The sequence below is a fragment of the Rattus norvegicus genome, chromosome 4 (assembly GCF_021556685.1).
Source record: "Rattus norvegicus strain SHRSP/BbbUtx chromosome 4, alternate assembly SHRSP_T2T, whole genome shotgun sequence".
Taxonomy (NCBI): domain Eukaryota; kingdom Metazoa; phylum Chordata; class Mammalia; order Rodentia; family Muridae; genus Rattus; species Rattus norvegicus.
Window position 1 is genome coordinate 118,275,294 of NC_141537.1, and position 70,987 is coordinate 118,346,280.

Genomic DNA, 70,987 nt, shown 5'->3' on the forward strand with positions numbered 1-70,987 from the left:
ATATTTCAGTTGCCACCTAGTGGTCTGCCGAGGACACAATATTGTCTTCCCAGCACCCATTTCTCCCTCACCCACTGTGAACCAGCCAGGCAATCCAAATGACCCCAACCCAAACCCCATCTTAGCTCTAAGGTGGGTCCCCATTGCAATAAACCGTTCTCAATATCAGTGCTGTTGGTTTAGTGGCTACTTGGGGGAGGTATGCGGTTGTCCTGTGTACTATGAGATGTTTAGCAGAATTGCTGGCCCTTAGCAACTAGATGCTCATCACATGCATGCCTATATTATGACAGAATGTTTCAGACGTTGCTAAATGTCCCCTGGGTGCGGAATTACCCCTAGTATAGTGGAGCAGGGCCAGCTAATGTTGTAAATGCCATTCTCTTCCACAAATATTAGCCAGGCTTAGATATGTGGTCTAGACTGGTCTAATTAAATGAAGTCAAACCTAGAACCTGGAAGTAGCCATCTTGCAAACCCAATTTTTGCCCTCCTTAGGAAGAGGCAGTTACCATGGAAACTAAATAAAGAGGTGGGGGAAGTCCAGACCTAAGCAATGTTGGGGACTTATAGGTGGAGGTGTCTTCAGCTTGTCTTGCAGCCAGACTTCCCATTCCCGGTCTCCCTGCTACTGATGGTATTGATTTCTAAAGCCTTCACTGCCTCATCCTGAGATGGGTGTACCATAGGTAAAACTAGAACTTTATGGTGATACCTGTGTGGGACATTTCCCAGTGAGCATAGCCACTGGCATTCAAGATTGTTCAAGACAACAAATCCAATGGGAAGTCCAGGGCCAAGCGGCAAAGAGACCCACCCCCCTCTAGATTTCGTTACTCTCTAGGGCAGGGTATCGCGACCAGTGTTCAGAGTTTTGGGCTGAGGGCATGGCTCAGTGGATAAAGTGTTGACACATAAGAATGAGGACTTTAGTTTGGATCCCTAGCACCCCAGTAAACAATCTCATGCATGTGTGCATACCTCTGTCACTCTAGCACAGAGGATGGTGTGAGTAGAGACATGTAGAACTCCAGAGTTTGCTTTGTCACTAACCTAGCCAATTGATGAGCTCTGGGTCCAACTAGAGACCCTGTCTCAAGAATTAAGGTAGGAGGAGATAGTTGAAGTCTCCCAGTGTGCACTTCTGGTTCCACGTGCACACATGCATACACATGCACTGCACTATATTACACATGTGTGTATGTGTGCGCGCGCACGCGCACACACACACACACACACACACACACACTAGAATTTTAGTAAAACAATTTTGAGTTTGCCTACAAATAGCACTTTCTTCCCCTAAAGAAACAAGTTCAAGGATATGAGATCTTGGAACATGACCAAGGCTGTGTTTAAGTTAAATACATACATACATACATACATACATACATACATACATACATACATACATACATAATACCATCCTATGTTAGATTCCTTTAACCTCTTTAGCAGCCAAACCAAACATTGGAGAGATCACACTCTTCAATCTTACAGCGTCTTTTCCAGAAGGTTCCTCAACTCATCACCCAGACCCTGGTTCACCAGAGTATCAGCAAAAGATACTGGTATCATATAGAGCAAACCTCTTTACTGTGTAAAGAGTCAGTGTACATCATTAAGAAAATGTAACCAGTCTAGCACAGCAGCAAGCTTGTAGTGGTGTGGGCTGTGGTAATGAGCGATATTTTCCCACTGTGGACATTATACCAACAAGGTAATGTTCCGTGTGTAAATTTAGACACAATCATCACTAACCTTTGAGTGTGCCGGTATCTCCATTCCAGAGTTCTTTATTTAGCAACGTTTCTCGATGAACTGGATTCCATCACCAGGTAGGTTTTTCCAGAAGGATTTATAGTGCAATAGTCCTGGCATATTTCCGTGTTTGTGAGTGACGACTGCCTTCACACTTGAGGGACAGCCTGGCTGAGGGAAAACTTGTTGGGTGACATGTCTCTCAGCGCTCTGCAGACAGCACCTCACCCCTTGCAGCTGAGCGTTGCTGGGGACCTGCCTGAGCTGGCTGACACTGCTTTCTTTATTGCCTTGTTCTTTTTTGTTTTCTTTACTTTGAACAAAAATGCAATTACAGAGTTTTCCTTCCCTTGCCTCTCTTCACCCCCTCTCACATCTTACCCCTAGGAAATCTCAACTTCATGACCTCTTTTTCTTTAGTTGTTATTGCTTCTTATAGAGACATAAAATGGGTAGACGCAACCTACCACGTCTGTTTAGTAGAGCTTGTTTGTATGTGGGTTCAGAGCTGACCACTTGGTTTTGGATAACCAGTTGAGGGGTCATCCCTAGGGAAAACTAATTCTCCTGCTCTGAGCACTCCTTAGTTGCCTGTAGTTGTTTGTCTAAGGGTGGGGTCCCTGAGCTTTCCCCCACAACTCCATGTTAGCATGGATATTGGGGTCTTGTTTAGACAGCCCTGTGGTTGGGGCATCATGGGAAAAAACTACACTTCCCTGTGGGTGTCCGTACTTAGAAGGCAGTTGGAAGTTGTTCCGGCCTATAAAGTGGTGGCAATAGATTCTCCTTTCAGACCCATGATGTCACTAGTCTCAGGTAGTTGGCTAGGTTTCCAGTAGCAGAATTCCCTCCTTTTGAGTGGCTCTTAAGTCCAATTCTATAGCTGTTGGTTACTGTCAAGACATGTGAGTCGCTATTGCACCTTAGGGATATTTTCCTGGCTCAGTTGTGGTTCCTAGCATCCTAGATAGGCAAAACTATGGGCTGCTTCCTTCCCCCAGCACCTCTGGATACTATGAAAGCAACCTTAGGGAGGATGCTTTCAGGTTTGATCCAGCTCAGATCCTCCGAGCTCTGTGTCTGAGGGATCTCAACCTCTAGGAGACCGATAACTGTGACTTGTGACTGACTTGATTCTGGCTAGCTGGCCCCATGAGCCTTTCTATTCAATGACCTCCCAGCTCCATCAGCAATAGATCTATATCCTTTCAAGCTCCCCTCATCGGACAGCTTTACCTTAATCTTTTCTATTCCTTTATTCTATGCAAACCGTTAGGTTTATGCTGGACTTTGTGTGTGTGCGCACCCACAGGTGGTGTGTGTATATATGGGGGGGGGGAGGTGCATGCATGTATGTGTCTGCATCTGAGGAACCTAAATGTTAACCTTAGGTGTTGTTCCTCGGGCACTGTTCATCTTACATTTTTGAGACAGGGCCTCCCATTTGCCTGACCAAGAAGAATAGGTTGTTGGTCAGTGAGTCCCAGGGATCTACCTGTCCCTGCCTCCCAGGACTGAGATTATAGGCTGTGCTCCCACACCTGGCTTTTCCACATGGGCCCTGAGGATTGAACTCCAGTTCTTGTGCTTGCAAGCACTTTACTGTCCAAGCCATTTCCCCAGCACTATGCTGGCTCCCTCTATCTCTTTTGGGCATCAGCTTACATTTTGCCTGTTTTCTTCTCCATTTCATTTCATTTTATCAGATTTCCCCTGGCAGCTGCCATGCATCTTGCTCTACTTGCAAAAGTCTACGCCACTCTTGAGATTGTCAACAAAGCTTGTGTCTTCCCAATGCACTCACATGTCACGGTTCTCTACTAGTCAATTTTCTTCCCCTTCTTTCTGGGCTCTCCTTCCTCTCTTTCCCTTCCTCCTTTCCCCTCCCTATCTTCTTCCCTCCATTCCTTCTTTCCTTTTCTAAGATAAAGTCTCATATATTCCAACCTCCAACTTGCTTTCTATCTGAGGCTGGCCTTGAACTTCTGATCCTCCTGCTTCCGTGTGCTGGGATTACAGACATGCAGCCCCACCCTGGCTTTCTAGTCTTTTCTGTTGCCAAGTGAATCTCTCCCATCCGTTCTCCGGGTTCTTCCTCTTCACGCTTAGGAGTTCATGTTCTCATGCATTCCTTTGAGATGATGGACGGATAGTTTCTAAATGTCTATCTCCTTAAACGTTTCTTTCTCTGACACCACTTGTCATCCATTTGCTCACAAGGCATCATCTCCTTCCTCTGTTGAAATAGTTTTCATGGTGTCTCCTCTATGTTTCTCACTCATCTTTCAGTAGAGAAAGTTCTGCCTAGAGGCAGAACCTCTCCTAAGATCCCGGAGGCCAGCAAGGTGGAGATGGAGGTAAAGGCACTCGCCACCAAATCTGACGGCCTGAATTCCATCCGCAGAACCCACACACTGAAAGCAAAGAGCAAGCTCCTTCAAGTTGTCCTCTGACCACACGCATACACATACACACAAGTACACACAACAGGCACAAACGAATAGGACTCATGGTGACCGTGGGAAAGTGGGGTAGGGCTGATGACATCATCAACTGAGCCATTCCTCTAGAACTTCCTTCTCACCAAAAGCCCCACGACCCTGGTCAGGAGTGCAGGCCCACTCAGGTGCTAAGACTCCCTCACATTGCCAGCTCTGAGGACCAGCAAGATTCCCGACGTCTTCTTGAATGGCAAGTATCTTCCTCTTTTCTTACATTTCCCCCCTTTATTTGAGAAATAGGCTTTATTCGGGGATATAATTTAGACATATTAAAAGTCATCTATTCTAAATGTAGCTTGAAAAATTATGTAACTACACAACCATTAACCCACGACATTTCCATGTTCCTAAAACATCTCCCTGTGGTTTTCTGCACCAGCCTATTCTGGTGTCCCGCTGCCAAGACAACCACCTACACTTTCTGCCACTGTAAAGGGACACAAAGGGACTGAGAGGGGACTGCTCTGTCCTGAGGCTCGTTCACTCTTTGCTGTAGCTTCACAGCACGGGGTGCTCCTAGCTTTCTTGATGCACTCATTACTTGCTGGGCATCTGAGTTCTTCCTAGTTTGAGCACTGGGAAGGGCCTTGCTGGGCTCTAGGTTAGAAGTGAGCCACACTGCTATGCACAGTAGATGTCTTGTTTTAAGTCCCCAAGCAATCAATATGTTACCTTTGTCCTCAGCAATGCATGGACCATTCTCAGCCTTTTAAATCGGAATCTGGCAAGTGTGGTTCAATTTCCACTTCCCTGACAGGCAACTACAAAAGCATCAGCCCTTTGATCCAGCGGTGATAGTCATTTGGGGAGAATTATCCCTTCAGATACATTGCCCGTGTTTCGTTATTTTTATTTATTTGTATGTGTACGCAGATGTACCCGTGGTGCCCAGAGAGCCCCTGCAGCTTGAGTTACAGTGGTTGTGAGCTGTCTGGTGTGGGTGATGGGCACCGGAACCAAATTCATTTCTTCCTTTGCAGTCGCAGTGTGTGCTGGGCTGTCCCTGCAGCCCCTATGCTGCTCCTTATAAATTGTTGCTCCTTATAAATGCTGGAATACTTAGCTTATTACTAGGTTATATAAGAGAGATCTTTGATTATTCTAGATACAAATCTTTGGTGCTCCCTGGCCAGTCAGCCTAGTCTACTTGGCAAGTTTCAGGCCAGGGAGAAAAACCTTTTAAAAAGAAATCTAGTATTTGAGGAAAGACAATCTGGCTTACACACACACACACACACACACACACACACACACACACACACACACACCAGAGACTTATGTGTGCACCTAAACTCATACTTACACTCACATACAAAAAGAAAAGACTGTAAATTTGGCAGAATTAGCTGGGCATTACAGGACATGCCTTCAGTTCCAGCACGGCAGAGGCAGATCCAGGGAATCCATTGCAGGGAGACCTTTGTGAGTTCCAGGCCAGCATGGTCTTACTATAGCAAGTTCCAGGCCAGCCAAGGCTACAGAATGGGGAGAGAGAGAGCGAGCTGGGAATCATTGGGTAGAAAAGTTTACCAAGTATTAGCACTTCATAAACTGGATGTGATGGCTCACGTCTGTAATCCTAGCGCTGTGGAGACAGACACAAGAGAATTAGAACTTCAAGGCTATCCTCAGGGCTATGTATTACATTCAAGTCCATCCTGGGCTACACAGTGAAGAGACACAAACAAAGGCCATCCTGAGAGATGAGACCTCTGCAGCAGGCTCCTGAAGACGCACAATCAGGAAGGCATGACCCCATACCGCTGCCTAAAATGAAGCACTTGGGCAGGGAGAAGACATGGTGACCACTCACTGACAGATGTCCTGCTTTCTGTGCCTACTGCTACGATTAAACAGTCTGCAAAAGCCACTTAGCAGAAAGCTGGCCTGTTCCGGCTCCCAGTTCCAGGTCACTGTCCATCAGCCTTAATGGGAAATGTGCTGCAGCCACGGTCCAGCACGGAGCAGCAGTGCTCCCAGATCACTGTTTTTCTTTCTCCCCTCACAGGCATGCTCACACGTCAATCTGTTCTGGACAACCTCTCCCGGAAGATTCCAGATCCACCCAGTAACCAGCTGACATCTATTTTACACTTCATTGTTATTTACGTGTTGGAGGTGCATGCCAGTGAGAGGAGACCTGGCTGGAATCAGTTCTCGCTCCACCTTCTGGGTCCTGAGGGTCAAGCTTGGGCTCTCAGGCTTGGTGCCTTTACCTGCTGAGCCATGTCGCCAATCCCTAGACCTTATATATTGATTAGTCATGTTCCCAAGCACCTGCAATACCTCTGAAATCAATAATCAATAATCAGCCTCGTTCACGTTTGGATCTGGCTCTGCCTTCTGAAACTTTCTTCTCTGTAAGTTCGTGTCTGATGTGTGTGTGAGGGGCCTTTCATTATGTTTCCCATCTGCAGAACGAGGCTTCGTTTTGCTCTTATTCAAAACTGTCCTCTCTTGCGCAACTGCTCTTCCAGGGAAACACACAGTAATTTTGTCAGATGTCCTTAACGCAAATCTCACTCAGACAGTCGTCTGCCCCTCTTCCCTTTGTCTGTCTCTTTCTACCTCCCCCCCCCCCCCCGCCATAGGGCTGTGTGTGACGGGGAGGAGGTGGAGGTCGGGGAAAGCCAGGGTCAATCTTGGGTGTCTTCCTCTGTTTTTTTTATACAGGGTCTGTCACTGAGTCTGGAGCTTGCCAGTTTGGATGCAGTGGCCACCCAGGCAGCCTTCACCTCGCTCACTCTGTCCCACCCCCATGGCAATGGCAGGACTGCACATAGGCTCACCCTCTCCTGACTTTTCCGTGGATGCAGAAATCAGAACTCGCGCTCGTGTAACAAGCCCTATCCCCCAGAGCCATCTCGCCAGCCCCGTAACTTGTTTGCTTTTTTTTTCTGTAAGCTTTGTTTGGAGTTCTGCAAAGTTCTTTCCTTTTCTTCACATAAATCACGTATATTTCTTGTTAAGTTTAGCCCCATAAATTCTGTTGTTGTTGTGATGGCAATATATCTCTGTGGTGCAGCCTAACAGTTGCTCATCGTCAAAGGAAAGGTGCTGGAGTTTATGGCTGTACCTCAGCTTCTCATTTGTCAGCGCGGTGACATTTTCAGTGGATTTTCTCTTTCAGATGCACAAATTAAAAAACCATATTCTCCGAAAATGATGGCAATAATATTTTCCCTTTGGGAATATTTATGTCCTCACTTTATCTTCTTCTTTAATTGCTTTGTTAAGCTTGCAGCACTGGTGGGGGCAAGCGGAGCGGGGGCACCTTTGTCTGGGCGGAGGCTGTCGTTTCTGACTGGAGAGAGTAGCTCGAATCCACGGTATGAAAGGAGCGTTCCTCACGGCCGCTGTTTACAGAAACATCATCAGGCATGAGTGGCCTTGCCACAGAACTTTCTAAAATGCTAACCTACCAAGCCTGGTTCTGTGCCTGAGCTCAGTGTGAAGAAGTGTTTGTTACTATTGTTGCTGTTGGATTTAGTCTTCCTAAGCCCCTAACCTTGGGACACTTTCCAAGTGTGTGTGTGTGTGTGTGTGTGTGTACACGCATGCATGTTAGGTAGTGGTGTTGTTTGTGTGTGTGTCTGCACAAGCCTATGGAGGCCAGGGGTCGGCAGTGGGTATCTTCCTCCTTACTTCCCACCTTGTGTTTTGACACAGTGTCTCTCACTGAACCCAGAGCTCATTGATTCGGCTAGGCTGGCTGGCCAGTCAGCGAGCCTCAGGGAACCTCCTGCCTCTGCCTCTCCAGTGTTAGGGTCACAAGCACACTTTACCCACTGCACTATCTCCTCAGCCTCCCTTTCCAAGTTTTAAAATAGAAACAGTGATCGGTGACCCACAGTAGGGGAGTGAAAATGAGCAGGATTTAGTCGCAGACTCAGGGGAGATGGCTCAGCACTAAGGTGGGTGGAGACAGGAGGGTTAGAGGGCCTCACTGGCTGCTGGCCTAGACAGAAACTATCTCCAGATTCATGAAGAGACCCTGTCTTAACAGCAGGAAGCTGGACCATGATCAAGGAGGACACTGGATGGCCTCCTCTAGCCTCTGCACACCATAGAAGCATACACCTAGCATGCACATACACTACACTACACACACACACACACACACACACACACACACACACACACAAAGTGATAAATGCAGAATTTAAGGTCTCTCTGTGACAGAGCCAATGCTGACCCACAAACATAGTTGTTCACGGTGATGCCTGCTGAATTCAACATTTGCCCAGCGAGCGTCAGCCCCTGCTGTGTGTGAGACCTATTGGAACCCATGGCCAGAGTCAGTTTTCTGATCCTCTCAGTCTGTTTCTGTCATTGGGCTGAGTTTCTCCTGCTCATCTGGCTGGCTCTGGCACTGGATGACGCTAGCTTAGTAAAGGACTGGTCAGGGCTGCCCTCGTTATCCACGGCCTCTCTCCCTCTACACAGCACAGAGGTCCCATCTCTGCAGGCTTGAAACGCCTCTGAAACACTCTGGTTAATTTGTTTTTACCACGCCGTCAGCCTCCTCTCAGATTATTAGTCTATCCTGCCTTACGACCACTTCTGCAGTCTGAGTTAGTCATTTATATTTCCTAGAAAAAGCTCCACTTCGTTGGGATTTTCAAGTTTATTAGCAGCAAGATGGAAGCTATTTCTGTGGGGTTTTCTTTTTTATTGTTTTATTTTACTTGTCCCCCATTTCTTATTTCACATGCTCATATTTTCTCTCCCCCTTGGTCAGGTTTGTTGATGGCTCCTGAAATTCATTGGTCGTCCTAAAGAGCCAGAGCCCACTTTTATTCATCAATTCATGGTCTATTTTCTAACCCATTAGTTCTGTCATCTGCTTCTCTCATTTCCTTCGGTGGCAGTGGCTGTCTTCCCCCCACCCCACCCCCGCTGCCCCCTTCCTGAAAAAAAGTGTTTGGTTCATTTATTCCTCTTGCTGCCCTCACGATTCATCATTCTGTTCTGGACATCTGTCACGAGCCAGTGAGGTTTACAGTTCCTCTCAGACACAGAGACTTAGGGAAGGGAGCTAATGTCCCAAGTGGCTTTGCCTTTTCTATTTTCTTTAGTTCTGCTAGAGAAGGTAAGCCACTGTCCCATGAGACACCCCAGAGGTCGCTGATGACATCTCAGCAGTGGCATGGAAAGCTTGCTTTCTCAGATGGCCCCTGAGAGCACAAGTACATGAGAGAGTGATCCTATGGGCACCGGTGCATCGTGTGTGTGTGTGTGTGTGTGTGTGTGTGTGTGTGTGTGTGTGTGTACGCGCTTGTGTGTGTGATGATTTATCTTCATTGCCAGCTTGTTTTGGAATCACCTGGATGACACACCTCTGGGCATATCTGTGAGGAAGTTGATGAAGAGGTTTAAGAGATCAAGGAAGATCACCTTGAACGTGGGTGGCACTGTCCCATAGGCTGGGGTCTAGGACTGAATAAAGAGGGGAGAAAAGAGAAAGACAGCAGAGCACCCCCTTTCTCTGATCAGACAAGGTATATGAGGTCCCAGCCCTGTACTCCGGCCACTGCAAGCTGCCCTATGCCTTCCACACCGATGGACTGCAGCCTCTCACCTCATGTCAGGAGCCAAAGTCAGCCTTCTTCCCAGAGTTTCTTGCTGGGTATCTTGTCACTGTGTAAAAGGTAGATGAATGCACACTGTTGTCCGTAGAAGCAGACAGCTTGAATGAGCAGTGGGAGCCTCCATACCTCTTGCACAGTAAGTTCCAGATCTTTCTCAGGTAACTGAACCGGAAGGATTCCAGGGATTTGATACCTCAGATAAGGTGTTTTATAGATGAGGTGGACTTACTTCCCTCAGTTCAGGAGCCAGCAGATGTGTGAGGGCTCCTCACATGCTTTGACTACTCCCCATTTTTGTGGGACGGAAGGACAAAGGACTAAGAGATTCCTCAGCCCATTTTCAAAGCGCTCGCCCCGCTGGCAGGCTGACTGGTTAAGCTAGGAGAGCACCTGTTAGTGGCACTGTCCTGGGGACTGAGTGACCGGTCCTCCTGCACTCAAGTGGAGGCACTGACTCCCGGGTGTCTAAGCTTTATGTGGTAGCCAGCCTTAGGAGTCACCCTCGGCCCAAAGTTGAAATGGGCTTTTCTTCTCTCTCTCACTTTTAAGCAACAAGTCCCAAATAACAACTCCATTCAGAGATGGAGTCTCACGTTCCTGGTGATGACTAAGGCTTCAAAGGCGTGTTTTATTTTCTTCTTTATCTTTACGAGGGTTTGCACAGGGGATGCTTTACCGGAAGGTGGTGTACAGGGTAGACTGCTGGGTCAGGGATTGGCGCTCATCTTTTTCTGACTCTCATTGGTTGCCATTTATCTACCTCCTCCTGCCCAGTAACTGTGATCCTGTAACCCCTCAGCACCACCAAAGTTGGGGTCCAGTAGGTGAGAAGAGAGATTAATAGGTATCACCTGAGGTGCTGCTCACAGAGGGCTTTTGCTCTGCTGAACATAGGTGACAGACTGTTCATGGCCTGCAGAGGCCATGTGGAAAAAGCCAGGCTACACCAGGCAGCACCCGCTGGCTTTGAAGGAGGAGGTTACAGCTTCTGCACAGCTCTCTGCTCTCCTCCACTTTTACATTGTCTGGCTGTCACCCCCACCCCAGCCCTTTCCAAACATCCTCAGGGCAGTAATAGGCAGCTCCATGTTAGCTCATGGCTCTTGTTCTGTGTGGCTCTTTCAAGCATGTGAGAGGCTGGAGCCTCCACACTCTTCTCACTAGAAACTGACTCCCTCTGCTCTGCATGGGAACCCAGAGGCCACAGCCTCTGCCTGGACCTGGAGCTCAAGAGGGCTTCTCTCAGAGGAGAAATGAGTGAGAGTCTGAGAGTCACTGGCTTTCAGAAGAAAGTTCCCACTCAGCCTGTCTCCCTCCCCACGCCCTGCTTCTCACCAGAGTGAGCACCTAGTTCTTGGGTAGCAGGAGGGAGCCAGAACCCCCCTCTTTATCTTCACTCAGTTACCCAACATGTGCTGTCCTAAGCTGGACGCAACAGGAATATCCCTGGGAGCTTTATGACACCGTGATGTCCGGCTCCGCGTCCCCAGGCTCCCGTTCGCTTGGTCCACAGAGAGTTTCAAGGAATTCTTGAGAGTAAGAACTGACATCCTCACACCAAACATGGAGGTCCATCGATGCCCTCAGACTTGGTCCTGCTCCAGCAGCTCTGGGGTGAGGCAAGATCTCCACGCTGCTCCCACAAGGTGCTGACGCCGTGGATAAGAGGCCACCAAAGAGCAAAATGACTCCGTGTCTTGAGAGAATTCAGATTTTAAAAAAAAGTTTGTCTTTAAAAGATGGGTTATAGATTCTTCACAAAATTGGTCAAAGGTACGGAAAATTCCTGTGGGGCTGCTACCCCTTCCTATGAGAGCCTCTCCTCACTGGAGCACTTGCTTGTGCTGTTGAGATCCTCAGTCATCTGGAGTCCAGAGGCGGAACTCACAGAGACATTGCAGTATGCACAGGTCGGAGCCAGATGACAGGACTCAGTGCTGATCCGGGAAGAAGACATCCAGCCCTAACCCAGAAACTCTCTCCAAATGACAAGTGTTGGTAAAGGGAAAATTCGTTCTCTCCAGGGGAGTCTCACTAGGACAAGCCCATGGCCTGAAGTAGATGGCCAACAGGAGACAGACACTCCATGATACTTTGGGGAGGGTTTGGGGGTTTGTTTTGTTTTTAAACCCTACATTTCTTTTGCTCCTATATTATGGTTTGTGACTTAGTTTTTAAGGGATTTCTATGTGTGAAAATGGGTGTGTCCCATTTGATTTTACCTTATTTACTTTATTATTATTATTATTATTATTATTATTATTATTATTACTATTACTACTACTATTACTACATTTGTGTTTTTATTCTAATGAAAGAGAAAGGGTGTGGATTTGGGTGGGTAGGAAAGTGGGGGAGGACCTGAGAGGAGCTGGGGGAGGGGAATTAGCATCGGAGTATCTGCCTTCCGTGTGTTTGTTTGGCAGCCTTGATATTGAGTTAGAGGCCAGTGAGATGGCTCAGAGGTGACTTCAGCTAAGCCTGAGGATTTGAGTTCAATCCTCGGTCCCAGATTTGACCTCCACAGGAACACCATGGCACATATACACATAAACACACAGTAAATAGACATTGTTATAGGGTCTGATATCTGTGGTACAGTGTCTTGTCCCCAGGGCAGATTACATGGGGCAGAACCTCTGCCCCAAGGTCCCCTGGGACTGCTTGTTCATACAAACCCCAAATCCCCACACGCTGGTTTGGATATGCTTGTGCCAGGGAATGGCACTATTAGGAGATGTGGCCTTGTTGGAGGAAGAGTGTCACCTCCCCCAGGCACATGGGAGACAGTCATCTCCTGGTCTCCTTCAGATGAAGATGTAGAACTCTCAGCTCCTCCTGCACCATGCCTGCCTGGATGCTGCCATGCTTCCTGCCTTGATGATAACGGACTGAACCTCTGAACCTGTAAATGTTGTCCTTATGAGTGTTGCCTTGGTCATGGTGTCGCTTCAGCAGCAGAACCCAAACTACAACACCCCAACAAACACTTAAAACTTTCAGACATTTGTTTCTTACTTGCGATCTCTAAAGTCCCCAGCGTCTGCTGGGCTTTGCTCTGTTCCTGACCTGGTAGGGAAGGTGACTTTTTGCCCTGTGGCCTCCAGGTGACCAGAGATAACCCCAAGCTCCACCCATGCTGTCACAGAAACCCTAGTGTGCCCAGACATCACCAAATGTCCCCTGTGATCAGAATCAATCCCTGCTGTCAGCCGAGACCTGAGGGAGAGGCCCACAGACATTTAAATGGTTCACAAGTGAAGTGTCAGTTCATGGATCATGGGCTGAGTGACTTTCCTGCGTGAGCAATGTCTTAGCAAAGGGTGCAGCGGGTGAGAAGTGATCAGAGCGAATGCTCTCTGACTTGGCATCAAGCTGTAGCTAATGCTTGAGAAAATAAATAGGCAGCGCACGGGAAGGGAAGGAGGTGGCTTGCAGAGGCATGCGCCAGAAGGGAAAGTCCCCCCACAGGGAGGCAGGGAAGCCTCTTCGAGAAGGTGACTTTAAGCAGGAAACTTTAGGGCAGGTGAGTCAGAGAAATCTGGGGTCAGAGTGGAGGGCTGGCGGTTATAAGCTGAGAGGGAGCCAAAGCAAAGATACTGTGGTAAGAGAGTGGGCTGAAGCCAGGACCGTGAAGACGGTGAAGACATGATATAGGCTCGGGAGGCAAGTCTTCCCTGTCAGATGTGGTCTCCACACTCAGCCTTTGATGCTGCTATCACGTCGTTTCACTTCATGGCCTTTGTCTTCAGATACAGAGAGACACCTGTTTAAATCTCCAGTCAGGTGACAAACTCATGAACTGCTACTGTTTGTGACAGTTTTCACTTCCTAGGTTTCTAATGAATAGTATAGGATGGGTCCTTATTACAGATTAGTGTTTTATAAACAGCAACACTCTTCTTTCTTAATTGGCTTGTGGCTTATTTGTTTTACATTGTTACGAATGATTTGCCCTCGTGTAAGTCTATACACCGTGTGCACGCAGTATCCCAGAGAAGCCAGAAGGTGGCACTGGACCCTATGGATCTGGAGTTACAGCTGATTGGGAGCTGCCATATGGGTGCTCAGAACCAAATGTGGGTCCCCTGGAAGAGCACAAAGTCCTCTAAAGCCCCTGAGCTTCTCTCCAGATCCCACCCTCTTCTTTTCCCTTCAACTCCACCTGGTATACTACTAACATTTTATATCTGTGTTTTCTCTTCTCTTCTTTTCATTTCTTTTTTTTTTCTTTTGTTTTCGTTGTTTTGAGAAAAGGACCCACTATATAGCCTTGGCTGCCCTGAAGCTCACTCTGTAGACCAGGCTGGCCTTAAACTCACAGAGATTTACTCTGCCTCTGCCTCTGCCTCTGCCTCTGCCTCTGCCTCTGCCTCTGCCTCTGCCTCTGCCTCTGCCTCTGCCTCTGCCTCTGCCTCTGCCTCTGCCTCTGCCTCTGCCTCTGCCTCTGCCTCTGCCTCTGCCTCTGCCTCTGCCTCTGCCTCTCTGCCTCTGCCTCTGCCTCTGCCTCTGCCTCTGCCTCTGCCTCTGCCTCTCTGCCTCTGCCTCTGCCTCTGCCTCTGCCTCTGCCTCTGCCTCTGCCTCTGCCTCTGCCTCTGCCTCTGCCTCTGCCTCTGCCTCTGCCTCTGCCTCCCATGGGATTAAAGCCGCTTGCCACCACTCCTGGCTCACTTTAAAGTTTTCTGACACAGGATCTCAGGTAGCTTAGCCAGGTTGTAAACTCACTCTATAGCTTTAACTCCTGATCTTTCTGCAACCCTCCTGACTTTTGGGCATGAACTCAGAACCTTGTGAATGCTAGGTAAGCATTCTAATGACTGAGCTGTGCCCCTGCCCCGTCCTATAGTTCTTAAACTTGCATGTCATTCTGTGCTCCTGAGAGCAGGATGTATTTATGTTTGTGTTTGTTAAGGGACTGGTGTGCTTGTGCTGTCTCTGGCCCACTCTGCTTTATGTTCCCTTGCTTCCTTATCTGAGCTTTTTCGTCGACTGATTTCCCCTTGTTCCTTCTCTGTGCAGGTTTGTAGGTCCTGTAGCTGCAGAAGAAGACAGCATCCTGAAGCAACAGCATCCTACTGCGAGAGTTAAACAGGAAATCTGGAGGTGAGAAATGGCTCAGCGGTTAGGAACACTTCTGGGGCTCCTGACGCACACAGAAACATATAAACAAGATAGAATACACGTATTTAAACGCATAGGAGTCCAGGACTCGTCAATTTTTTTCCATTCATCTCCAAGTAATCACATGCCTGGAATCTTCAAAAATTCCGTTTGATGTTTGCGTTTTATTTTACAGCCAGGGCTCTGAACAATGATGTAGACATTAGCCTCTCTTGCGGCCTGGTTACTCATGCCCCTGCAGTCTGTCCCACCTCTTCCAGTCCTGGGTTCTCGGTCTGACTCACGTCTCCGCTCACCGGTGGAGCCTTGGAACCATTATTTTTCAGGAGTTTACATAAGCCTTTACATGTCCAAGAATGGCACTTTCTTGACCTATATATGAGTGATGTCACAGCTATGCACAGCATTCTTTAGAATTATGTTGGTTGTCCAAATAGGGTGATTCTTGCTTCGTGGTGAAGTTTATAATTGTGTAACGTCAAGTCCTGGAGAAGCCAGGACTCTCCGTGGGAAGTCTCTTCCTCTCGTGCTGAGATGGCTTCCTTTCATCCTTGAACACGAGATTTTGTAGGGCTAAGTGTCTACAGTCGTCTCACCTCAGTTTTGGCGCCTTGAATCCGATGGCTCTGACTTCTCTTTGCATCAGAGAAGGTGCTTTCTATGATTTATCTGTGCTTGTTTTTGTTTATGTTTGGTTTGTATTTTATTTTGTGTTTTGATTGTAGAAATAGAAAACAACAACCAGGCATGATGGTATATGCCTTTAACCCACGGCACTCAGGAGGCAGAGGCATGCAGATGTCTGAGTTTGAGGCCAGACTGGGCTGCATAGCAAGTTCCAAGCCAGCCAGGGCTACATAGAGAGACTCTGCCTCACAAATAAGAGAGAGGAGTGAGACAGAGGAAGGATGGTAGCTACTTTAAATATTTTAAACAAAATAATATACTTTAAATAAATATTTAAATATTTATTGTACTATTTTAATTCTGTGGATATGTTTGCACAGAGAGCAGAGGTGTCAGATCCCCTGGAGCTGGAGGTTGAGACCCACTGGACATCAACTTGGTCCTCTCCGAGATCAGTAAGCACTCGAAGGTGCTGAGCCATCTCTCTGGCCCCTATAAAAGTATTGAGATACAAGTTCAAGTAGAAATTAAAATGAAAAATTAAAACCTGCATTGATAGTTGGCTTATAATGAGCTCAATACAAACATGATTTGTTAGTATTTGTTAGTTGGGTCTCCTCCCTTTCCTGCTCTTCCTCCTCCTCTTCTCCAGCCTGTTCTTCCTCTTCTCTTCCTCCTGATTTTCCTTCTCTTCACCCCTTGCCATTTTCCTTCTTCCTTGCAGCACCCGGCATTGAACCCAGAGCCTCACACAGTCTCAGTGAGGGCTCTGTGCTGAGGGCTCCCCTTAGGAGGGAGAAAAGAGGCTTCCCGCTCCATCAGCTGACTCTCCGCCTTCCTCTGTCTACCCCTCTGGTGTTCAAACCTGTTTCCCAGGTTCTCTACACTTCTCACTTTTCTTGGAAAGCCTCAAGCCCACTGCCCTGCTCGTTTGGTTTCCTGGTGTGCACATCTTGCCTTTTAAACGTTTCTAGTAGTAAACTCACATTACAAACAACTTCGCTACATTAGGATATCTATCTAGTGTTTTCTTTCATTTCCTTCTCCTCCCTTGCAGTGACCCTCTTAGGCCATGGGTGTGGGTGTGGGGGTCAGGGGTGGGGGTGTCTGTATCCCTTGCATTCACCCTGTTGTGACTTCAGGGCGTCCCTCCAGGCATCCTTGCTGTGTGGCCTGGCTCTGGTGAGCCAATGATGTTCCTACAATGCAGAGTGATGACCTATGGCTTCTGAGGATAAGACCCACTCCCTAGGTTCTCACATAGAAAGTTACCTTTGAGTCCTGAGGAGGCCATAGCTGATCTCTCACCCTGGAGGAGGCCCCTCTGGAAGGAAGGAGCAAGCTGTCTCAACAGCATGAAGCCTTGTGGCTGGACCACCTTGCGGGCGGGAGGATCCTTCTGACCCCCACTGCCTTCTGGTGGTAGCCAGCCCCAGTAACTTGTTGGAAGACCTTGACCCCACATGGGCTCCCAGGCCAGAGCTACCCCACCAGCCTTCCCCAAACTCCTGACCCACTGAATTACAAAAGGTCAGCGTGTTTGCTCCCATTCAGCTCACCAAGTGAGCCCAGACACCGCCTCCTTCTAGACAAACCCGCCAATTGAGTAAATATCACCTTTCCTGTTTCCAAGCCGTTGACATTTTCACAGGGTCTGTCAGAGACAGAGCAAGCTTCAAAGTCTCTTTTCCTCGGGGAGGGAGGAGGGAAAGAAGGGGCCACCGTGGCTTCCATCGCCCACTCACAGACGTGGGTGTCCAGGTGAGCAGAGGCCCCTGTGGTTTAGGAACCCTGATTCTGAGTGCCCCGTCACAGTGCAGAGGGGCTTTCCCTAGGGAGCAGGGTATCTGAGTGACATGCAAACAGGAGTTGGTCAAAGCTGAGGCCATCATCGCCAGAGCTTGGGGTATGGAAGACACAGGGCCACACATTGCCGAGGATCCATTTCATCTGCTTCAGTCCTGCTTGGCGCCTGCACCAACCAGACAAGAGTGTGGAGATCCCTCAGCCTCTTCTCCTTCACCGAGCTCCAGCTCATCAGACCAACTGACTGCCCAGGTCTGCCCAGGCTATGGGGGGAGGCGGCACTGCTGTTAAACAGGGAGGAAAACTCGGAGAAAAAGCTTGACTTTTTTGGTTTAGCCAAATCCTCTCACACAGACTCCACCACCGACTTTCAAGGAAACTGGCTCCCTCAGGAGTCACTATCCTCCGCTAGACTCTTGCTCCATCTGCTAAGTGGACAGCGCAAACCAACCCAGGTCACACCCACTGTCTCTGGCCTTCACATTCAGCATGCGAGGATCCCAGAGGAGGGCTACAGGATGGGGGCCCCTGACAACAATGGGGGCCCCACAGCAGAAGGTGTATGTCAGCAGAGAACTCAAGGAGCCAAGGAACATGCTCAGAGACCAGGCTCCGAAGAAGGTCACCCACGGAGGCTGTACCCAGCTCACTTGAGAATTGAAGCGGGAGCGGGTGTATCCCTAGGTTCTGTGGCCTTACAGATGAATGGAGTTTGGGGACAGAGCTGAGGCCTGGCAGGACTGTAGGAGAGGGAAGGCTTCATTGTTCTGCTGTGGAAAGTCACAGCCAGATTAGGATAGCAGTACAGGGGGACTCAGGGACCTGTGGGGAGCCATGGGTGGAGGAGCCTCGAGAATGTTCTGGAAGGTGTTGTGCTCTCCCTAGGTGAGGTTCTGAAATGTTGAGTTGAGGTCACCCTCCCCAGATGCTGACTACTCAGTCTCCGTCTAGACAGAATGTAGAAATATTCTAGCCCCAAGTCCGCCGGACCCAGAAGCTGCATTGGTTTCCCCAGGCAAGGAAAGCAGTCTTCTCTGTCCCCCTGACCCCACCCAACTTCATTCTCATGGGGGAGGGGGGCACATGCTTGTGTGATGTCCGGTGCAAGGTGGGCAGTTCATGGCTGAGCTAAGAGAAAGGAATGGGAAAGGATTGGCTTTTCTAAAACCAGGCCCTACGTGGCCTCCTCCGGTGCTCACTAGTCCAGTGCCCAGGAGACCAGAGTAATGGCTCCTGGGAGAAGAAAGCAGTCTGCTGAGAGGGACAGCCACCTTCCACAGCAGGCTTTCCCGTGATCCTTGGTCTTCCTCCCACTCTGATTCCTGGTCCTTCTGTGATGCTCCGGCAGCCCCATTTCTGGAGAGTCCCTGCCATGTGGTTTGTCTGCTTCAAAGCAGGAATAAGATGCTTCCCCAGGGAGGACTCTGAAGCCTCTCCTGTGGAGACCCCCGTTCTACCGTCTCCCTCTTAAAGGGTCTTCTCACTTTAAGCCACAGCCTTTCCACGTGGCCTGCGATTCTGCCTCCCTTGGTAAGAGCTATTCCAAGTTAGATTCTGTTAGGTTGCAGAAGGGGTCTTGATTGGCTAGTGCATCCTTGTTCTCGCCCTGAGTTCCAGAGACAAGGGGATGTACTTAGAAGGGGGAGGAAGGTAGGAAGCTGCTGTGCTAAGCCTGCCCTGCTGTGCTCCTAGGGCCCCTCTGAGTTGTAGCCTGGATCTTGCTAGGTGACAGGAAAATCTTAACCTTTGGCAAGGACCTCTCACCTGGTGTGTGGAGAGGTTAGTGGAGCATGAAGGAGGAGGGAAGGACTAGGGAGGTACATTGGACTACTGGGGCACCCAGGGCGGGCCACCCTTAGTGCCACCCCTTCCCAGCACTTTCACTGTGGGCCCACTGCCTGTCAGTCAGTGGCTGAATCACAGACGCCCTGGGCTAGGGGCTGTCTGCCAGAAGCTTGACTCACTATGGATGACTGGTTTGGCTGGCCTGTGCCTTTCTTCCCCTGTCACAACATGCCAAGGGTCTGCTGGAGCTCCCTCTTGGAACACTCCTCTCTTAGAAGCATCCCTTCCTGAAGCATTCTTCTCCTGGAGCATTCCCTCTTAGAGCACCCCCCTCCTGGAGCATCCTTCCCCTGGGCTTCAGACTGTGACAACCCATTCCATGGCAAGCTTCTTCCTGTCTCTTCCAGTCTAACAGGAGCCAGTATGTACAAAGTCTGTGCAGTCATAGAGAACTCATTCCCTCACAGTTCAAGCCATGCAGCACCCCAGCCTCTTCGACACCTCAGGAAGATAGAAGCTAAACTCAGGTCTGGTAGTGATTCAAAGGGGCATTTTCCCAACACCCCACTTAGTACCATCATTGGCCCCAAGGTGGCATTTTCTATTAATCAACAGCCCCCACTTTCAGGCTAAGGAAGTAGCATGGCTGTCTGAGAGCTGGGGCCTATGAATGAGGCCTGGGTCAGAAGACTGAAAAGCAGGTGCTGAGCCTCCGTCTCCAGGGTAGGCATCACCCTGTCCCTCAGCCATGGGAGGTGAGGCCCTCAACCACGGGAGTGGCACTAAGAGCCTCGAGATCACTTCCTGACCCCAGCCTTCCCACACCCTGTTGCCATCATTTCTAAGCACTGCTCAGAGCCAGCCTAGAGTCAGTCCTGACCCCCAGGTCTTTTGTCAAACCTCCCCACCCTACATTCATGCTGCCAGCCGGCCCCTCGGGACACACCTTATGCTTAGTCCTTTGGTTGCAGCCCACACATGCCCTGACTTTTCTCTCCCCTCCCAGCCTCCCAGGCATGGCTTCTGGCTTGCCATGCCAAAGTTGTTCAAGAGGCAAGATCACCCCTAGCCCAGGGGCCACCAAAAACCCAGAGCAGGGAAAGCTGGCACTGGGCCTCTGCCCACTGTTCAGAGCCCCCTCCTTGAGGCTCTTCTCGGTTACTCATCCTTCAGGGAGATCAGGGTAAGGTCATGCCCAGGGACTTCCTCTCAAACTGGGAGACAATGCCATTCCCTAGACCCACGAGCAGCCTCTCCACTCCTGGCTCTGTGAGCCAGGAGATCCCCCACCCCTACCCTACTGCCATTTTCCCAATCCTAGACAATGAGTCTGAAATCAAGGAATCCTACCTTCCAGATGAGGGATCCTGGGCCTGTTACCTAGCACTCAGAGCCAGCTGTAGAAAGGGACCTTAGAGCAGAGGGAAATGAAGAATAAAAAATAATCCCAAAGATTTTTAGCTCCACCCACAGCATGCTAGCCATGCTGAGGACCGTGCTGAAGTTCAATCCTTAGGATCCATAGTGTAAAAGATTTAGAATCCCCAGGGCAGGGAGCCCAAGACAGGAGAACTCTGGTGCTCAAAAGCCAGTCCCCCCCATCTATCGACTGGTGGAGTTCTGGGCCAGTGAGAGACCTCATCTCAAAAACCCAGGTCCCCACTAGAGAAATGGCTCAGCCTTTAAGAGGATTTGCTGCTTTTACAGAGGACTTAAGTTTGGTTCCCAGCACCCACTGCAACAGGCTCACAATGGCATTTAACTCTAGCTTCAAGGCATATGATCTTTTCTGGCCTTCATTGGTATTTACACACAAAGGTACAAACACACACACACACACACACACACACACACACACGTAAAAAAAAAAAGTGAGTCAGGTGTGAAGGTCTTTAACATCAGCACTCTGAAGCAGAGGGAGATAGGTCTCTGAGTTCAAGGCCAGCCAGGCCCGCATAGCAACTTCCAGGTCAGCCAGGGATAGATAGTAAAACCTTGTCTTAAAAAAAAAAAAAGTAAAGGGGTTGGGGATTTAGCTCAGTGATAGAGCGCTTGCCTAGGAAGCGCAAGGCCCTGGGTTCGGTCCCCAGCTCCGCAAAAAAGAACAACAACAACAAAAAAAAGTAAGGTGGATGGTTCCTGAGGAACCACACTTTGAATCTCCTCAGAACTCCTTTGAGGGGCTGTGGAAGTCAGAAACTCATTCTTTCAGGCTGGAACATACAGAAAGCAAGGCCTTCCAGAGTCGCTCTGGAATCCAGGCTGAGACCCCATGCTCTACAAAGGCTGTCTGGGGCAGACTCAGCCCCAGGCTCTAGTCCAAGGCCAGCATTTACTATCTCTGGGCAATGTCTCTGCCCTGATACTGGCCATCCCAGGGGTACTGTTATTAGGACAGGAACTCTGTGTGGCCCTGGGCCTGATGCCAATCAGGGCTTGGAGATGGCAGAGCCGGGGATGCCTGTGGGGTAGGTCACTCTCTGAGGACTGTGAAAGTTGTCACTTCATAAAAGCTGTTTGACAACCACAGCATCTGCACAGGGCATCAGGCAGAGCAGGAATCCTCATAGAGGCACAGCTCCAGGCATGATTGCCTCTCTCTCTCTCTCTCTCTCTCTCTCTCTCTCTCTCTCTCTCTCTCTCCCCTCCCTCCCTCTCTTTTATAAGCTGTGTACGTGTGTGCATGCATGTGTGTTTGCTTGTGATGCAGCCATCCCGTGGTCACACATGCACTGGGGTATGACACTTGTTCCAGCTTCTTCAAGCTGTTGAAATTGAAAAGTAAACATAAAGGTAACAGCCACAGTGCATTGCTGGAATCCAGAAGAGGTGCTGTCACCATGGGGGCGCTCGTGTGTGAGCTGTGGCCTTGATCTTTCTGCCGCTGTACACACCCTGGGTGAATCCTTATCAGTACACTTCATCCCACATATATGGAGGTGCGGGGATGGTTCAGTGGGCAAAGAAGCTTGCCACCCACCGAGCCTCCTGACCTGAGTTCCACCTGTGGGACCCCTACGCTGGAACAAAGAAGTGACTGCAAATTGTCCTCTGACTCCCACGTGGACAGTTGAAAAATAAAAATTAAATAAATTTGGAATCACATGTATGCGTGTGTGTATTAAAGCTTCAATCCTCCAGCACCATCAAAATACCACCATATATGTATGTATAGTAATCAAGTATGTACATATATGTGTAAATGCATGTCTGTGTATGCGTGCCTCTTATTTCACATCTGCTCTCTGTGGTTCCGCCTTCTCCTTGGGCTCCCCACCCTGCTCTCTCACACCAAACACAGTTTCAAACAGAATCCTGGGAAAGCTGGGCAGAGTCCGGTCCCCCAGAGCTCGTGCCTGTGCAGCCCCTCCCCTGGGGCATGAGAAGGACAGAAGCCACTTTGATGGTGGGGATGCGTTCTCAGCAACGTAAACGGAAGAAAGGTCCCTAACCTGTTAGTTTAGGTTAAGTTCTTTTCTGGGAGAAGGAAAGAAGGGAAGGAGGAAGGGGGAGGGAAGGAGAAGAGAGGACAGGCAGCCAGGAAGGAGGCTCTTGAGTGGCCTCAGCCTAACTGGAGATCTCGAGGCCAGAGACAGAGACAGGAGAGACATCTCTGTTGCCTGAAGGAAACAATTGCCCCGGTGTTGGAGTGCTATGTGGTGAGTTAGGATGAGTTAGGAGGTGGCCTTTAGGACCAGGCCTCTGTAGTCCAGCTCTGAGAACTTGAATCGTGCCACTGACCTGAGGCTGAGGAGGAGCAAAGTCTCCTCTGCCCTCTGCTTCAGGCTGTCTGCCATGACTGCCCTACTCTGGGGGACCAATCAGAAGTCAGATGCCTGGCCAGGGGTTGGTACCTGACTCGAGGTGAGCCAACTAGGGTCCTTGAGTGAGCTGGGTAGGGAGCATCTGAGGTTATTGGCTCATAGTGAGATCTCCAGTGTACCCCAGGGCCACCAGTCACCACATGCCCCACTTACCTTATCTCACCAAGCCAGAGTCCCAGGGCAAGAAGGTTCAAGAATCAAGGGCCTAAAATACCAAGTTGGCTCAATCAAGAAGAGCTTCTTATGGGTGAGGCCAGGACTCCAGCCTTCCAAACTACCTCTATTCCCTCCCAGGTTAGCCAGCACCCTGTCCACATGGCCAGAACTAAGGAAGGGTGAGGAAGCCCAGTAGAGAGCAGAGCTAGTGCAAGGCGAATTCTGGGCCAGACCAGCCTCTTCTGGGGTGGGAGATAACTATGGGAACAAAGGCCCCAGGCTGCTCATCACTGTCCCATGATCAGAGCCTAGAGCCTCAGCCAGGAGTGAAGCCTGCTCCGCTTTTACCTCCTTCATCTCTCTCCTACCCTTTCCCCTCTCCCTCGCCCTCTCTCCCCCTCCCCCTCCTTTTACTCCCTTCCCCTGACCTGCTCCTTCCCTTTCTCTGTCTCCCTCCCTTCCAATCTTCAAGCACAGTTGGCTGCCTCTCACAGCCCTTGCTCAGCTCACCCTGCTGGTCCTGAGGTCTTGGAAAGCCAGGCCCAGCCAAGGCCCCAGGGAATTTTGGAGAAGGCTGGGAGATGGCTGAATATGTCTCCTCTAAGTTCTTGCCAAACTGGTGTCTGTATTCACCTTTCCGGCCTGTGGAACCCAGCTTACAACTAACTGAGGGAAAGGGCAGAGAGCAGGTAATGTCATTGTCCCCCCTCCCCAACACCAGCAGCCCAGCACTATTTGGAGGAAGAAGCAGGGACTGAGCTGATGAGGGGACCAGCTCCCCAACTGCCTCTCTGCCAGCCCAAGCCAGGGGGTCCGGCCAAGGGTACCCCTGGGACTGTGCTGCAATTCCATTTGCTGTCCCCATAATGGGTGGAATTTATACCCAGACAAACCACTGCCTCCCTGGAAAGGTTCCTGAGACATCCAGTTCCTGCACTGCTGTGACTGCTGACTGAACCTGAGCCAGTCCAAGAGAGCTGCAGTGAGTGCCGGCCACCACAGGGCACCTGTCCCCAACCTTTCTGTTTCCCTGTGACCTTAGGAAGGTCACCGCCACTGCAGGATTCTGCTTTTAGGGAGATTCACCCTACCTCTTCTCCACTCTGAGGAGGGTGGAAGGTTGGGGGTGAGCAGTTCCAGGGATGGGAGGTGGGGAGACCGCAATCCCCACACAGGAGAATAGATACCCAGGGTTGTAACCATCCTGCCATTATCAGTTGCCTAGGTGGCCAGCTTCTGTGATTCACGCTGGACAAACAAGGCCCTGTGTCCCAGTGTGCTGCGGGCAGAGTCATGGTCAGGTTATGAAGAAGAACTGAGGCAACCACATGATGACTTTTGTCAGGTCAGCCAGGCAGTGGCCATCCCAGGATGTGAGATTCCAGTTCCTGGCCTCCCCTGACGACCCCACAGCCTCGGTCCCTAGGACCCTCGTGAGCATTGCTTGTCCCCATCCCGTAGTCTTGTCTTTCCGCAGTCTCCACCCCAGGCCATCCTGTGGATGGAGTAGCTTGGGAAATGGGACACTTCAGCTACTGATGTGACTTGCGGACCCCCGTAGCTGGTGGCACACTGGCCCCTACGATGGATCATCCTGGGCTCAAGACTCACAATGCCAGAACCTGGTTTGTTTCATTTGGTGCATTTCCCAAGCATATGTGATTGTGGCGTGTACATGATCCTGTGATACCCATGAAACAGATTTGGAAGATCACCTGCCCAGGCAAAGGCCACTCCTGCACCACCCACGGCTGCGAATTTCAGCCATCCTGGCTCAAACTGATCAATAAGCCTTTGGGTCATTGGGTCCAGTGTGAAGACCTGATACCTGGTCACAGTCACACCTGGCAGGGCTGTGGCCTTCCTGCTGTCTATTCCCCCATCAGCCCTGGACCTCATCACAGCCTTTCCCTTGTGTAGGACTGTGGAGCAGAACTTCACAGTGCGTTCTAGAGCTTCCTGACAGGCTGGTCTAGGCACTGCTGATGGGAACACAGAGAGCCCCAGGAACCTTCTAACGAGTCTAAAGGGCGAGAGACCAGACAGCCAACAGAGACGAGGGTGAGTCCCCACAGTTTATTATGGAAGCCAATAAAAGAGCACATTGAGTATTTCACAAAATGCAGGACATTCGTTGTTGTAATATGCAACGTGGAATATTATATATACATCAAAACCACACGACAGCCAAGACACACACACAAGCACCAGCTCATACCAAGACGAGACACACAAGTGCTTTTTCAATATTAAAACAACCGTGATAAAAGCATATTAATATTTTGAACCATGTTTACAATAAAGAACAATTCATATTTTACTAAATAACAAATATTTAACAGCAAAAACTTTATACTAAATATCTATTTTGAATTATAACAAAATAGTACTTATAATAGTTTATAAAGACGGACACAAAATTATAACATTTATGAAAAAAAAGTTTTGTGTATAAAATAACAGAAACCTGGGCAGGGTCAAAACGGTTGCCCAGAATGCACACGCCAGCGTCTAACTTTGAAAGTGCTTCAATCTGCAAGCCTGTGGCAGGAAGTTTTTGTGGGGTTTGTTTTTGTTTTTTTTTTTTAATGTCAAGTTACAATAGTTAGGAATGTGAGAATACATCACCCATTAATGCTACCACAATGAAACACACAAACACGGAACAGACACAGCTACAGAGGTGAGACGGGTGCCACACCCACAGGTGCCTAGGCTAGGTCCCTTTGCCTGTTACCTTTGAGACCCATCCAGGCAGACCATCTTTCCTTCCTCCCACCCTCACAGGGATTCCCCTCAGCTTTTCCTTCACCACACCTCCTGGGCTGGCCCCCTGAAAGGGAAGGCCCCCGACACCTGCTGGGGCCCTCCAGTCCCTCTGTCCCTTACCAGGGACAGAGCTATATGCCACATCTTCAATCTGAAACAGTTGGCTGTGGGCAAGCAGGGTTAGTGTGCAGGAAGATGAGTCTCCCCAGCACTGGTTTGTGAAGTGAGGGCAGCATGCACCTACTTCATAAACGTTGATGAGCTTCTACATGGTGTGGTCTGTTTCAGAGCTGGGAGGGGGGGGGGTGCGGGTTTATGGTTATTTTTGAACTCCACAATAATTTCCCTGGTATTCTAATGCTGCAGTTTGTTCTGTCAGAAAAAAAATGCAGAGCAGTGAAACATTTGGGAAAGGCGGCTTCTAGGATGTTCTGTGTGGCTCGGGAGATGTGGCTGACCCTCGTGACAATGGCCATCCAGGGTCAGGTCAATAAGAACTGTCGTTCTATGTTCCTGTTTTCTAGAGAAAATGTGCCACTGCCTGAGTGACAGGCAAAAGCAATGGATGGGAAACAAAAAGCCCAGAGGAATCTGAAAACAGACAAAATTGCCTAGAGACACACCAGAGCCCCAAATCCTTCCCAGGAAGGTCCCGCATGGCCAACCCTCAAAATGCCAGTGGCAGGAGCCCCTCACCTTCTACCCAGTCACCTTCCACACCCCCCACTGGCCCTTCTGCAACTGAACCACTTCTGACAACTCACTTATGCCCTGTCCTCATCTTCCTCCTCTCCTTCTCTATTCCTTTCCAGCTATAGCCTCCCCTGCAGCTTCTCCAGACCCCACAGGGCCTGACACAGCTCAGAGAGAGGGCTCTCTCCACCTTACCTCTCGGCTTTCTTCTCTATCCCAAATTCTGAGCTGGGCTTAGCAGACTGTGGCATGGGGTTGGGAGTGGGTATGGGGTGGAGGACTCTTCCAAGAGCAAAGGGGCAGAGAGTTAAGGAAGGGAACAGAAGTCCCTTCAGAAGAACCCGTATCCTCATGCATCCTCACCAGGGGAGTGGCTGGCACTGGGGCAGGCAGTGAGTGAACAGGAAGTGGTAGCCCCTAGGCCCACATGCCCGGGGGCTTTGACCGCCTGGGAGCAGGTGCTAAGAACACCTGGCAAAGATGCTGGGTGTCTGACTCTGAGGTTAAGCTACATCTTTTGCCTAGAGCCCAGGAGGGCTGTTAACCCTCTACCAAAGAACTGGGTTAGACCAGACACACATCTTCTTGCCTCACATTAGCCCTGAAAAGGAGAGCTAGGTCAGAGGCTGGCAGGTGTGTGCATGTGGTGGTGGCAGTGTTGGTGGTGGTGGGTGGGTGTTGGGGAGGATGCTCCAGACCTCAGTGTAGCCAAGGTCAGTGAATAAATATGGGACAGGGGGACAAGGGTGGGCAGCTGGGAGCCCAGCTATAGCCAGAAAACACCTGGCTCAGTTGGTCCCATGGGGGAGGAGTGCTGGTGTCCCTGCCCAGGGCCACCAAGGAAGATCTGAGGATTAAGCCTGTAGGCTCCTGTACCCCAAGGTCTGTACCCCAAGGTCAGAAGAGAGGACAAATAGCAGCGATAGGTAACTTCCAATGTCCGAACTAGGTAGGCTGGTATGGGCCCCTCAAAGCCGGTGTCATCTCCTTCCCTGTCAAGGCTGGCTTAGGTGAGGATTCCCACAACACTGTTCTGGGCACCATTTGAGCAGTGACAGAGGGGGGATGTGAGAGTGTCAAAGAGTGCTCCAAGGCCCCCCCCCCCACTTTCCTCCCTCCTGGCTTCACAGGCACCTGACCACCAACAAAAAGACAAGGGGGGTTAGGGAAGGAAGCGTTCAGAGGTCATAAGCATGTACTGCAGCTCACTAACACTGTCATGGGCAAATTGTCCTGGCTCTGTCCCAGGAGCTAAGCTAGGGGGCAGTGGAGATCCAAGAGGGTGGGAGTCAGGAGGGGGCGGGGCACTTTTGTCTTTAGGGAGGGTTTGCCGGGGAAGAGGCCAGAGAACAACATAGGGGGGCTGCTGGCCTCCCATCCAGCCCCTCCCTACCCCACAGGTTTCTATCTCTGTCCCCCACCCCCGCTGCTGGGCTGGGCTGAGACCAGAGTGAGGCTACACCGTAGCACTCAACATGGCCTCTGTCTCAGGCAGAATCTCATTCTGATTGGAGTCTAGACCAAAGAACTTGACACTGAGGCCATCCACGGGGTGCAAGACAGGGACCAGAGTGATGCGAGGGAAGGTCCGGGTGGCCAGCTCGAAGCGGCTTGTGCTAGCCAGCTCCACTGCCAGCACCTTCAGGAACAGCTTGGCCAAGTGTTTGCCCAGGCAGGTCCGCACACCACCGCCAAATGGGAGGTAATGGAAGCGGCCATCCTTATCCTCACTGCGCGCCTGGCTGAAGCGGTCAGGGTCAAACACATTCACATCCTTGAACACAGGCGCTGTGTCGTGAGTGTCACGGATGCTATACATGACACTCCAGCCCTTGGGGATCTGGAAACCCTGGAGGAAGACCGGGCAGAGAGTAGGGTGGTAAGAACCAGAAGAGGCCCACTTACCTGTCCTCATTCTCTATGCACAGGGCCTGTCCCTCACCAAAGTTGCTCCCCCAGTCTGCTAGATCAAGTCCCCGTATCTATAGATCACAGAAGCAACCCAAGTGCCACACAGGTTGGTTGCATTCAGTTCTGCATTGGGAGTGAAGCATTTCCCATAGGACTGAAAGCTACTAGAATCAGGCACTGGTCCCTCCCCCTTCGCCTTACTGAGGACCCCAAAATGGCTGCCTTTTCCCAGCGTCTAGGCAAAGCCCCAGCCACCCCACCACCAACAGCGCTGGAGCCCAGCCTCACATCCAGTTCGAAGGTCTGCAGCACAGTGCGGTAGCCTCCTGAGACGGGCGTGAAGAGCCTCATGACCTCCTTGATGACGCAGTCCAGGTAGCGCAGGCCACTGAGCATGTCCAGGCGCAGGGTGCCCTCGCAGGGGCAGCCACCACCATGCAGCAGGCCCTGGGCCCGCAGTTCCTCCCGTAGCTTTTCCAGCACTGCAGGGTGTTTCAGTAGTTGCATGATCAAGGATGTGCTGGCACTGGCCGTAGTGGCATAGGCTGCGAAGATCAGCTCCAGGGTCCCATCCTGCACAGCAGAAAGACAGGCATTCTGGGCCATTTGCAGCGACCACTTAGGATGACCTTCACAGCAAACTTTTCCCAGAGCCCTGGGTCCTACCTCCTGCCTGCCAACAGTGCTGCTCTGAGCCTTATTCTCAGAAGGCTCATGGAGGCCACAGCCTGGTCCCTAGCTTGGGTGCAAACGCACTGCCACGACTCAGAGCAGAAGCATAAACCTGCTGGCTCCAGAGCCTAAGGTCACTTCTTGCTCAGGGCTGGACTCTTGGCCAGCACCAGCAGACCTACTTAATGCAGAGAGCTCATAGAAGAGAAAGGATATATGGCAGTGGCTCAGCACTGTGTGTGTGCATGTGCGTGCAAGCATGCATGCGTGTGAGCATGTGTGTGTGTGTGTGTGTGTGTGTATGTGTGTGTGTGTGTGTGTGTGTGTGTGTGTGTGTGTGTGTGTGCTGGTAACTAGGTATTGCCACCAGCTTCTTCCTCCATCACCAGAAGAAGGATGCCTTTTAGGTAGACAGGTAGACAGGTAGGGATCTGGAAACAGCATAAGGCAGCACCAAGAGGACCTAAAAGGGGACTGCATTGGAACCCAGAGGTCCCCTCCTCCCAAGGTCTTGCTAATGAAGTCCCAGCCTCTCTCTCCAGCTCCCTGGGGAGGTCTGTAGGCACTAGGTAAGGGGGACAGAATGTTAGGGTAAGCAAGCCCTCTCAAGTCGAAGAGCCCCCAGAAAGGGCATACTGCAGGGCCAGGGGACTGAGGCCCAGCTGTGCTGAGGCAGTGGGATAGACAAAAGTACCAAATACCACTGGAGAAGCTGTAAGAGGAAGGAGTCTATATTGTGATCAAACCTCTCCTGGAGTCTGGAGTGGCTTCTAGGCATGTGCTTTCTTGGGACCATGGTAAGAACTGAGAGAGGAGCTTAGAGATAGGTTCAATAGGAGGTGCCAACAAGCGCCTGCCAGGCCTAAGGACCAATGTTTCAAAACATCCCAAGAACAACAGGCAAGGATATGTGTAGGTAGAGCTTATGGAGCCTGGCCACCCCAAGATAGAGTGCACAGCCCCAAGTCATGTGCTATTGTGAACAAAACAGAGTAGCCCCAAGCATCCTTCAGCACAGGGGCGAGGATGTCGTCCTCCGCTTCTGGCTCAGCACTGTTATGGTTTCTGCTATGCTGCTGGGCCCAAGGCAGCCACTGCCATTGCTGCTCAGAAAGCTGCTTGGCACAAAAGCAGCCAGGCAACTTTCTGCTCTGGATGAGGGATGTGAGAAAGGCATTCCGTGGTGGAGCCTGGCACTGCCCACCAACCTTCAGCTCCTGCATGGTCATCTCCTTGCCGTGCTCCTTGCTGCTCTCAATGAGAATGTCCAGGGCGTCTGAGTAGTCTTTGCCCTGGGTACACTGAAGCTTCTCACGGATAGCCTTCTCTAGGCCCTTCTGAAGGATCTGCCGAGCTTGGATGCCCTAGGGGAAAGCAGACCATCAGTTTGTCTCGAAGGCAGGGCTCATTCTAAGCCCCCGGACCACAAGGAAGGCTCCAGAGCCACCCTGCTGCCATCTCTGCTCTCATCCTCTCATCGTCTGCTCCAAGGCCCTGTGCTCTCTCCCAGCATCTGCCCAGCAGTGCAATTCCCTAAAGACAGTCCTATGCCCTCCCTTCCACGCGGTGGGTACTTACCCTCCGGTAGCCGCTGAAGGGCAGGTCCACCGGCAGAGAGAAGACATTCTCCACAAACTGCTGGTACACCTCAAAGAGGTTTCCCAGGTCCTCCTCGGGGATGCTGAAGCCCAGCAGAACCCGCACGGCCATTCGGAAGGTGAGTCGCTGGGCCTCCTGATACACATTGATGGCCTCAGGCTGGCTGCTCCAGGCTCGAAGTGTGTCCTGGATCACCAGTTGGATCTTGGGCAGGTAGCTCTCGAGTGCCTCATGGCTGAAGATCTTGGAGAAGACCTGGAGAGCCCAGAGGCAAGTGGTAAGGGACCTGCAGCCAGGAGGAATGCAGTCCACACCCATCCCACCATGCTTCCTGGTGATGGCTCCCACCCAGCTCCCTCGTGCATTCCCCTATACTGAGCCCTCGGTTTACTGCCTGTGTTTGTGAGAGGGTGAGAGGCTCTCCCAGCGGGGCTAGGGTGGGGCCACACAAAGGAGTCTGCACTAATGTTGAGGGATTTTCTGCTGAGTTCCAGGACCTCAGGCAGAAGTGTCAGGGAAGGTAGGACATGAGTGTATGGTCACAGCGCATGGCTCTCTGCTCCACTGGTGAGCAGGCAAGAGAAGCCACTGCTCCACAGAAAGCAGGACCCATGTAATGACAATTAAGGGGAAACTCTAGGAAGTACAGAGTGTATCATTCAAACATCTACAGTATGGCTAGGCATCTAGACAACAGCTTTCTACCCCTAGAAGATCACAGAGACAGAGACCTTTAATTCTGAGCATCTTCTAGGACCATCCAGGGACTCTGTTCCCATCCCCTGGTCTTGCACTCATCCTCCTGATGGGCTTGTCAGTGCCCTATCTCCACCCCAACAGAGCATGTTCTTCACACAGCTACCCTCTGGCCAAGAGAAGGAGGGCGTCTATTTATTTACTCAAAGCCTGTGGGTCTACTTATACCCCCAGATATGAGTCCAGAACAGAAGGTTCCCCCCAGAGCTGGGAAAAGAGGGAGCATGAAGGAGAGGATACCCACCAGCCTGTACAAAACCACACACGCACACTACCCTCCTGCCTGCCCTCCGAACACAACCACCACACAAACTGTAAATGTGAGAATTTCCCCTGCAGTCAGCGCATGGAGGAAAAGGTAACATTTTCCTGGCCTGTGCCCTGCATGGCTAATGGGAGGGCTGGTTTGCAGAAATAACAGTGCTGGCCCTTCAGTGGCCCAGCCTTTTTGTACAATAGCACTTTCATTCCCAATTCCCAGTGGGCAGAGGGAGGAGAAGGAGGCCAGTGAGGGGCAGAGGACATACTGCCCAGACCAGTTTCACTGCCAAGGAACAGCCTGGAGGAACAAGGGTGACAAGAGGTCCTCTAGGTCACTCACACTTGCCCAGATTCGGGGGTCCTGGGGAATTTCTTGATGAGGGGCTTCAACGGTCAGAGGGTTATAGCGGAAGACTGTGGGTGCCTGATCCCTGGTCCTGGTGTTCATAGGACCAGGTTCATCCTTTGGCCAAGGGACCTGGGGAGGAGGCTCACCCTCAGGAGTCCAGTCAGAGACTACTGACCAACAGTGGACTCTGGAGAACAGAGCTTTTGGAGGGGGAGTCACCAGGAAGCACAGTGGGGAAGGGTAACTCATGTGACCAAACACTGAAGAAGCTGGCTATGGTGGGGGATAATGACACCACGCTGACTGAGAACCAGCAAGCTCTTGGAAGTGGCATAGGGGTAGGGAACCACACAGTGGAAGTCTGGACTCAAGGATGGGTTATGCAGGAGGGACAGATGGAGGCCACTGTCACCAGGACCAGCCAAAGCCAAGCAAGACTTCTGGATACAGCAAGAAAATGACAAAGAGGGTGTGACTGGATGCCCAGGGGCCTAACTTATAATAAAGGACTGGTCACCGGCTCACTGTGTGTCCATGGCCAATGATGCTCACCCCAGGGCCTCAGTTTCTTCGTCCATTTTTAGATGGTGAGACCCAAGGAACCTCTGGGATATTCCCAAGACACACAGCATCTTAGCCCCAATTTCCACTTTCCCCAAGATGAAACCTTTATTGGCAGCACAGTCCCTCGAAATTTGAGCCCTCAGGAGACAGCCTGGTAACCCATATTCATACCTCACCAAGGCCCTGAGACAGGCTAACCCAATGGCTGACAAGGGTATCCTGAGAAGGGGACACCAGGATCCTGGACGAACCCCTTGTGTCCCTTAGGTTACAATCCCTGCGCCCTCTAGTGATAGCTAGCTGAATCACTTCTCTGACCCGAGGGGCACAGGAGGGCTGAGAAGATCCAGAAAGAGGGGACCCAGGGACATCGGGGACTGAGCAAGGAACTCTATGGCAGCGTGTCTAGACTTGCCCCCAAATTAAAAGGGTTCTGAGTGAAGCCAGGAAGCATGGACAGTGTTTTCCTGGGTCCCTGGGAAGAGGAGTGAAACCTTGGGCTCTTGTCTAGACCATCCTCCGACTTGCCACTGCTCCTCCTGGCCTGGTCCCCCATTGGATTTTACAGAGCATCCATCTAAATATTTCAAAGTCCTTTCCCACCCAGATGTTCCCCATTCTCCTTGGAGGTTTTCCTCTTTTCCGCTCCCGAAAGGTGGAGAAAGCACAGACATGAAAAACCAAATGCAGGCTGGGAGCAGGCACTCCAGCAAGGGACCTGTGGTCAGAGTCACCAAGAGGCCCTGCCTCTGCTTCAGCTGCTCTAGAGACACAGGAGCCTCCCAGGCTCTGGGAAGGTGCCTAGTCTGCATTTCTGGGTGTGTGCCCAGGGCTAACAAGGCAGGCACTTCCCAAAGCCAGGCAGCCCAGAAACCACCAGCCACCACGGAGAACGGGCAGAGGTGCCTGCCAGGGTAGGGAGATGCCTGGGTCTCATCAGCCTGTTGGATATGACGCTTCTGGCCACTGGGGTCAGGCCTGGGGCACAGGGGAAGAGGCTTGGGAGTGGCTCAGTCTGAAGAAGGCTCTGGCCCAGGAGCATTGGCCCTGACCAGGCAACACAGTGGCCAAGCTGTTTTCTCTCTCATGGGGTCTTCCCTGGGAATCCCCACAATGAAGCCAAGAATGCCACAAAAAGGCCCATGGTGACCAGCCAGGCTCCGACAGAGCACGGCAGATCAAGCCACACGTATGGACTTTGCAAGGTATGGGTTCAGGGAGAGCAAGAATAGAGAGAGGGTCCTGGAGACCCCAGAACTCCCACCCCAGCATACCCCTAGAATCACAAGAAGGCCTAGAGGGAGGATAGGCTCTGTTTTAAATATGTCCTTAGAGAACACTCCCAAGTCTACTCAGTCTTCCCAATAACAGTTACCTACATTTTCTGTCTCTGCCCATGTGTGTAGAACTTGATTGCGTATGTCCTGGAGTGCTCACCTGGGCTCCTCAAAGCCTAAATCCCCTATAATTGTTTTTATAGATGCCTTCTCTTCCAGTCAGACTTCCGCTCGACTCTAATCTGCTGTCTCTGGGACAGGAGGTCACCTTGTGAAATCCCACAGCTCCCTTGGGAGTGGTACCCACCAGATCAGCCTGCAGTTGAGGATAAGATGGGCAAACTAATGGACAGCCACAGCAGAGGGGAGGGCCTCAGGGGGAGCCCACTGCCCAGCCAGTGACTCAGCTGAGGAGGAAGCTGCTGCCCAAGAGGGGTGGGGGCCAGGCAGGCCACCCAGCCAAGCCACCGGAGCCTCAGCCTGTGGAGTGGAAAGAATAACAGAAGGCAGGCAGCGGTCTGCACAGGGGTGACACCAAGGTGTGTACTTTATACTCCAGTAAGGAGGGGGACTAAAGAGGGAGTCATTCTCCATCTGCCTGCAATGCCACCTGGCTTCCCCTTCCCCTTCGGCTGTGTTCCCTCATCATTGCTGGTCAGACAGAGTGGAACATGCACCCCTCTTCCCTACCTGCGTATGGGCGGCCCCCATGTGTACCATTACTGTCTGAACTCTTTCACATACCCCAACCAAAGTACTAGAGGGTAGGGAGCCACTGGCTACCCATTTGCACTATCTTCCAACCACAAAACCCCTTTGGAAAGCTGAGAGCCATGAGGGAAGGGCCTCTGAAAGTCATAGGGTAGGGTGACCGTCTATACCCCATGGTAGGATCCTCAAGCCCCTGCCTCACACCAATCTTTTGGGGCTGGGGAGCCCAGGATGGCTACAATGAATGGAATTAGGGCTCGGGGCCAGAAAAGACAGCCTCTGCAGTCCCCACCAAGGCCACAGTTCCAGTCCACAGCTGGCAGGGGGAGGGGCTAGCAGAATGACCAACTGAGGAGGACTGTGTGGAGACACCAGAGGTCTGGACCCTTCTTCACAGTGGAGTGAACACAGAAAGCAGAAGCTTCCTGTAACCCAGCACAAGGGCAAGCATCAGGAGGCACCCACACACAGACACCCTGGCAGCTAGCCTGGGCTTCCTCCCCCACTGACCTTCAAAGAGATCCACTCCTGCCACCTGCCCCTGGGACCACTTGCTGGACCTACAGTAACTTCTGGGTGAAGAATTCATCTATTAGGACAAAGGCTTATTCCCCTGGGACTAGGCTGTCTGGCTATGCTACCCACCTGCTCATGGATCCTGAATTAGCTTGGAGCTTCTGCCCTGAGCCAAGCCTAGATCCATGTGGTCATGTCTATAGCTATAGCCTGTGTAATGAGCTAGAGGCATCCAAAGCCCAGTGGACTGGGGCTGGCCTCCCCCAAGATTCTATTTCCATAGACCACTCTGGGCTCTACTCACCTGCTGGGCAGAAATCCTACTCTGGGGTCTTCCCTCTCCAGGGCAATCTTGGGACCTTGTTTGGCACACCGAGGCTGCTAGTCTCTCGGTGCTAAGACCCACTCCATACAAAAACTCAGAACACAAGCAGGGAGAAAAGGAGGATGGAGAGCAGGGGCTTCCAGAAGTACTCATTTCTGTTTATCTCTTACTTCTTACCCCACCTTCTCCACCAGACTCCTCCCACCCTCTCCTGGGCAGCAGGCCAGCTATTCCATACAATCTGTCAGATAGGAGCCTCTGCCCCAGCTTGGGAGGAGTTCCAAAGGAGACAAGATGGGAGTTTGAGGACAGCCTTTCCCAGGTGATGCTGCAATCTGAGTGGGGACACTTCTGAGTTCTCCAGGCAGCCCCAGCTCGCCCTAGACCACCAGGGCAGCCAGGGCCAACATGTGGAGTGCATACGGTGATGGCTGTGTGGAACCCTCTCCTCACACATCTGGTTAGACCTCCCAGAGAAGGGGTGGTCACCCACTCCAGTGGAAACAGTGACTCTCCTAGTTCTCAGCCAGCCGTGTCCTGCACACCTGGGCCCCGCTTCCTGCACGTTCACCCTAACTAGGCTGGGGCATGGCCCTCACTGCAGTGTAAGCTGCAAAACCCTCACCCAGGCCAGAAGATGCCCTCCAGGCTTTGCCTCCTCAAGAAGGACCCATCTCTTCAGGTTAACATTCATGAACGTGGCCTCTGAGCACTCAATCTTTGTCCTTCCTGTGAGTCCCTACTTCCTGAGGTCAAGCTTCCTCCTTCTTAACACCTATAAGACTCAGTAAACTCAGGATTGTGGATGCTTGAGAAGGGTCCTACCCATGTGACCACCACCCAGCAAGCACAGACACAGCCCTTCATGTGTTTGTTTCTGCCTGGATTAGTATGTGCTGGCCTCTGACCAGTCTCTGTCTCAAAGAGCAGGAAGGCCAGGAGTTCCTAGAGTCTGTTACCCATCTCATCGGAACTGTGGTCCCCTATCTGTTCCCTTGGGTCTCACCCTCCTTCCTGCACCTTTCTCCCACCCCAGCTTCCTGCAGCCCCAGCAGGTAGGACTTGGTGATTCAGGCTGAGGGATGACTTTGCTGGTTCAAGTCTCACTCTGAGATCCCTCTGCACCCTGCCTCTGGATGGAAGTGAGGAAGCAGTCAGTGGCTCAAAGCTGGGTTCCCTGAAGGCCTCAGCCCCAGGCAAGGAAGCTTTGACGGAGCCTCAGAGACTAAAGGGGGAAACCACTGTCCCCCAGCCCCTCCCCCATGTGCCAGCAAACTGTGTTAACTGCTTCCAGCATCTGCCAGGCCTTCGGAGTTTTTCTGTAGAATTTTTGAGAGACCTGCTCATCCTCCTTTGATTTCTTTCTTTCTTTCCTTTTCTTTCCTTTTCTTTCCTTTTCTTTCCTTTTCTTTCCTTTTCTTTCCTTTCCTTTTCTTTTCTTTTCCTTTCTTTTCTTTTCTTTTCTTTTTTTTCTCCCTCTTCCTAGGAGAACAACCCTAACAGCGGCTCGGTTTGAGAACAGGAAACCCCTGGCAGCGTCAGTGAGCATTCCCACTGTTCCCCAGTCACCCAGACCACCTAACCAGTGGAGCTGCATGGTCCCTGTGGACCTCTCTTCCCTGCTCCTTGTTCCACCGCTCCTCCCGGAGGCCAGAGGCCCCCTTTCCTTCTTTTTAGGTTCCAAACCTGAGCGAGTCCTCTGACCCAATGGAAAAAACAGAGTGAAGGAGCCTTGCAGCCTCCTTCTGGCGGCTTCCAGCCCAAGGCCGGCGCCCCGCCCGCAGGCAGGCTCAGCCTTCGGGTTACTGCAGTTCAAACAGCACGTGCCGCCCGCGCTCCCAGCCCAGCGGTGGCGGCGGCGCAGCTGGAGGGGGCGGGGAGGCGTGCTGCGTGCGCGCTGGCTCGCCTGCTGGGAGTCTTTGCTCTAGCTCGGGAAATCCACCGGATAAACACCCACTTTCTCTTCCTCTTTCTGGAGAGTGGGCGCTCTTTGAACCACAGCGCACCTAGACTTTGCTCCCACCCCTTGCCCTTCCCCCACCGGACTGCGCTCCTGCTAGAGCAGGGGCCCCAAGGCCACCCAACCTATTCCCTTTGGCTAGCCTGGAAGATCGCTGCCCATAGGGTGTCTTCAATCCAGCAACAGACTCACCTTCCATGCAACCTGTGGCTGCTAGGCCAGGTTTGGTTTTCGGCAAGATTATTCTTTGGGGGGAAGCTTTGAGAAAAAGGTGACAGGGAGTCCCGGGTGGAACCGCCCGCCCCGCCCCCTTTTTCCAGTAGAGTGGTGCACTGAGCAATTGCATCCGTCATTGCAGACCCCACAAATACAAGCTTTGTGCAGACCATCCGCAGGCAGGTCCTATTACCCCTAGTGGTATCCACCGTGCAGTGGGCTAGTCAGAAGGTGCATCAGAGCGGATCAAGAGGGGGCCTAAGCAGAGTCCAGATTCGGGCAGGAAGAGCTCAGATATTTGTGCTCCATACGGGAGGCAGTTAATCCTAAATCAAGGGCTCTCGCTCTTCTTACCTTGCGCTTGTTGCGGTGGATGTCGCCAATGGAGTTGGCCACCGTGTTGGGTCCCAGCAGCACGCGTGCGCTCCGCGGCCACTCCGTGCTCACTAGCTGGTGTTCGCCCAGTAGGATCTTGCGCACGTTCTCCGCACCGGTCACACGGATCAACGGCCGCCCCAGTAAGTGTGTCTTGAAAACGTTGCCATACTTCTCGCGGCGCGACGACTGGAAGCCGGAACCCTGCGGGAACCACACCAGAAGCCTCTCAGGGCTCACTGAGGACCTATAGGGCCCTTGCATCTTGCCCCACACTAGGTACCGGTCATCCGGTTCCTATCACCCCCCAACACCCAACACACACACACACACACACACACACACACACACACACTTACAGGTTTTATTTTTCACGGCGTGCATTAGGACTGGGAAGTGGGGCCTAGAGGGTAATAAATAATGCGGAAGGACGGAGATGCAGGGCACCCACGGAAGGCTGCTTTTAGTAATGACTTTGGGGGGTATCCCCGACGGCTAAACCTGAAGCTGGAGCCTGCTCCCCCACCCCTGCGCAGCGGAGCCTCTCGGAATAAATATTTCCAGGCTCCAGGCCACGGGCTGGCGAGACCCCGCGGGGTGGCCGCAGGCCAAAGATTATTTATAGCGGCGAGTTGTGCGTGCCCGGAGGCTGTCCCCAGAGATGGGGGTTGGAGTTTCCTCTCTGCTCCGGTGTGGCCCTTCGTGGGCTCCGCCGGGTGGAGTCTTGGGCTCAGAGCCACAACTCTCCAGAAGCATTTGTCCTGGGAATAACTGGGACGGACTTTTGTCTCCGCCCTTAACTTAGGAACTGGAGCACCCGGAAGGTGCTTCTGAGGGGCAGCGGGATGGGGCGCGGTGACCTGCACAGGTAATCGGATCGCGGGCCCGAGGCCGAGCTCTGTGCCCCAAGGCCAGCGGCCCCGCAGTGCCGGAAACCTTCGTCGCATTCGCCACCCGGCCCGCCTTAACCCTTATCCCGCCAGGACACGCTGGCTGCATCCAGGCGGCGAGCCACCTGTCCATTCTCTCCAGCCAGCCAGTAGAACTGTGGCTGGGGATCCCGCCTTTGAGTGGTGGTCTCCTAGGGACACGTCGGCTCACTGTACCCGGAGACAGGAGGCTTCCCTTTCCTGGGTTGCCCCCCTCCTCTCTTTCCTTTCTCTCGGGGAAACTATATACTCCAGTTAGAAGTGAACACGCCCCAGATGCGAAAAGTGGCTACAGAACCCAGATTCCTAATGGCTTTTCCACATGCTTCTGGGCCCGGCGCGCGACAGGGAACAAGCCGGGAACCCCCGCGCCGCCTGGAGGGGCCGAGTTGGGGACGCCCCGGTCCAGACGCCAGCTTAGACGGCGCCGGCTCCTTTAAGAGAAGTCGGGGCGGAGGTGGGGTGCGGCTGAGGGGGGCGCCGAGCGGGGTTCCCGTCCTCGTCTGCCTTGCAGTCTCCCTCGCTCCGTCTCACTCGGTCTCTCCTCTCCCGTCTTTTCCTCTGTTTTTCTTTTCTTTCGACACAAAAGTTGGGTTGTGAATTTTCCGAGGTCGCCGCCGCCTTGCCCCCACCCCCGCCTCTGATCTGCCTAACTATAATTAAAGTGCGTTTTTTGTGGCTTTAATAAAGAGTTATTTGTCCGCCGTTTCCACGGCCTTCACAAAGAGGACTTTCATAGGGGCGGCCGTTCGGGCCGTGAGTCCAATTTATACAAAAATGTATTTTTAGCCCTGGGCTCTGTTTAGATGGTGCTTGGTGGAAACCGAGAGCCCTTGGAGGTCCCCCGTAAAATCTGATAAATTACTCCGAAAAAACACCGGATTCGGAGGGTTCGCTTTAACCCCTTCAGCACCCGCGATCCCTCCTCCCGGGGGATTTGACCCCCAGGGGCGCGGATGCCCAGGCGAAAAGCGCCTCTCTAACTTTTGTGCTGGCTGCACCACACCCGCAAGGGCCCTGTGTGAGATTGAGAAAAATGGCAAGGGACATGGGGGAGGGGCAGATCAGGAAACAGGATGAGGACCAGGGTTCGAAGGATTTGCCTTAAACAGGCGGGAACGCTGCCACTTGAGTTATTTTATTTTCTAAATTCTCGGCTAAAGCCTGGACCACCGCCACAGTTAACCCTTTAAATGTAGAGACAAAAACAGGCGAAAGAGATCTTGTCTCAGAGGAACATCCGATTGGTTGATGGGAACCCCACCCGATTAGACAAGCATCCCCCCAAAGAAACCGGCCAATTGTGAGGCATGGAAAGATCCAGGGGGAACCTCTCAAGCCCCTCCATGCGGTTCCTTTCCTGTCACTCGGCTCTTGATGGGGCACGGTGTTGTGTGTGTGTGTGTGTGTGTGTGTGTGTGTGTGTGTGTGTGTGCTCAAGCGCACGGACTGCACGCGTCTATTAATTTCAAGCCAAGCTTTCGCACGTCTAAACCCATTGGTCTGCGCGCACTCGCGCGCTCACCTTTCATTTCTTCTTTCAGGGGTCGGGGTTGTCTGTTCCAGGATATCCAGGCTGCCTCTAATAACTATGAGCACCCGCCTGACAAACACACCTCCCGCAGTTACCCTAGAGTGCACCCCCGCCCCAAACCTGGGGTGTATCAAATTGCAATAAGCGATTGTCTAGCATTGGATGAGGTTAAATCCAGGTTAATCTGCCTGCTACCTACCTGGGCTTGGTCCTCAAAACGCCTGGCTCCAATTGTCACCAGAGTGGAGTTGTGAAGCGTCCAGTTGCATAGGCACACTCTGGGTCTTTTGCATATTTCTCCTAGTTTCCCTCAGCTAAACTGTCTCCACCCAATAAGCAAACAGACCCTTTCTCCCCCGAAAGCTGAGCCCTCAACTCTTCTGCGTTGAATTTCTCTTACTTTATCTCCTTTTTCTCCCACCGCAACACAGAGACGCAGATGCAGATGCACGCGTGTACACACACACACACACACACACACACACAACACAATACCAGAGGAGGGGGAAGAAGAGAGAGGGAGAGAGAGAGAGAGAGAGAGAGAGAGAGAGAGAGAGAGAGAGAGAGAGAGAGAGAGAGAGAGAGGTGAGTAGCAACTCGTACTAGCCCAATTGTACCTGAGCCTGAGCATAGTGCACTGCAGAATGCTGCGCAGGTCTTAAAGTGGGCCATTCGAGCTGCCACAGGCCCTCTCCTCCTTTACCTCTCCGCGCTTAGGTAGATACCCAGGGCGCTAAAGTAGACTGCGGCTCAGAGACAGAGGTGAAAACTAAGCGACGCCCCTCCAGACTTGCTCCCCCAGCGCTCTCTGCGCACCCCTGCTTGGACGCCTGAAGCCCAGGAGCATCACACTTGGGAGCCCTCTATGCTACTGACCCATCAATAGCCTTCTTAACTAGCCCACTCGGCCTCTGAACTAGCTCACCGGGCGCCGGAGGTCTCCCAGCCGCGCTGCAGGCGAGCTGGGGAAACCCTGGCGGCGCCGGCTGAGGCAAAGAAGGGGCGGGGCGGGGACCAGCGCTTCCGAGTGTCCGAGCTCTCGGCGCCCCCTGGCCGGACACCCGCGGCTAGCGGACTTCTGGAGCAGCTAGGCGAGAGCGCGCTTACCTGTAGCAACCAGTGACCAGTCTCTCCGATGAGCGGGAATCCCATGGAGCCCTTGGGGATAGGCAGCTTGCAGCTCTTGTCGCGGGTGGCAGCCCAGCGCAGCTGCCACAGCTGCTGCGACACCGCCAGAAGCAGCGTCACGGACACCAGGCACGCGGCGAGGGTGGCCAGCGCCGACACCAACTCCAAGCCCTCAAACAGCATGTTGGCGGCCGCTTGGGGGATTGGCTGTGCGGTCCGGGATGGGGGAGGGGAGGGCCGGACCAGAGTGACGGGGGAGGGGAAGCTGCGGCCGGGGGTCCTGGCACCCCTCGAAGAAACCCAGGAGATGGGGCCGAGGGAAAGGGGCTGGAGACTGCGAGGTGATCGAAGAGAGGGAGGAAAAAGAATGCCTGGAAGAAGAGAGAAGACACGAGGCGACTCGAGGTGTAACTTTGTTTGTTTGTTTGTTTGTCCCTTTATGCGGGCTTAGGACTGCTCTGGGGAGGTGAGATGGAGCTGAGTCAAGCTGGTGAGCTTGCTCTCCCCGCAACCATCACACGCGAAAAACTTTGGAAAACTTTATCCACCAGGAAATCTCTCGGAAGCCCCTTCCCTGCTCAAAGCTAGGGGGGCAAAAGGAAGGGGAACCGAGAGCTAGCGGAAAGTGCGATCAATTTATCCAAACTATTCCTCCAAAATTCCTAGGTACATAAAAAGAGAAAAAAATCGGAATTCAAAAATTCCAACGAACCCAGAAACTTTGGGGGCTTGGGAGAAGGCTCCCCAGAAGAGGCGAGTGTAGAGGCTGGAGCGGCCGCGGCACCCGGAGGCGGGCGAGGCGGGCGCGTTGGCCCGAGCGCGAGTGCGGAGTCGGCGGGCCGCAGCGGGGAAGGGACGCAGCCGGCGACAGAGCCCCGGGCGGGCTCTGGGGCGGCGGCGGCGGGAGGGAGGGGTAAGGCGGGGTGGGGTTGGGGGAGGAGGTGGGAAAACCCGAGCCCGGCTATCTATCAATTAAGAAAAGGCAGTCTGTCCCGGGACGCAGTCTCTCGGCTCTGGAGTTGCTGTTGGGGAAAAGAAAAGAGATGAGGGGTGAAAAAAAAAAAAAAGAAAGAAAGAAAGGCAAAAAGGGATGAAAGAGGGGGAAAGCAGGAGGCAGGACTTCAGGGCTGGTGGTTTGAAAAGCGTCTCTCAATCTGATTTGATCCAAGGCAAGGCGATGCGTGTGTTTATATAGAGGCGGGAGCAGCGCCGTGGGCGCGCGTCCAGCACCCCCCCTGGGCGCGCTCACAAAGCGGGAGGCGTGGTGAGAGGCCGGCCGGCTGCCGAGCGTGTGAGCTCCCGCCGGCCTCCCGCCCAGCCGCCCCGCCCGCCGCCCGCCGGGGACCCACTTGTAGGCGCCTCAGGATCAAACTCAGTTCACCTCGCGCCTTCTCTTCCTTCTCGCCCCGGTCTCGCCGAGTCCAGCACCTACAAACGGATGAGATGAGACACATGCCCGAGCGCGCATGCACACACTCTTGCGCGCGCACGTACACACACACACACACTCTCTCTCTCTCTCTCTCTCTCTCTCTCTCTCTCTCTCTCTCTCTCTCTCTCTCTCTCTCTCTCTCTCTCTCTCTCTCTCTCTCTCTCTCTCTCTCTCTCTCACAGGAGCACACGAGGTCCGCACCCTCTTGGTGCTGGTTTGACTATAAAGCTTCTTTACTCCTCTACTCCCGCTTTTTCTCCCTCCTGGGTCCGGGAACCGGTTCGCCAGCTTTCGGCTGTCCTGCGTGGAAGGTCCTTGTCCGACTGTCCCCCTCGATTGGGAGTTGCCAGAAGTCTCTACTGAGACCCCATCCCGTGTAATTCCGTGGGACTCGGCAGAGTCCAAGGATATATGTCATTCCCTCCTAATTGCCTGTAGCCAGGGTCCTCATTCCTAATATCTGCATCTGCAAAACTCCGTTGTCTAGGTCCACATGTTTCTTACGGTCCAATGCCTGGAAGGTCTTCTACGCCTGTGTGAGTTTCGGGCTACCAAAGCTCTAACACCTTGAGGACCACAACACACACACACACACACACACACACACACACACACACACACACACACACACGTTACCAAGTCAGTAGCCAGCATCGTCTTAACTACAGTGCTGGTCCGGGAAAGTGTTCAGCACCCGAGACACGTGCAGTACGCAGAGGCTGCAGGAGTCCTGCACACGCATTCTCTGGTACGTTTGAATAAGTAAACATGTCGGTGAGTGTGACCACCTTCTCAGAGCTAGCCACAGAGATTCCGGAGCCCCATCCTGTGTGAGGTGTGATTGTGACACCTGCATGTGCTCTCACCTGGCGTCGACCAGACGCTGATGTAGAAAACTGAGTTTGAGAGTCTCTCCATAACCTTATGTGTGTGCGCGCATCCACGATCCGCCTGTTATATAGCCTCTCCTGGGAGCCCGGGATGGAGCTGTGCACACTAGCCCTGATATTTGCTTAGGTAGTGCGTGGCTTTCCCTGTCCGTTGCCTCTGGTTTTCCCCAGAACTCTAGTCTTCTCGTTCCACTCCCACACTCTCAGAGCAAATAATAGTAATAATAAAAATAAATCATACTAGACATCCCACCTGCAGTTTAGGGTGCTGGGCTCGTAAACTAGTTCATCCTACCCTGCTAATGGCCCCCTGCATCCAGTATAAGATCTGCTTTAGAGCTCACTAGCAGAAAATGTGCGAGAGCTTCTAAGATGCGCGCCTATGAGCTGTCTCTCGCCAGGGAGAGCGCGCCAATTGAAGTTGGCTCGGCCAGTAGAGCTCTTCCAGCCCGGCTCTGGCTGTAAGCGCTGGGTCAGCTCCATGCTCACTCTCTGCCTTGGAACCCCACCTGGTGGTTAGTTTTAATACTACAGCTGCAGGGGACACTATCTCTTCTTCCCCTCCTTAAGTATCTTTTCCTGACTGAGAACAAGCTCCGAAGAGAGACTGAAGATATTCCTAGGGGTTCAGTTTAAGAATCCTAAGACTACCCACCTCCACGGGACAGTCGGAACCGGGACACTGAGAAAGTCATGCCAGGACAACTGTGGCCTCAGAAATAGAGAGCTGGGGAGTGTTTGCCTAGGGGAATTTTACTTCCCAGGATTGCTTGGCAACCAAGATCAGTGAGGCCACTGTTAGTCCAGACTCCCTGGGGGGGTGCAGAGTGTGGCTGGGGAAGTTTTAGGGACCCTGATGTCTTGAAGTACTCTATGAATATGACCTTAAAAGAAGACCCACACTGAGGCCATCTCTCTGTGGGCAGAGGAACAGACAGCCACATGGAGTTCTACCATGAGACTGCATGCAAGCAGGCATTGAAACATACAAGGCCATACACATGAGATCTTCTCTACAGCCAGGAAACGCCTCTTTCTAAGCCACCAAACTGAATCCACGGGACCTGCCCACTCCGGGGTCGAAAGTCCACACTTCCTAGTAACCCACCCCCACCTCCCCCCACATACAAACACTTTGGCTTTGGGGCCTAATTTGCTCTCCTCCGCCTGGACTTTCTTCCCACTCAAGTGTGGAGTGGGAGTTGGGAGGGAAAAGAGGGACTCCTAAGTCCTTACTTCTAAACTGCCAAGTGTGGCTCTGGGGAATGTCCTGGAAGACACACAGCCACATTGCAACAGCTGCAGTGTGTCCCAATAGGAAGTGTTTCTCTTCAAGTCCCCATGCTGGAACATATGCTGCAGCAGTACCCAGGCTTCCTGGAGGTGCTGCAGGCGAATCGGGAAGCTGCATCTGACAGAACTTGCAAAGAAGCTGTCTGAACGTAAGGAGGCCCAGAGCCACCTTTGCTGGTCATACACACAGGAGGAACAATAAGTTAGTGCCTGGGGTGAACTTCTGATGCTTGTGCCGGTCATAGCCTGGTCTGCAACCCTGCAGTAAAACAAATCTTTGACCAGACTATTGCTTATTTCTGGTCACTGAGACATTAGACTCTGACTCTAGGCTGAGTCTCTGTGCAAACAAGCACTTCCAGGTCTACCTCTGGCTACAGAGCACAGCATTTTCCTCACAAATTGTCCCTGAGCTAGGACTTACCCCATAAGTCTCCTGGGGCAAACTAGGGCTCTAGGTCAGAATACTTCTGTCAACTAGGACTTCAAATGATTCGCATGTCTCCAGATGAGCCCCCCTCCCCATCCAGGCCAATACTGCTAATCTCAGCAACTCACAAAACCCTTTCCACAGCCCAGATACATCTAGGGCTCCAACTCCTGCCCACAGTACACCGAAGCCTAGATTCAGGGAGTGTCCCAGGCACTTTGAAATCAGCCAGAGCCGACTGGAACCTCAGTCAGAGGACACTGTGTCAAGGGAAGTTCTGCCTGGGTGACATTTTCGAGACTTGGTAGATGGGCCTGAGAGAACATGGAGGGTAGGCCTCAGGCACTGTTCGAGACTGAAGACAACCGGCAAGGCAAATTCCTCTGGGGCTCAAGAAATCCCTGCACAAGCACAGATCTGTCTCAAGGCCCACTTCTCAGGACACAGAGCTGCCAGAATGACTGTGTGTCCCCAGCTTCCTACACATAGAGGAGTAAGGACAGCTCCCCGCCCACACCCTCCTCTGTGTACATTCCTCATTATCCGTTCCACAGGCTGCACACAGCACTGTGAGGGAACACTGTTTTGTGGAGGGATTTGTTTGTTTGATGAGAACACTGCCCACTGTTTGGCTCCGTCTCCTTTCCTACCAACAGGAGCACATCCGCTGAGTTGGGACACTTTTCTGTTAAATGGAGTAAACCCTCCATTTTATACCCAATTTGCATAGTTTAGGCCCTGAATTTTCCCAGTTGATGCTTCAACTTCTTCACCCCTAAGCTCTTCATTTCTCTAGCTGGAGACGAGTAGAAAGGTGAGCAAGAGGAAGGTGGAGACAGAGAGATCAGGCAGATGTGGGTAGGAAGCACGCCTGGGCACTTAAGGACCAACTGGGCTCACCTAGTGTCGCCGGCTGTCTGGGGACAGCATAGCTGGAAGAATAAAACAGCATAGCTGGAAGAATAAAAGAGGTAATTTCCATCCCCAGAGTTCTGTCTGCCCCCTAGCCCCAAGGAGCACTTGGAAATCTAACCTCATAGGATCGCAGACTGCCTTTGTTCTGTTCTAAGGTCCCCCCATATCCCGAGTCCCTTGCCTGAAGAAGCCCTGGGTCAGCAGGTTCTGCCCAGACCCTTTGGCAGAGCTCGGGTGGGAACTGTAAACTCCTGCAGATGAAAAGGGGCCTTCATCCTGGATTTCTGCTTTTGTCAGTGTTCCTCTCCCTGCCTTTGCTCACCTTCCTGCCTCTCTGTGCTCTCCTCCAGAACAGGCGCCACAAGGCCAGTGGTAGCCCTCTGGTGCCCAGAAACTCAAGGACAGGTTAGAGGACATCGCATGAGTGTGCCCTTGCTCTTGAGAGGGGCTGGACCCCTGCTGTCCAAGCTGCTGTGAAAGTCACCTCCAGTGTTAGGGATTGCCTCTCTAGAGCCCGCAGAACTAAATGTCCCACTCCCCAGCTTGGCTTCGGGCAGTCTAACTGTACAGAGAACTCAAGAAGCCCTTCACAACCGCCAGCTGCCCGAACCCAAGCAGCCCCAGCCTCTTCAGAGGTGCCTTCTTCCTGGTCACTGCTACCAAGTCCAAGGGTCATTCAATTTCTGTTGTTTTATCCTTCAGGCCTTTCTTTTCTTTGCCCTTATGGGGACTTGGCCCTTTCCCATACCCACATCCATGTACCTTCAACTATTTTCTTGATTTTTTTTTTAAATAAGTAACAGTCCATGCGCAAAGGTTCAATCTGCAGAGGTCTGACTCCTCACTCCCAACTCCGCAAACAGGCCAGGCTAGAAGGAGCCCCTCACCCACCCACCTACAGCCCCCTGGGAAAGAACTTTCTCTTTTCCCTGGTAGGCAACTAAGTCTCACGCACTCCTCACCTGGGGAAGTCTTAGCTCCAGACACTTTGCCCTGGAGGAATTATTTTAGAGAAGTGGAATTCTTCCCGTCCTCCACCATCAAAGCCCCAAGCCCAGATTTCCTTCTGCCCCACACCCAATACAGTCCAAAGCAATCTGAAAATGGACTTGCCGATAGAAGGTGGGAGGGGCGCAACTGGCAGCTGTGTCCAAAGGCGAAGGGGTATGGGCAGTGCCCCAGGCTGGCTGTGGCTGGCAGGGACACTGTCGCAGAGATGGCGCTCCTTCAGACCCAGGGAGCCAAGAGCCCTTTATAGCCTGAAACCTGCCCTGGCACCGCCCACTGGGCGGATGCAACAAGGGCCTGCAATGAGGGGTGTCGCTGGGAGCTGGGAGGGCATCCATCCCAGGACTTCAGGGCCAGGCCTCATACACAATAGTCTGGGAGTCAACTGTCTCCCACCCTAGACAACTCTATGTCCTGGTATGTATGTGAGTCTCTCTCTGTCTCTCTCTCTGTCTCTCTGTCTCTCTGTCTCTCTGTCTCTCTCTCTCTCTCTCTCTCTCTCTCTCTCTCTGCCTCTCTGTCTCTGTCTCTCTCTCTCTCTCTCTCTCTCTCTCTCTGTGTGTGTGTGTGTGTGTGTGTGTGTGTGTGTGTGCAGGCGCTCGCACTCCTGCTTAAACGTCCATTCAAAGACCTCAGCTCTCTTTCCCCTGTGTTCTCTCTCTGGCAGCAGTTTTGAAAGGATGGGGACAGCAGTGTGTTTCTGCTCAGTTTATCAAGTTTCACTTGGTGACAAAGGACTGAAGGACAATCAGGGTCCAGGGAGAAAAAAAGAAAGCGTGACAGGGAACCCAGGGCTTTTGTGGAAGGTAAAAACACTAACAGAAAAGGGCTGGGCAGAGCACGAAGTGAAACAGCCTGCACACTGCTTGGTGTCACAATCCGCTTCCTCCATCCTCCTCTGGAGCTTCGGAAATCCTGGGGATCTCAGGAAATACAAGTGTGTTGATTTGTAAATAGAACACTGTTCATCTGGGCATGAACTGAATTAGACAAGCTAGAGTGCAGTCTCCTCCCTCCAGGGCTGTCAGGACTCCCATCTCCTTCCCAGTCCCTGCACCAGGGAGGCATCCTCTGAGAGGTCACTCAGAAGGAATAGCACCCCCTGTTCCCCATTACAGCCCATCTATCCAGCTCTCATTAAGGACACAGTGGGGACGAGGATGGGGCGGGCTTTCCCTGATGATCCAGGTTCCATCTTTTACCAGGAAGGCTTAATGGACAGAGTTGGCCTAGCAGTGTTGGCTTGTGACAAAAGGAGGGTACCTAGGAACACTGGACTGCTTCTTCCTGGGGACAGCAGACAGAGTGGCAACCAGATGCAGCCAGCCAGCCTAAGAGAAAAGCAACAGAAAGACAAGCAGGACCCTCCTGCTTCCCCAACCTGCTGGGTTCTGTTCCAAAGCTGCGGTCAGACAAGCTAACCCTTGCTCCAGGCTAGGCTGGACATCTAGTTGGCAGATTCTCCAAGTTAAAAAATGCCACAGGTTACTTCCTCTTGCCTGTGGTCTCTACTCCTGTGCGCCTCTCTCTCTCTCTCTCTCTCTCTCTCTCTCTCTCTCTCTCAGAAGAAGAAGAAGAAGAAGAAGAAGAAGAAGAAGAAGAAGAAGAAGAAGAAGAAGAAGAAGAGAAAAAGCAGAATCTCAGACCTTGTAGTAACTTAAGCTCTCCCATCCCAGCTCCCAGCTCAGATCAAAGTTGGAGCTTTACCTAATCCTCACCAGGCACTGTTACGGTGGCCAGAGATAAGAGGAACCATACTTATTACCTCTCCCCATTATGACAACACTTGCTGTATCAGGACCATTTTAATAATGCCTGTGACTCCTCCAAGGCCCTACCCCAGTAGACCCTGAAAGGGTCTTGGAAAGACTCCAGCCTTTCTACCACCTGGTCTCTACCAACATCTTCTCCAAACTCTGTGTTTCCTATTCAACTCATTCCCCCATCTCCTACAACACCCCTTCTCTGCAGGCATCTGGGCCCTCTTGAACATGCTCACTAAATTTTCACTCTGTGGCTTCATACCTTCTCCAGTCCTGCTCTTCTGGGTCCATTCATTGTTCATGTACAAGCAGGCAGGGAGCTTGTCTGAGAACAAGAACACCAGAGCCATTTAGATAGACCTAGGTTCAAAGCCCACTCTGCCTCTAAGCAGCCTAAGCAATGTAGACTGTTTGCCTGGTCTACGGGTGATCTGACACGGTAGAGAAAGGGATAGAGGAGACAATGGTAACAATCATGATAACAAGGAGAACGTCATCCAGGCATGCATTAACAAAAGGCTTGCCTGTGTGCCTTACATGGTTTCACAGACCCTCAGCATCCTGGAGAGATCAAGCAGCTTTAGCTGTACACTGAGCAAGAAGCTCTAGACCAAAAGGTGGGCCTTGAATTCAGGACATTGAACACCAAAGCCAGTCACAGTGCGGACAGAGGAGAAGGCACAGTAGGAGTAGTCACTTTCTGTGAACACATTTGGAAACTGTGGAGGAGATAGGGGAGTCCTGTTTGGTGAGCTGAGTGCCTAGTAAAAAGAGCTACCCTGAGCAAGGGAACCTAGGATGAGACTCGAGACCAAGGTCATGAATTTGGTCTGAGTCACGATTAGGTTCTCAGTGGCTTCAGGCTATCCCAGTGGTGCTGTCTGAGAGCTGCAGAGGTCTGGGTTATAGAAGACAAATGGGGAACTCAGGTACATTTGGTTACTAATTGGGAGGCAATGGAGAAGGAGCCTACACAGATAGCATCCAGTCTAGAGCAGAACCCTACAGAACACCCACATATGCATGCACACACATACACACAAATACATACATACATACATACATACATACATACATACATACATACACACACACACACACAGGAGGATAGGGAAGGATGAATGGAGAGACAGAGAGAGAATGAGAGAGAAAGAGTGAGAGGGAGGGAGGGAGGGACGGAGGGACAGAGGGAGGGAGGAAGAGACCTGTGGGACATGCTTAGACACAGCTTCCTGACCCACAGACTCCTATTTCACAGGGGTGTTGGTTTATGAACCATGCATACACGTTGGGAGGGTGTCTTACTCAGTACTGGTCTTGTTGAGCCCCAGATGACTGGGTCCAGTCCACACAACTTCCTTTAGTGCAGAACCTGTTCTCTACAGACTATGTGGCCTGGGACACATACCCTTAGTGCTCAGAATTGGGTCAGCAGAGTTGGTGAAGAAGGCCAGGGTGTGAGGATCTGAAGCTGAAAGAAAGACAAAGCCCCAGCCCAGTAGATGGAGGACTCACATGTGAGCCCTAAGTGGCAATGAAGAAAAGCCAGACAGGGAATGGCTGGTCCTTGTGTGGAGGAGAATGTGGCCCTGAAAGAGGCCTGCCCCATTAGTACTCAGTTTGGTGCTGCAAAGGTCCTTCTACATGTGGAAAGTCTTTCTGTCATTAAAGACGGGAGGCCCAGGGAGAGGAGAGCAGGAGCCAGTAAGTGGGAGGAAAGGGATAGTGGGACTTCAGCAAGGTTTCTACAGGATGGCACTAGCTTCTAAAGTCCTGCTCCCTGGTTGGGTAAGGTCTGAGAGAGACAAGGTATTGTCCTCAGGACAGGTGTCTACCATGGGGAAGACATCTGGGCACCTGGTGGAGTCTGCCTTACTTTTCTCCTGGTACCTTATACTCACAAGTGTTCCTGCAGCTTTGTGTGTGTGTGTGTGTGTGTGTGTGTGTGTGTGTGTGTGTGTGTATGCATGTATATATACATATGTAATATGTACATATGTATATATGCATGCATGTATGTATGTATATACATATGTATGTATATCCCTGGATTTCTGACCAAGCTGTGCTCCCATGAACTGGTTCAGGGGCTGAGCTTCATGGTCCTGAGGCTCTTTCCTGGCAGTGGGAGCCATGACAGTGATGTGAGCCTATGGATCTGGTCACAGCAGCATCTGTCAATAGTATCATAGTCTTACACAGGCTTTTTTTTTTCTAATTTGAGGTAAGGTCTTGTCCAGGCTAATGTCAAACGTGCTATGTAGCTACTGAATGCTGGGATGACAGATGTGTGTATAGCACCTAGTTTCCTTCTTTTATAAGAATGGGGAAGGTAAGCCTTGCCTCCGTAGGCGATTGCTGTGTTGTTGTTGTTGTTGTTGTTGTTGTTTAGATAATGAGTACAAACTCTTTGCTTGAGGTTGATGACCCTAAAGCTTTAGGGACTCTTGCCTGAGCAGGATCCTTCCATAGCCCCCAAACTGATCCTAGAAGGTCATGATTCTGCATGATTTTCTTAAATAATGTCTTTCAAATCAAATAAGCTTTGGGGTCCATGAATCCTAGTGCCTGAAAGGGAGTGACCAGCACTGACATCCTACCCCACTCTCCACCTCCTCAAAGCTTCCTGTTTGCAGGAGTGGTCTGGCTGCCCCGGGTAAGTTGGGTAAGTTATAATGAGCCCTCCAGAGCAGGGAGGTAAAGAGCTAGCCAGGTGGCAGGGACACAGGCTGGGGACTTGGGTTAAGTAGAAGCTAGCTGAGAGATTGCCTCAGCTAAAGGCCAGCAGCTTTAAACAATATAGAAATCTCATGTCTTATTTAAAGCACAAGTGGGTCCTCAAAAGCTCCGTGATAATAATGAGCCTTCTGGACAGCCTTAGCCCAGGCAGAAGGCCAGAGGGAGACCTCTTCCACAGGAATGTGGCCCAAGTCCCGTCTCATTCCTGAGTGGGGCTCACTGCCCCTTCCTCCCACCTTCTGCTTGCTACCCTTTATGAAACCCAAGAGCTTTGTTCAGTGCATGTTCTTGGGATCCCCAAAAGCTGAGCAGTGCTGGCCCTGTTTGCTGGTCCTAGAAGAGGCTTTGATTCAGAACTAGAACTGCAAGACAAGCTACTTGCAGGGCTGTGCTGGGCAACTCTGGGCCTCCAGGAAAACAAAGGCTGGCTTCCTGATTAGCACCCGTTTGTTCCCCTATGGAGCACTGGAGGGAGTGGGGACCAGGGCTCCCTCCTTGGTGTCTAGGAGATGGATGGGGCTGATTTTTTTCCCAGGATTCCTCCTCATAAATCTGATTTGGCCCCTCATCCGTCTAGGCCAGTCTCCATGGAGGTGTGTGGTAGTGATAAATGGGCTGACTCACTAATGTGACTGAGGTGGCAGGGACTTGGGGAGGGCCTCTGGTCTGATGGATAGTCCCCATGAGAGCATATTGCATTAGGACCCCTTAATGCAATCAGCAGGGCCATTACTATCCCAATTTGTGGCTCCTCCTCACCAGGTGGGGTCTCAGAGCTGGAAGATTAAGGAGGGTGTCAGGACTTTGAAGACACCTGGGGGTTTGAGGTGGGATTTTCTTCCTGGGAGCCATTACAAGGGAAATACAAAAGCATAGAACCAAAGAAAGCATGTACCCAAAAGGGAAAAGGAAAGACTCAAGGCCCAGAGAGTAGGTATAGCCTGGCCAAGGTCATCCCTGGAGCCAGAGAAGAGCCAGGATTAGAACTGAAGTCCCAGGTGTTTGTGCCAGAGTAGTCAAATCTGGAGGAGGAGGAATGGGGCCGAGGCAGGGAGCTTCATAGAGGAGGGATAAGGTTAAGAGGAGAGCACCAGAGAGAAGGGATGGGGTTAGGGGAGAGTGTCACCTCCCTGTGGCTACAGTATTGCTTGCCACCACAAGGAAGGAAATGGCACTTTCTCTGAGTGTTTAAGCCAGAGTGAGCTCATGGGGCTCTAGGATGTGCACCTATCCAAATTAGGTTTTCTTCTGCTGGCCAGCTCTTCAGAGGAACTGCCTAGCCCACATCCAGGCTCAGGCAAGGAATTTGCATTCGGAGACCCACACTGTGTGCTCTGCTCAGTGTGGTGGGTGTGGTATGATCTAAGCCTTCACACCAGTCACAGCAGGTTTCAAAGCCCTCCCCCACCCCACCCCTTACTGTCTTCTCTTTGAACTTCCTTCTCTCACTTCTTGGTAAACTCTTACCTTTTCCCATCAAGTGCTGCCATCTGAGTCTTTCTGGATGTTTCCAGAGTGCTGCTGGCATTCTAGAACATTCTGCACAGACCATCCTGACATTTTTTTTTTAAATCTTCCTCATCCATACGCTGACCTACTGTGGTGACTAAGGCACGGATGAACCATTGGGGAGGTAAAGGAGGAATGAGGAGTGTCGAGAAGGTGGGAGCTGTAAAACCTGGCAATTCATTTTATATTCTTATCTAGTGATGGACTCAAAAGATTTCAGGTACATGCATCACATCCCTGTGAGGCTCTGGTGTCCATGGTCATGACACATGTTCTTCTGTTTCTTGGGCACTTCAAGACCACACCCACTTCTATTTAAGTAACTATTTCTCTACATGTTTTTCCTTCAGACTCTAACCAAGCCTGTATTTTCCCTTAGCTTGAAAGTATTTACTCTACTATAGATGAACTCTGTGCTTACAGCTTGCATGCATATGTGTGTATGTGTATGTGTGTGTGTATCTGTGTGTATGTGTGTGTGTGTATCTGTGTGTGTGTGTGTGTATACGGGGTATACATGTGTGTTGATATTCATGTGTGATGTGCAAGCCAGAGGACAAACTCAGGTGTCATTCTTACTCAGATGTCATCCATGTTGTGTTTTGAGATAGGACCTCTCACTCTCCTGGAAATTGCCAAGTATGCTGGGCTGACAGGTCAGCAAGACCAAGGGAATCTGTCTTTGCTGTCAACACTAGTGTTAGAGGCATCTGCTAACATGCCGTCTTTCCTTTTTATGTGGATCTGGAGGCAGACCTTTGCCAGCTGAGCATCTCCACAGGCCTGGACTGACATCTCACAGAGGACAGGCTGTGAGGGAAGAGATGGCAGTTAGAACTATGGAGAAACACTGTTCCTGGGCTTTGGGCTCCTCTATCTGTACAACAGGGACAGATGACTGGCAAGTAAGCTCAGCAGTGCGGTCACGTTCTGCCCCACCCCATCTTGATCTCTAGCTTAGACAAGCCTCAAAGCTCTGACTCTCTGGCTTCAACCTCCTATGTAGCTAGAATTATAGGCCTATGCCACCAGGCCAGATCTTCATCAAGCCAAACATCATCTGGGCATGTCCAAAATCAATCTTTCTTCTTTGAAATCGATATCACCATTTTCCTGACTTCTGACTATTTATTCAGTTAATCGGAAACTTCCATGTTTATCCTGGAGGTGCTTAGCATCGAGCCAGGCCCTTAGGCGTGGCAGAAAGGAACCCTACCTCTGACCCATGTCCTGGTCCTCATGCTGCTTCTGGAATGTAAGCCATTGCCATGGACCTCAGGCATCTTCACACTGTGTAAGAGTTTGTTTAGAGACTACACACACTCAATTCTTTTGTCTTCTGTTTGCCTATGTTACATCATTCCACTCCGACTGATTCTCCTCCCTCTCCTCATCCCATAGCTGGCAGGAATCACAGCTCCCCCTACGCCTCTCAGCCTTCACAAAGGGAAGTTAGCTTCATACACTGTCAAGAAACAAATGGGGCAGGGCAGCAACCAGGATGTAAAGTGAATAAATAAACTAATTAATTAATGGGGAAAATTAAAATAAATAAAAATAAAACTCTTTAGCATGAGAATATGTATTTGTTACAGCTCCATTATAAAAGAAAAGTAGTCCAAAGAACAAATAACGTTTTAGATTTCTAAAACAGCAACTTGTGCACACACACAAAACAAAATTCTGTTGTTGAAGACATGAGGGAGAACAGACAGTGCTTTTCTTGGTGGTTCATACTTTTCACCCCAGTACTCTGGAGGCAGAGGCAGATAAATCTCTGCTTGGTCTATAGATCACATTTCAGGCCAGCCAGGGCCACATTCTGAGACCTTGTCTCAAAAGAGGAGGAAGAGGAAGAGGGGGGTGGGGGAGGGAGGGGGAGAGGGAGAGGTGGGAGGGGGAGAGAAGAAACAGATAAGACTTGACTTTTAATAATCATCTGGAGCCATGGCTCCCTCCATGTGGATTCTTTGACTGGTGGTTTAGTTCCTGGGAGCTCTGGTGGGGTTTGGTTGGTTGATAAGGTTGTTCTTCCTATGGGGTTGCAAAGCCCTTCGCTTCTTCAGTTCTTTCCCTAGCTCTTCCATTGGGGTCCCGTGCTCAGTTCAAGGGTTGGCTGCGAGCATCTGCATCTGTATTGGTCAGGCTCTGGCAGAGCCTCTTAGGGGACAGCTATACCAGGCTCCTGTTAGCAAGCACCTCTTGGCATCAGCAATGGTGTCTGGGATTGGTGTCTGCAGATGGGTGGATCCCTAGTAGGGCAGTCTCTGGATGGCCTTTCCCTTCAGTCTCTGCTCTACTCTTTGTCCCTGCATTTCCTTTAGACAGGAGCAATTCTGGGTTAATATTTTTGAAATGGGTGGGTAGCCCCCTTCCTCAACTAGAGGCCGTGCCTAACCTCTGGATATGGTCTCTAGAGGTTCTTTTCCCCCTTTGTTGTATATTTCAGCTAGGGAGGGGAGACCCTTGGTCCTGTAGAGACTCAATGCCCCAACGTAGGGGAATGCTAGGGTAGTGAAGCAGGAGTGGGTGAGTTCCCTCATAGAAGCAGGGGGAGGGAGGATAGGATAGGGGTTTGTGGAGGGGAAACCAAGAAGGGGGATAACATTTGAAATGTAAATAAATAAAATAACCAAAAAAAGTGAGAGTGAGAGAGAGAGAGAGAGAGAGAGAGAGAGAGAGAGAGAGAGAGATTGTAATTTTGCCACTTCATGAAGTTCTTTGGGGGATGCAGGTAGGTCTATAGGGATTCAGACAAGAGTGGGTATGCAGCCCCTCTCAGTAGCACTGGGAGCAGGAAGTAGGCCTATCCACAAGCACAGTCACTGTATGGTTATGCTGAAGAAAATCTAATGGAGTAAATTATTTTGTTCTAAAGAAGATCCTGCCTGTCAGTAAAGAAAGCTTGGTAAACACATGCAAACACACACACACACACACACACACACACACACACACACAGAGAGAGAGAGAGAGAGAGAGAGAGAGAGAGAGAGAGAGAGAGAGATTGATTTAGTGTTGGATAGTAAGTAGACAGTTAAAGCGATGATTAACTATATACGTGTGCCAACACCATTCAGAGTCTCTTTTCTTTGTGTAACCATTGCTGTGGAAGCCAATTTTAAATGCTGGGAGATTCTGAAACTAAATGAAACATTTAACGAGGCCTCTTTAAAAATCTGTCCTGTGGAGCCTGGTATGTGTGTTCTCTGAGAGGCTGTACCAGCACCTGACCAGTACAGATGCAGATACTTATAGCCAACCATTGGACTGAGCCCAGGGACCCCAGTGGAAGAGTTAGGGAAAGGACTGAAGGAGCTGAAGGGGACTGCAACCCCATAAGAGGAACAACAATATCAACTAACCCCTTCCTCCATAGCTCCTAGGGACTAAACCACCAACCAAAGAGTACACATGGAGGGAGCCAGGACTCCAGATACATAGGTAGCAGAGGATGGCCTTATCTGATATCAATGGCAGGGGAAGGAGACTTGATGTCCCAGCATAGGGGGATGCTACAGGGGTGAGGTGGATGGATGGAGGAGCACCCTCATACAGGCAAATGGGAGGGGGTGAGAGAGGTGGGATGGGGGAGAAGAAGGATACAATTTGAAATGAGAACAAATAAAATGATTATTAATAATAATAACAAACCAGTGGACATCCTGGTGAAAGGCTGGAAAAGCATTGCTAGTATTCAGTGAGAACTTTGAGAAGGAACGCACAGTGGACTGGCAACAGAAGAAAACTCCCTTCCTTGATAAACTCTAAGAACGCCCACAGTTAACAGGGACCTAGAGCTCTCTGACTGCAGCCCAGGAAGCGCAGTCCTGACTGCTTGGTCACTGCAGGTGTGCCAGTGGTTTTGTCAAGTAAGTCAGGGGAAACATTCAGAAATAGAAAGATAATCTTCAGCTATTGGCTACGGCTCTAAGCCGCTCTCTCTCTTCCCATGCTGAATGACTTTCCCTTATCTTCCTGGTCCAATTTTCATCATGTCTATATGTCTCTATACATGTATATATCTGTAATATTTGTAAGTACACTATTTCCCTTAGCTTTCAGATTTATTTCTACCAATGGTGCAAACCTCCTTCATATTATCTATCTTAGTTTATTGGCCTTTCCTCAAGTCTGTGGCTATTTCCAAGTTTTGATTCCCAATCTTACCTAGTAATCTGAAATGTCTCTGCACTTTTCTCAAGGATTCTCCTCTGTAAAGTGATTTGTCTTTTTTGTCCTTCTACCAATACTCAGCTCTTTGACAGAGAAAGGAATTGGGAACTGCTATTTTCTACAGACCACAAGGACCAGTGGGACATTCTAGGAACTAGTTGTAATCCTATCAGGTCTGAAAAGGACAGTAATTAAGTTGTCTACATACAAGACAAACATACTTAGTATCTCTTTTAGATGCTAGCAGTAACCCACTGTCAGTGAAAATTGTGAATCTCCATATGAATTCACAGGAGTAAGGCTAAGTCCTGAGTGAATAAGATAAGACTTATGATGAGAACAAAACATCCAAGTTATGAAGGATATAAAGGCAGACATAAAGAAGGACTGACCATGCTCAGTGTCAGTGCCTACCAAAATGAATAGACTCAATGTAATCTCCATCAAAGTTCCCAGGCACCTCTCAAGTTCATTCTCACAATTATCTGTGCTGTGTTTCTGCAAAACTAAACATGGAAGAAGAGGTAAGAGATACTTAAGGGGTCACAGCTGGACACTGTCCCTTCCGGAATTAGCAGGTTCTCACACTGGCTCAGAAGCAGAGAAACTTCTAGAATACAGGAAACAGCTACATGCACCCCAACAAGAAAAGGATTAATATTAATTGGTATGTAGGATCTTCAACAACAACAATGACATCAGCAATGACATCAGCAATAATCTACACCTGCATTTTCTATGGCTCAAAATAAAATTAATTTAGATTATCTAAATATAAAATAAAACCACTAAAACCATCTCATAATTGGGTTTGGTGGATTGTATGGAAGTGTTGGTAGGCAAGATATGAAACTCAAGAGCTTAAAGGAGAAGAGTGACAAACTACACAGAATGCCAAAATTCTATCTATGGGCTCCATTGCCAATGATGGTTTACAATGGAGTCAGTAAGATAAGGGTAGTGGGTCAAACTGCTCTCCAGTGTAGCCAGACATTCTGAGTTCAGTCATTGGATACTGCAGTGGAAGAAGAGAAATGACTCCTGAAAGTAGTCTTCTGACTTCTGCCTGCCCTCTACACATGGATACACACACGCTCTGTAACTCACACACATTCCCACATTTATATACACACACACCTCATACTCACACACATACACGCTCACTCATGCACACACTCATTTACACACTGTCACACACACATGTTGAAAACACATAAAATTTTAAAACTTTAAAGTCAGGGCTGGAGGGATGACTAGGTGGTTTAGAGCACTGGCTGCTCCTGCAGAAGGCCAAGTTTAGCTGCCATCAGCCACATGAAGTGGCTCCTAGCCATCTGTATCTCCAGCTCCAGGGGATCTGGCACCTCTGGCTTCCTTGGGCTCCCATACAGATATACAGCCCTACACACCGTTAAAAATAAATCTTAAAAAGTGAGCCAGCAGGTGAGACTTGGCTCTTTCAGGGTAGTATACTCAGCCCTGAAGGAAACATATATCCTCCTCCTCCTCCTCCTCCTCTCCTCCTTCTCCTGCTTCTGCTCTTCCTCCTCTTCCTCTTCCTCCTCCCCCCAGAGCTCAGGAATCATTGTGGAAGAAGGGGCAGAAAGCATGCAAAAGCCAGAAGTGGTAGGTGACTGTCTTAGTCCATGAAGACATTATCTCCTGGACACAGTAGTTGTGACAACCTCCACAAAGTCTAGACCAATGGAGAGTGGAGTTAGGCACACAATCTCATCCCTAGCTGCAGAAATTTTGGCAATCAATACCTGTTGGGAGAGGAAGAGCTAGGTTTCCCTAAGTGTAGCCCTGGTTAAGTTGACCACACTCCAGTGGAAGATTACATAGCCAAGGATATTTGGGCAACACAGATTTGTCTTCAAGGATTAAAAAAAATGAATACAAACTTGGGTGAGTGGGGAAGGTAGGAGCTGGGAAGAGTTGTGAGAGGGAGGGTGAATATGATCAAAACACGTAGGATGAAACTCTCAAAGAACTAATTATAAATCAAAACCTAGGCGAACATGGAATGTATGAATTAACAATTCTGAAACTGTGTTAGGGTTGAGTTAGCGTGCATGGCTAGTAGATGATTTGAGACCGGATCTTTCTGGGTATGTGTTGGGGGAGACTGTACCTGCCTACTATATCTGTATGAAGTCCTGTGTTCCATTCTGGTGTGGGGGCACACATATGTAATTCCGGCACTAGGGAAGTGGAGGTTGAAGGATTGGGAGTTTAAGGCCAACCTTGGCTATTCAGTGAGTTTGAGAATATCTAGGGGTGCATGAGACTCAGTTTCTAAATAAAAAACACCAGAGTGATTGTTGTAATGGCATATTAGAGTAGGCAACACCAGTTTGAAGTTGTGTCACACATTATCAAAACAGAGACATACAAATGTATGCATACCAGAGATATCTGTGTCAATGGGTTATCACATGCTACACGCCATCTAGTTCTCTCTGGTGAGAGCTGAAAATCAGTGACTCCCCATTTCCCCTGTTACCCAGATCTTGCTTTGGTTTTAATTTCTATTTTATTTTTGTGATAGTAACCCAAGATGGCCTTGAACTTTTAATCCTTCTGCTTCATCTTCTAATTGGATTATAGCCATTTGATAGCACTTCCAGCTCTAGATCTTGGTTTGAAGATATCCTTCTCTCATAAAAAGACACAAAGGATCCACAATGAGTGTGGAGCTGACTGGAAGCACCAGACAAGCTGCCCCATTTCATAGTACCAGAAATAAGGAGGGTGTAGGCCTGACACCTCAGCTACTGGGAGACTGAAGCAGAAGGATCAAGCTCAAGGCTTGCTAGGACTACAGTGAGTTTATGGCCAGCCTGAGCAATTTAGTGAGAGATCCTATCTCAAAATAAAAAACAGAAAGGTTGGAGAAGGTTGGAGAAGCTTGGCTGTGGAGTGTTTGTCTTATATAGCATGTGTCAGACCCTGGGTTCAATTCAAATACCTATTTTTAAAACTTAAGAGTTTGTAGATGTTGTAATTTGTGTTTCAAGTAACCCCCAAAGACTCATGTACTAAAGGCTTTGTTCCAAAGTTCTAAGAAGTGATGCGTCATTAAGCCACCGGCAAGTTAATTTGCTGACAGTTCACACTGTTAGGGAGCAAGGCATAGTCAAAGGAGGTAGATCTGGGCGTGTGTGTAACTTTGAATGGCATAGATTTTCCTCCACCCCTATTCTCTGCCTGTTTCCTGGACACTGTGAGGGACAGTTTCCTCTCTAAATACTCACACAGCTATTCTATTCTGCCCTGCCAGGGTCCACAAACAATGGGGCGAGTTGAACATGTGTGGGAACCCCTGAAACCCTGAGTCTGAGTAAATCCTTCCTTCTTTAGGTTGATTTTCTCAGGTACTTGTCACAGCAGCAGGACATAACTAACATCAGGAACATGTTAAAGAAATGAGTCAATAGCCAAGTGTCCCAGTGGCTAAACCTGGGATCCTTTAAGTACAATCTAAATAGTACAGGACTGGATTAAACCCCACGCATAGACTAAGTACCCAAGCCTGAAGGACACATCTGGAGATCAGTGAAAGGGAATCAAGAGTCCAAAACTAAACCCACAGCCAGGTGCTAGCTCACACCTCTAATGACAGAAAGGCAAAAGTAGGCAGATCTCTGTGCATTGGAGACTAGCCAGCCTACATAGTAGGATCTTGTCTCCAAGCAAACAAACAAACAAACAAACAGAAATGGACTCACTCTGTGATTAACTGATTTTTCAACATGTCTGTTTTCAAACAATGCTAGGACAATTTGATATCTATGTGTATGACAGCAAGTGTGGAGACTTAGTTCATAATACACACAAATCAATTCGAAATGAGCCGAAGACCTAAGTGAGAGCCAAACTCAAAACCATTCCTAAGGATTCATTGGCAGTGGCCTCTATGATTCTGTTTGGCCTCTGCAACCATTTCTTAGGTTTGTAAAAATATCACACCAGAATAAGCAACAAAACAATGGATACATTCAGACTTTATGAAAATGTTCCACCTCTAAGAATGCCATCAAAAGGGAGCAAGTTCCATAGAGCATAAGAAAATCACAAATAGAAGTCATGTGTCTACTAAAGATCTAGTGTCTGGTCCATCTAGAGAAGTCTTCAGACAACCCAACTTAAAGAGAAGGAGCTTTAATCCCAGCCTTTAATTCCAGCACTCAGGAGATGGAGCAGAACTGCCACCAGTTGAATGCCTGCCTGGTCTATACAGTGAGCGCCAGGCCAGCCAGGGCTACATAGCAAGGCTTTTCTGGTTTGTTTTGTTTTGTTTTCTGTTTTTAAAAAAACAGTAAAGATTGAAGAAACGTTTCCCTAAAGATCATACCATGCCCAATAAGAAGAGTCCCACACAGAAGAGTCTCAACACCATCATATTGTAAGTTGCTAGGGAAATGCAAGCCAAAACCATAGGATACCACTTCATACTTACTGGGATGAACATTATTTTGTTTTGTCTTTTAAAAAGGACAACAAATAAGAGGCACCAAGCTTCCAACAACAGGAGGCATTCGCTGGGAACCAGCAGGCCATACTGAACATGCAAATAGGTAGGCTGACTGCAGATTTTAACCCCTCTCTCTTCTCCTCTAAATCCAATCCTCCAGGCTTATCCAATTCCCCAACTCTGTAGCAGAATACCATTTGTGGCCTCTCCTCACTCTCTACCCATTCCCGGGAACTAGGCAGATCCTGGTGGAATACACTGCTTTCCCCCTCCAGTGGACCTCCTCAGTACCCACCTTCTAGTTCATCTCCATTCCTAAGTGTCAACACATTCTACACAGAACCCCCAGTGGCCACAACTGGCAGAATCTCAGAATTCCCTATGAAGTTACACAGAGTCACTACACCCTCCTAAGAACCAGAGAGGGTAAGAGAAACAACAAAGTCAAGATCAGATATCACACCTTAGAATTACAATAATCCCAAACACGAATGCCTAGATGGCATCATAAAAACACAGTCAAGAACAGCCAGGACACTATGTCTCCAACAGAGCCCAGCAATTCTACAGTAGGTCCTGAGAAACTCAGCATAGCTGAATACAAGACAAGAACCATAAAATAGTTATTACGAATATGATAGAGGTACTTAAAGAGGAAATGAAATAAATTCTTTAAAGAAATCTGTGAATAAAAAACAAGTAGTGGAAGGGAATGAGTAAAACAGTTAAGACCTGAAAATAGAATCAATAAAGAAAAACCTAACTGAGTGAAATCTGAAAATGAAACATTTAGAAACTAGAATGGGAACCTTAGAGGCAAGCCTCGGCAACAGACTACAAGAAGGAGTCTCAGTCATTGAAGACATAATAGAAGAATGGGTGGATACTTTAGTAAAAATTAATTGTTAAATCTAAGAAAGGTCAGGCATGCAACATCCAGGAATTCTGGGACACTATGAAAAGACAAAATCTATGAATAATAGAAATAGAAGAAGGAGGAGGAGGAGGAGGAGGAGGAGGAGGAGGAGGAGGAGGAGAAGAAGAAGAAGAAGAAGAGGAGGAAGAGGAAGAGGAAGAGGAAGAAGAGGAAGAGGAAGAAGAGGAAGAGGAAGAGGAAGAAGAGGAAGAGGAAGAGGAAGAAGAGGAAGAGGAAGAGGAAGAGGAAGAGGAAGAAGAGGAAGAGGAAGAGGAAGAGGAAGAGGAAGGGGAAGAAGAAGAAGAAGAAGAAGAAGAAGAAGAAGAAGAAGAAGAAGAAGAAGAAGAAGAAGAAGAAGAAGAAGAAGAAGAAGAAGAGGAAGAAACAACAACAACAACTCAGGTCAAAGGCATAGAAAATATTTTTAATAAAATCATAAAAGAAATGTTCCCTAACTTAAAGAAGGAGGTGCCTATTAAGGTAGAAGAAGTAAATAGAATGCTAAATAGACTGAACCAGAAAAGAAAGTCCCCTTGACACATAATACTCAAAACACTGAACATTCAGAATAAAGGAAGAATATTAGAAGCTGCAAGGGAAAAAAGATCAAGTAACATATAAAGGCAGAATTAAAATAACACCTGACTTCTCAGGGGAGACTCTAAAAGTCAGAGGGACATGAGCAGATGTTCTATGAACTCTACGAGACCACAGACACCAGCCCAGACTACTATACGCAGCCAAACTTTCAATCACAATAGATGAAAAAATACCATGATAAAAACCAAATTTGAGCAGTATCTATCTACAAATTTAGCTCTACAGAAGGCTACACACACACACACACACACACACACACACACACACACACACACACACACGCACACACACAAGAACTAAATAATAGGAATCAACAAGCACTGTTCACTGATATTTCTCAACATCAATGGTCTCAATTCCCCAATAAAAAGATACAGGCTAACAGAATGGAGGCAGAAACAGGATCCACCCTCTATTGCACCCAAGATATACCTTAACATCAAGGATGGACATCACCTCAGAGTAAAAGATTGGAAAAAGGATTCCAAGCAAATGCACCTAAGAAACAAACCTATGTAGCCATTTTAATATCTAACAAAATAGATAACCCCAAACCTAATCAGAAGAGATAAGGGAAGGTCACCATACACTCATCAAAGGAAATATCCACCAAGAGGATTTTTGCAATTCTTTTTTTTAAATCTTTAATCTTTTCTTTACAGTCCAGTAGACACCCCCCTCCCATTATACCCTCTGACAGTTCCTCATCCCATTCCTCCTCCCCTGTCTCCAAGAGGATGTCCCCACAGCCCCTTCCCCTACTCCCACACCTCTCCAGGCCTCACCATTCCCTGTGGCCTTAAGTCTCTCTAGGGTTAGGTGTGGCTTCTCTCATTGAGACCAGATCAGGCAGTCCTCTGCTATATATATGTCAGCGGTCTCAGACCAACTAGTGTATGCACCTGGTTGGTGGCTCAGTATCTGAGAAATCTCAGACGTTCAGGTTTGTTGAGAATGCTGGTCTTCCTATGGGGATGCCCTGCTCCTCAGCTCCTTCCAGCCTTTCCCTAATTCCACCACAGTGGTCCCAAACTGCATTCCACTGGTTGGGTTTAAGTATCTGCTTCTGTCTCAGTCAGCTGCTTGTTGGGCCTCTCAGAGGGCAGCCATGCTAGGCTCCTATTTGTAAGCACATCATAGTATCAGGCCTCAGAGCCTCCTCTTGAAGTGAGTCCAAATTTGGGCTGGTCACTGGACCTCCTTCCCCTCAGTCTCTTCTCCATTTTTGTCCCTGCAGTTCTTTTAGACAGGAACAATTATGGGTCAGGGTTTTTGACTTTGGCATGGTAACCCCATCTCTCCACTTGATGGAGTCTTTCTACTGGAGGTGGATTCTACAAGTTCCCTCTCCCCACTGTTGGGCATTTCATCCCAGGTCTCTGATACATTCTAGAGGGTCACCCTGCCTCCCATCTCCTGAGGCTGTATATTTCCATTCATTCTGTTGGCTCTTGGGGCTTCACTTCTGGTTCCCCCAATACCTTATCATGTTCCCCTTTTCCCCTGCCCCAATCCCTAGTGAAATTGAAGCAGTTGTTATAAGTCTACACCCCAAAAGAAAGAAAAAAACAAACCCCACCCCAAATAATCCAACAAACAAACCCTTCCAGGTCAGATGGTTTTAGTGCAGAATTATATCAGATTTTCAAAGAGTTAATGCCAATACTCCTCAAATTATTCCACAAAATAGAAACTGGAGAAACATTGCCCAGTTAATTTTGTGCAGCCACAATTACCCTGATATCTAAACCACATAAAGCACAAAGAAAGAGAATTACAGACCAATTTCTTTTATGAACATAGATGCAAATATACTCAATAAAATTCTTGCAAGCTGAATCCAAGAGCACATCAAAAAGATCATCTGGGGGGGGGGGGGAGCTGGAGAGATGGCTCAGAAGGGCTCTGCCCTTCCAGAGGTTGTGAATTCAATACCCAGCAACTACATGGTGGCTCATCCGTAATGGAATCCGATGCCCTCTTCTGGTATATCTGAGGACATCTACAGTGTACCCGATATATAAAATAAATAATTCTTTTTTTTTTTCAGAGCTGAGGACTGAACACAGGGCCTTGCACTTGCTAGGCAAGCGCTCTACCACTGAGCTAAATCCCGAATCTAAAATAAATAATTCTTAAAAAAATCATCTACCAAGGAGACTTCATCTTAGAGATGCAGCAATGGTTCAACATGTATAAATCTGCAAATGTAATATGCCATATACACAAACTGAAAGACAAAACTGTGTGATCATCTCATAGATTCAGAAGTTTTTTGACAAAATCTAGCACCCCTTCATGCTAAAAGTCTTGAAGAGATTATGGATATGAGGAATATACCTCAATAAGGTAGTTTACAACAAGCCCATAGTCAATATCAACCTAAATAAAAACTCAAAGCCTTTCACTAAAATCAGGAGCAAGAGAAGTCCACTTTCTCCATACCTATTCAATACAGTACTTGAAGTCATAGCTAGAGCATTAAGACAACTGAAGGAGATCAAGGGGATACAAATTGGAAAAGAGAAAAGTCAAACTACCTTTATTTGTAGATGATATGATAGTGACCCTAAAATTCCACCTGGAAACTCCTGCATCTGGTAAATATTTTCAGCAAAGTAGCCGGATACAAATTTTACTCATAAAAATTAGTAACCTTCCTATATACAAATGGAAGACTGAGAAACAAATCAGGGAAACAACACTGTTCAAAAATTATAAAATATCTTGGGGTAACTCTAGCCAAGCAAGTAAAAGACTTGTATGTTAAAAACTTTAAGACACTGAAGAAGATATCCAAAGATGGGAAGATCTCCCATGCTCTTATCAGTAGGGCTAATGTAGTAAAAATGGCCAACCCACCAAAGCAATCTACAGATTCAACGCAATCCCCATCAAAATACCAACACAATTCTTCACAGATCTTGAAAGGACAATACACACACACATGCACGCATGCACACATCAAAAACACATACACACACACACACACACACACACACACACACACACACAACCACAGAGAGCTAAAACAAGTCCTGAATAATAAAATAACTGCTGGAGGAATCACCATCTCTGAGATCAAACTGTACTGCAGAGATATAGTAATAAAAACAGTATGGTATTGGCACAAAAATAAACATGTCAATCAACGGAATCAAAGGAAGACTCAGACATAAATTCACACACTATGGCCACCTTATCTTTTTCATAAAGAAGCCAGAAATACATAATGGAAAAAAGAAAGCATATTCAACAAATGGTGCTGGTCTGAGTAGATGTCTGCATATAGAAGAATGCAAAGAGATCCATATTTATCACCCTGTGCAAAGCTCATGTCCAAGTGGATTAAATGCTGCAACATAAAGCCAGATACACTGAACCTGTTAGAAGACAAATTGAGGAATAGCTTTGAATGCATTGGCATAGAAAGAGACTTTCTGAACAGAATATATTAGTACAGGCATTAAGATCAGCAATCAATAAATGGGACTTCGTGCTTCTGCCTGGCAAAGGACATCATTATTCAGACAAAGTGGCAGACTACAGAATGGGAAGGGTTGTTTTGTTTTGTTTTTTATTTTGTTTTAGCAATACACATTCAATATAGAGATAATATAAAAAACACAAAGAACTGAAAAAATGGATATCAAGATATCAAATAACCTAATTAAAAAGAGAAGGTACAGATCTAAACAGAAAATTCCCAAAAGAGGAAACTCAAATGGTGAGAAATAAAGAAATGTTCAACATCCTTAGTCATCAGAGAAATGCAAATCAAAACTACTTTAACATTTCATCTTATAGCTGTCAGAATGGCCAAGTTCAATAAAACAAATGCTATTTCATGGTGACAATGCTGTGGAGTAAAGTTGAACACTTGACCATTGCTAGTGGGACTACAACCTTGTAGAGCTATTATGGAAATCATACCGCTTCCTCAGGAAGATGGGGATCGATCTACCTCAAGAGCCAGCTCTACTGCTCTTAGGTATATACTCAAAGGGTGTGTCATTCTCGCACAGAAACACTTTTTCATCCCTGTTCATTGTTGCTCTATTCACAATAGCCAGAAATAGGAAACAACCTAGATGTCCCTCAACATATGAATGATTGAAAAAATGTGGTACATTTACCCAATGAATTATTACTTGGCCATTAGAAAATGAAATCATAAAATTGACAGGTAAAATTGACAGGATAGAACCAGAAAAAAAATTATCAGAACCAGAAAGACAATATGGTATGGTATTAATATTGTGGATATTAGCAGTTAAGTCAAGGATAAGCAAGCTATAATCTGTAGAACCACAGATGTTGGGTATAGAATAAGGGACTAGGGGTATAGATATATCTCCCTAGGAAAGAGAAATAAAATAGTTATGGAGGGATGGCTGGATGATGCTGGTGGGAGGAAGGGGGCTGGAATGGGATGATCAAGTGGAAAGAGAGAGGGAAGAGTGGTATGGGGAGAGACAGCGAAAATTAAGGGCCATCTGAGTAGTATGGAAACCTAATACAGTAGAAGCCTCCTAAAATATATACATAATGAAGGAAATTTAAATGAAATCACCAAATAATGGGAGAGATAGAGCCTGAACTTTACATCTCTTGTTACCCAAGGAAGCTTCCAGTACAAGGAATGGGTTACATATAATCCAGTTGTTGGTTATGGGAGCTTCCAAACAAATCAGGCTGTAGCCAAGGCTATAGGTTGTTCTCCACAAACTGATGGCAAAGCCCTGCTGCTGAAGACAACACCTACACAACTCACTGAACTTGGAGAAGTTGGGATGGTGTCTACCTAGAGCCTTCAACCCCTACAGACTAGTATCCTTGGTACCCAGAAGGCACTGGGGACATTATCAAAGGAGAAACACAGTGGTAACCAAGCTACAAACCCTTCAATCTACAATGGTGTCCTGCTTGCAAGATATGCTAGAGTAATGCTGGTACAAAGCTTGTGGAGTAACCAAGCAATATCTGATTCTGCTGCTGTGACTTGTGTCATGACACAAGATGGAATCCATACCAGACAGACATTACTTGGGTGTCCAAGAACCTGGGACTAGATAGCCCAAGGATCTGGGGTAAAAGCAAATACTGTTGTTCTACTAAAGGAGCATACCAATGAAGTGACTCCTGATGGAATTCCACTATACTTATACATCAGTGCTTTGCTCAGCCATCACCAAAGAAGCTTCCTCTTGCAGCAGATAGGATCAAATAGAGAGAAGGACAGCTATACGATATGCAGAAACTGAGAGAGACCTTGGAACACTCAGTCCTTCATGGGATGTCTCCATCAAATCCTTCCCCTCAGGGTTTAGGGAATCCTGAAGAAGAAGGGGTGGAAAGAATAGATTATCCAGAGGGAATGGAGGACACCAAGAAAACAAGGTCTCTGAATACAACAGGACAGCTACATATACGAACTCACAGGGACAGAGGTAGCATACACAGGGCCTTTACCAGATGGAGTTCTAGAACTTAAAGGAGAAGTGAACACAAGATCCCATGCCTAACCAAGAAGCTATCTCTAAGTGATAACCACTTGCAAAGGGAAATTCACAAACTATTCTTTTTTTTTTTCTTTTCTTTTTTTCAGAGCTGGGGACTGAACCCACGGCCTTGCGCTTGCTAGGCAAGCGCTCTACCACTGAGCTAAATCCTCAACCCCCTCACAAACTATTCTTAAGGGCAGGTTGCTATTTACCACTCTGGTTGGCAGCTTGAACCTTGGAGAGGGCCCCCTAAAAATGAGGGGGACTGTAGTCTCCTGAAATAGCCAACTTTATTCAGAGTATCAGACAATTTATACTCTGATGGTTAAGAAGCATCACCTGAATAAATCATATATTCATGAAGACAGGCTGCAGGTGGCAAGAACATATTTTTCTGCATAGGTGCGTGAATAACAACAGCTGAGGTAAACTCACACCTATCTGCTACACCTGGCAGGAGCATGAAAAACATTCTAAGAACGAATCTGTGTTTTGAAGAAATTGAGGTCACAGACTCTTGTTTTCTTTGAGCTTTTTTTTTTTCCATGAGAGCTCAGAATTCTCCCACGACTCCACTCTTTAACTTTGGCAGGCTGTATGTCCATAGTAGATGGCCAACAGAAAATGAACTCTCTTTGGAAGTTCCTTGTTTCATAATGTTATAGCAGGGCTTCTTCCGTTTTTTATCTTAACTGTTTTTGTTTGTTTGTTTTAAATTTTTATCTCCTTTTCTTATCTTATAGGTCCTTTGTGTATTGTTATGGCTTCCAGTGTTTACGAGATTCCTGAGTGTGCAAACGAGTGGGTTTCCGCATCTATATCTGTATTTTGTGTCTTTTTGTGGGCTTTTTTCCTTCTTTTTGTTTTGTTCTGATGTGTTTGATTTTGCTTTATCTTATTATATCTTATTATTATCCCTTAGAAGCCTGCTTGTTTTCTTTCTTAAGTATTTTTAAATGAGTTATTTATTTATTTATTTATTTATTTATTTATTTATTTATTTAATGTGCATTGATATCTTGCTTGCATGTATGTTTGTGTGAGGCTGTCAGATCTCTCGGAACTGGAGTTACAGACAGTTGTGAGTTGCCATGGGGAATTGAACCTGGGTCCTCTGATAGAGCAGCCAGTGCTCTTAAATGCTGAGCCATCTCTCCAGCCCAATTATTTTCTAATGAAAGACAGGTGAATTCTGATGGGAGTGGGTGTAGGGAGGAACTGGGAGGAGTAGAGAGAGGGGAAATCATAACCAAGGTATGTTCTATCTATGTAGAATTCCACTGGGTGAATGTGCCGTAGCTGACCCGGATCCCACCGATGAACATATCTGCTTTTCAGCAGTGATAAGAGACATTCTTGGACAGGCTTCCTCCATGTTTGGGTGTGGTTTCTCTAGGGAATATTCTCAGAACTGCATCGTGTCTTAGCATATACATTACAGATATTTATCTTTACCAGACTCAGGTCCACAATATGTTTTTCAAAACCCATGGAGCCAGGTGTGTTTAAGGACTTTTTATTTAGAAAGACAGTATAGTAGGTGGCCACATAACCCTTCAGCAGGGTTTGGGGAATATCCAAACACTACCGATTTTGTTGTGTTTACATATCTGTATTA

The 70,987-nt window shown here is 49.4% G+C and overlaps 1 protein-coding gene across 4 annotated transcripts; it reads right to left on the reverse strand.

Moving 5' to 3' along the window:
• Positions 1-25,234: 25,234 nt before the first annotated feature.
• Positions 25,235-47,898, reverse strand: Cyp26b1 (cytochrome P450, family 26, subfamily b, polypeptide 1). Of its 4 annotated transcripts, none has more exons than XM_087657508.1 (7): positions 47,791-47,898; positions 41,697-42,088; positions 38,106-38,330; positions 30,796-31,071; positions 30,426-30,581; positions 28,834-29,118; positions 25,235-28,483 (listed from the first exon to the last, which is right to left on the reverse strand). In XM_087657508.1, the coding sequence occupies exons 2-7, from the start codon at positions 41,898-41,900 to the stop codon at positions 28,091-28,093; spliced, it is 1,539 nt and encodes a 512-aa protein (XP_087513634.1). In that variant the 5' UTR covers positions 41,901-42,088; positions 47,791-47,898; the 3' UTR covers positions 25,235-28,090.
• Positions 47,899-70,987: the final 23,089 nt, after the last annotated feature.

Coding starts and splice junctions, on each gene's coding strand:
- Cyp26b1 (XM_087657508.1), bottom strand. CDS start 41,900: ATGCTGTTTGAGGGCTTGGAGTTGGTGTCGGCGCTGGCCACCCTCGCC. Junction 38,331..41,696: donor CTGGTCACTGGTTGCTACAG/GTAAGCGCGCTC, acceptor TGGTTCCCGCAG/GGTTCCGGCTTCCAGTCGTC. Junction 28,484..28,833: donor TGCAGACCTTCGAACTGGAT/GTGAGGCTGGGC, acceptor GTCTTCCTCCAG/GGTTTCCAGATCCCCAAGGG.